This window comes from Neoarius graeffei, chromosome 2 (assembly GCF_027579695.1).
Source record: "Neoarius graeffei isolate fNeoGra1 chromosome 2, fNeoGra1.pri, whole genome shotgun sequence".
Classification (NCBI taxonomy): domain Eukaryota; kingdom Metazoa; phylum Chordata; class Actinopteri; order Siluriformes; family Ariidae; genus Neoarius; species Neoarius graeffei.
In genome coordinates, this window is record NC_083570.1 from 41,950,793 (window position 1) to 42,022,881 (window position 72,089).

Genomic DNA, 72,089 nt, shown 5'->3' on the forward strand with positions numbered 1-72,089 from the left:
GACTCCGCCCTCCGGTCACAGACCGATGCTTGACCACGCCCCCGCTGCCACATACCCCCACCGCCCGACTCAGGCCAGGCGGCTGTCCGGCCTGCAGCCGACTCCCCCCCCCCCCCCTTGACGGGAGAGGAAGTCTGCCACGACCATCTGCGCCCCCGGCCTGTGGATCACCTTGAAGTTAAAGGGTTGGAATGCCAGATACCAACGGGTGATCCGCACGTTGGCATCTTTCATGCAGTGGAGCCACTGGAGGGGCGCGTGGTCCGAACAAAGGGTGAAAGGGCATCCCAGCAGGTAGTAATGAAGGGCGAGGACCACCCAATTGATCGCCAGGCACTCTTTCTCAATGGTGCTGTAGCGCCCCTCACGCACCGACAGCTTCCTACTGATATACAGTACTGGGCGATCCTCCCCCTCCACCTCCTGGGACAAAACGGCCCCCAGCCCTCTGTCCGATACATCCGTCTGTAACAAAAAGGGGAGAGAAAAGTCAGGGGAGTGTAAAAGTGGCCCCCCACACAGTGCAGCCTTTACCTCAGAAAAAGCCCGCTGGCATTGCTCCGTCCACTGGACCAGATCTGGTGCCCCCGTTTTAGTCAGATCAGTTAGCGGGCTGGTGACGTCCGAATAATTAGGTATAAACCTACGATAATAGCCAGCCAGCCCCAGGAACTGTCTCACCCCATTTTTGGACTTGGGCCTCGGGCAGGCCGCAATTGCTGCTGTCTTGTTAATTTGGGGACGCACCTGCCCGTTGCCCAAGTGGAAGCACAGATACTGTACTTCCACCCGCCCAATCGCACACTTCTTCGGGTTGGCTGTGAGACCCACTCGCCTCAGTGACCTAAGGACGGCCCTCAGATGTTGGAGGTGTCTCGGCCAGTCATTACTATAGATAATGATGTCGTCGAGGTAGGTGGCCGCATAGGTGGCATGGGGGCGGAGGACCCTATCTATCAGCCGCTGAAATGTAGCGGGCGCCCCAAAAGGCCAAAAGGAAGTGTGACAAATTGGTGTAAGCCGAACGGTGTGGAAAAGGCTGTTTTTTCTCAGGATAATGGAGTCAAGGGAATCTGCCAATAACCCTTTGTTAAATCCAGTGTCGAGTAAAAACGAGCCGTGCCTAGCCGTTCGAGCAACTCATCAATACGAGGCATTGGGTACGCGTCGAATTTAGACACCGCGTTGACTTTTCTATAGTCCACACAGAACCGGACCAACCCGTCAGCCTTGGGTACCAAGACCACCGGGCTGCTCCAGTCACTGTGGGACTCCTCGATGATGCCCATTTCGAGCATGGCCTCGAGTTCTTCCTGAACCACTTTTTTCTTGTGCTCGGGTAACCTGTAAGGGCGGCTACGCACTACCACCCCCGGGGGCATCTCAATGTGGTGCTCTATGAGGTTGGTGCGGTCAGGCAGGGGCGAGAACACGTCCAAAAACTCGATCTGCAACTGGGCAACCTCCGCGAGTTGGGTCAGGGAGAGGTGGTCTCCACAGGGGACCGGAGAGGTACGTGATGACAATGTTCCCATTTGAACCTCTGGCCCCAGCTCCGCCTTCTCTGGAACCACCAACACCAACGCCACGGGGACCTCCTCGTTCCAGAGTTTGAGTAGATTGAGGTGGTAAATCTGTAGCACCCCACCCCTATCCGTTCGCCTCACCTCATAGTCAACGTCCCCGACTCGCCGTGTGACCTCAAAGGGTCCTTGCCACTTGGTGACCAATTTGGAGCTCAATGTGGGCAACAGTACGAGTACTTTATCTCCCGGTGCGAACTCCCTAAGGCGCGTACCCTTGTCGTACAGGCGGGTTTGTCGTTCTTGGGCCTGCCACAAATTCTCCTGAGTTAGGTGTGTGAGTGTGTGGAGTTTTGCGTGCAGATCAATAACGCATTGGATTTCATTTTTACTTGGTGAAGGTCCCTCCTCCCAATTTTCCCGCAGCACATCTAGAATGCCGTGTGGCTTACACCCGTATAACAATTCAAACGGGGAGAACCCCGTGGAGGCTTGGGGGACCTCTCGCACTGCAAATAGCAAGGATTCGAGCCATTTATCCCAATTACGTGCGTCCTCACTTATGAATTTTTTAATTATATTCTTGAGGGTGCGATTGAACCATTCAACTAAACCGTCTGTTTGTGGGTGATACACGCTGGTGTGGATCGGCTTAATACCCAACAACCCATACAGTTAGTTCAGTGTACGTGACATAAATGAGGTGCCTTGTTCAGTCAGAATCTCTTTCGGGATTCCAACTCGGGAGATAACGCGGAAGAGTGCTTCTGCAATACTGCGTGCTGAGATACTGCAAAGAGGCACTGCTTCCAGGTATCGCGTTGCATAGTCCACCAGACCTAATATAAAGTGGTACCCTCGTGCTGACCGATCTAATGGCCCGACGAGATCCATCCCAATTCTTTCGAACGGGGTCTCGATTAACGGTAGAGGGCGCAAAGGCGCTTTTGAAATGGCCGCTGGATTTACTGGATTTACACCACTTACGGACATCACTGCGAATCCCTGGCCAATAGAACCGGGCCATTATTCGGGCTAGTGTTTTATCCTGCCCTAAGTGTCCAGCCATGGGATTAAAGTGAGCCGCCTGGAATACCAATTCCCAGCGGCTCTTCGGAATCAAAAGCTGCATGACTCGCTCTTTAGTTTGAGTGTCCAGCGTCACTCGGTATAATCTATCCTTCATAATCGCGAAGTAGGGGAAGGACAGGGTGGCGTTTGTCTGGAGCGTTTGACCATCGATTACTCTCACTTGGTCAAACGCATGCCGCAGAGTCTCGTCTCGCGACTGCTCTAATGGAAAATCCGCGAGGGATTCCCCAATAGAGAGAGGAGGGGCTGGCGGTTCCTCACTCTGACGCGGAGATGACGTAGACGGCTCTGTGACAGCTGCTCCCGCCAAAGCGACACCGGGACCTCCCCCTGTTAAACTATGGCAGGACCCACTCTTCATTAGATGACTCATTAACTCCCCAAATCCTGGCCAATCAGTCCCCAAAATTATCGAGTGGGTAAGGCGAGGATTAACCGCCACCTTCACTATAAATTTTTCCCCTCGAAAAAGAATGTGGACCGACACTAGAGGGTAGATGTGAACATCCCCGTGCACACACAACACCTTCACCAATTGTGCTCCCCCCAATGCCTCGTCTTGCACCAGGCTTTGGTGGATTGAGGTCTGATTACAACCAGAATCCACCAACGCCTGATATGTATCCCCTTGGACACTCACCGGTATGCGATACACTCCGGCCTGATCGAGGGCAGCTCCTGGCGCGTCGGGGATCCGAACCACCGCGCCCACCTCCATCACTGAGCACTGCTGTTGGAGGTGGCCCGGCTCTGAGGTGCTCTGGGGCTGACTCACCTGAGGGGGGGGGGGGGGGGGAGACAGACACAGAAAGGAGAAATGGGAGGGCACCGCGGGTGCGGTGGGCCGGCTGGGGTGGCGCCGGCACCCGCCTCCGTGGTAGGGGAATGGGGCAAGGAGGAGACACAGGAGGGGGAGAGAGAGAGAGGAGAGGAGAGAAGAGGTTGTCTGTTGTCCTGCCGTCGGGACAGCCGCCAAATGGTTCTCTGCCAGCTCGATTGCCTGATCCAGCGATGCCGGGTGGTGGCACTGGACCCACTCTGCGGTTCCTGCTGGTAAACGCGCGATGAACTGCTCCAGTACCACCTGGTCGATGATCCCCGCGGCATCGCGGTTGTCAGCCCTCAACCACTGCCAGCAGGCGTCCCGGAGTTGCTGCCCAAACGCGAACGGTTGGCCAACTTCCTCCAAGTGCAAAGCGCGGAAGCGCTGCCATTGTTACTCGGGGGTGCGCCCCACATGCTGGAGGACGGCCCGGTGAAGGTCCGCGTAGGCCAGCCGGCGGTCGGCAGGGAGCTGTAATGCGGCCAGCTGCGCCTCTCCCGTTAGCAGGGGGAGGAGGTGCGCCATGTGCTGTTCCACCGGCCACCCCGAGGTCTCTGCTACCTGCTCAAAGAGCGTGAGGAAGGCTTTGGGGTCGTCCTGCAGGCCCATCTTCGTTAGGGTGAGGGGGGAAGGGCCCGTGGCGGTGGAGTTGGTGGACCCTACCGACGCGAGGAGGTGCCGGAACGCCCGGTGATCTTCCTGTTGCGCCAGCACCAGGGCCTCGAACCATTGTTCTTGCTCCTTTTGGAGGGTGAGCAGCACCTGGTGCTGGCTCTGTTGGGCCGTGGTGAGGGCGTGGATCAGGTCTGCGAAGGGGGAGGACTCCATGGGGCTGTTCTCTTCTGTGCTCGTTCTGGGTCTCAGCACCACTGTGACAGTTCGTAAGGGTGGGTGGAGCACAGAAGGACAGCAGGCCAGAACTGAGTTCACAAAACTCTTTTTTATTGTGACACTTTTCAGCGTACACTTCTCCCAGACACTCAGACACATGCACACACATTAGTTGTCTGGTTGGGGAGAGAGCTCCCTCTGCTCTTGCTCTCTCTCCTTAAATAGGGCGCGGTCACTGGGGAAGACACACAAACACATTAATTAACATCAGGTGCAGTGATTCTGCCACTTACCTTCCCTGACTCCGCCCTCTGGTCACAGACCAACGCTTGACCACGCCCCCGCTGCCACAGTCAAGTATTCTTTTATATCTGGTCAAAGTAGTGCTCAGATGCTAAAACGTCCATTTTGAGCATTTTTGTCAACTTAAAAGTCGTATATCTCAAACTGCAGGAAGTTTTTTTGGATTTCAGTTATAGTGTTCTTTATAACTTTATGATACAATAAATAGTTTTGTGTGGGAGATATTGTTCCAAAATGTTGGAACGAAATCCATTGTAAAGCCCTCCCCTCTGTTTGAGCAGAAAGCCTACATGCATTTAACAAGCCATGTGGTTCTGCTTGGCGTTAGCCCAGATGGTGGTTTGTATTGCTTTAAAAAATAAATAAATAAATAAATAAATAAATAAATAAACTCACTGCACCCGCAACCCCTTTTCCATTTTTTTTTGTTGCCTTGTCCCAACTTTTTCTGAAACATTTTCCTAGCATTATAATTCAAAAATGTTTAAAATAAATGTATATATTTCTCCGCTTCAATATTTGATATGTTGCCTTTGTACCATTTTCAATGAAATATTTCCATGACTTGTAAAATCACAGTCTGTTTTTATTTGCATTTTACACAGCGTCCCAACTTTTTTTGGAAACGGGGTCTGTTTATATCTTTATACACACTTTTGGTCAGACCTTTACATACTAGTGCATCTCAAAAAAATTTGAATATTGTGAAAAAGTTCAATATTTTCCATCAGTTATTTAAGAAAGTGAAAATGTTGTATATTATTGACTCATTACACATAAACTAAAATGTTTCAAGCATTTTTCTATTTTAATTAGTATGGCATACAGTACAAAAACATAAAAAAAAATCTCAAAATATGAGAATATTTCATTTCGAGTTTGAGTAAAACAGTATGAACACAGTGTATCTCTCGGTCTAGTTCAGTACACACAACCACAATCATGGGGAAGACTGCTGACTTGACTGTTGTCCAGAAGATGATCACTGATGCCCTCCACAAGGAGGGTAAGCCACAAAAGGTCATTGCTGAAAAGGGTGGCTGGAAAAGGTGCACAAGCAACAGGGATGGCCGCAGTCTTGAGAGGACTGTCAAGAAGAAAAGTTGATTCAAGAACTTGCGAGAGCTTCAAAAGGAGTGGACTGAGGCTGGTGTCAGTGTATCAAGACCCATCACGAACAGACATCTTCAAGAAAGGGGATACAATTTTCGCATTCCTAATATCAAGCTACTCCTGAGCCAGAGACAATGTCAGAAGTGTCTTATCTGGGCTAAGGAGAGAAAGAAATGGACTGTTGCTCAGTGGTCCAAAGTCCTCTTTTCAGATGAAAGTACATTTTGCATTTAATTTGGAAATCACGTTTCGAGTCTGGAGGAAGAGTGGAGAGGCACAGAATCCAAGGTGTTTGAAGCCCAGTGTGAAGTTTCCACAGTCTGTGATGATTTGGGGTGCCATGTCATCTGCTGGTGTTGGTCCACTGTATTTTATCAAGTCCAAAGTCAACACAGCCATCTACCAGGAGATTTTAGAGCACTTCATGCTTCCATCTGCTGACGAGCTTTTTGGAGATGCCGATTTCCTTTTCCAGCAGGACTTAGCACCTACCCACAGTGCCAAAATTACTACCAAATGGTTTGCTGACCATGATATTACTGTGTTTGATTGGCCAGCCAACTTGCCTGACCTGAACCCCATAGAGAATCTATGGGGTATTGTCAAGAGGAAGATGAGAAACATCCGACCCAAAAATACAGATACGCTGAAGGCCACTATCAAAGCAACCTGGGCTTCAATAACACCTCAGCAGTGCCACAGACTGATCACCTCCATGCCACACCGCATTGATACAGTAATTAATGCTAAAGGAGCCCCAACCAAGTATTGAGTGCATAAATTAATATACTTTTCAGAAGTTGGACATTTCTGTATTGTAAATCCTTTTTTTTTATTGATCTTAGGGAATATTCTAATAATTTGAGATACTGGATTTCTGATTTTCATGAGCTATAAGCCATAATCATCAAAATTAAAACAAAAAAAGGCTTGAAATATTTCACTTTACATGTAATGAATATAGAATATATGAAAGTTTACCTTTTTGAATTAAATTATGAAAAAAAGGAACTTTTTCATGGTATTCAAATTTTTTGAGATGCACTAGTATACAGACATGAATGTCATGGCAATATTGGGCTTTCAATGATTTCTCTGAACTGTTCTTTTTCAGTGACTGTATGACTGATGTACAATCTTTAATAGAATTTTTTTTAAATATATATTTTGGCTTTTCTGAAAGAAACACATGGTCGGGGAAAAAAAAATGCAGCACATCTAATATTTGGTTAAATATCCCTTAGAAAGTTTGACCTTGACCAGATGCTTTTGGTCACCATCAGTAAGCTTCTGGCAGAATTCTGGTAGGATATTTGAAACAGGCCAAAACAATGGAAACAAAGACAAAGCAAATACTAATACTTCGTTTACACGTAGCCGGGTATTTATGAAAACGGGTATCTAATCCTCCCCGTACGAGAAAATAATTCCGTTTACACAATGCTCAAAAACAGCCAGGGAAGACTGTCAAAAACATGTCAAACAAATAGAAAGCCAACCAGAGATCTGAAAGCCAAGGAGGAGGGACCGTCAGATCACAATGCTAAAACTCCGTTTTCCCCATAACATGGAGAAAGCATTAATTTTACAGCATGGATAGTGATAACGACAGTGTTCACAGCGAAAGCGAGTTTTACTACCCTGAGGAAGAAGAAATAAAAGAAAACATTTCAGGAGAAAGCTAAAAACCTCTAACTTGCTAACGCCGAGTAAAAGCATGGCTGAATCCTGAATGACTCCTATTTGTATAAATAGGGGACTACATAGGCAGCAAAATGTAGTTTTTTTCCTGCCATGGAAGTGCACTTGTATACCGAGGAGGAAGCAATTTGCATTACAGCCGTGAATGAAGATTCAAAATGGCGTCTCGGCTCGGTTTTCCCTTTCGGGTGCTCTCATTTTCTGTTAGAATTTGGTAAAGGAAAAAAATAAATATATTATTTACCAGCTTAAGGTCGGTCTGTATGGTGAAATACCGTGACCTCGGCCTTGAATACTGACCTCGGCCCAGAGGGCCTCGCTCAGTACTTTCAAAACCTCGGTCACGGTATTTCACCTTACGGACCTCCCAGCTGGTAAATAACATATATTTATTTATTACTATCAATTTAAACTCTCTAAATATAAAGATGTAAATAATTCGTGTTTCAAATGTTTTCATGCTTTCTGTCATAACAGTGAAACTCATTCACTTTTTTTAATTTTTTTTTTTAAACACAAGGATACATACAACGACAAACTCTTTACAATACATTTAACAAATTTATCAAAAACCAAAATCCCACCTCCTCTAATGAGTGGATTAAAGATATGTAAGACACAGAAAATAAATAAAAGAAAAAATATATAACAAGGGGTTAGTACAACTGATACGGCAATATACGTGAGCATAAGTTCTTAGCCTGGGCATTGTTAATTTTCTTGAGACATTTGTGAAATAAAGACAATTCCTGTTTAATTACAGACCATAATGGAGAGCACTTTCTAAATCGACATTTGTGTATGTAATATTTTGTAACTATAATAAGACTATTCACTAGAAACTCAATGCTCTTATTTTTCACAATCACACCCACCTGAATATTTTGTTAGGGAAAGAAATCTATACTTATGGATTTGGAAGATATCCAATTGTGAAGGGATTTCCATAAGTTCTGAACTGCATCACAAGCATAAAACAGGTGTTCTGTCGTTTCTATGTTTGTGGTACAAATATAGCAGTTTTCTACTTCGAATTGAAATCTTTTTTTATAAATTCATTGGAGGGATATCCATCCATCCATCCCTTATCTGTAGCCGCTTATCCTGTCCTACAGGGTCGCAGGCAAGCTGGAGCCTATCCCAGCTGACTATGGGCGAGAGGCGGGGTACACCCTGGACAAGTCGCCAGATCATCAGAGGGCTGACACAGAGACAAACAACCATTCACACTCACATTCACACCTACAGTCAATTTAGAGCCACCAATGCCGCTTTTCCACTACAAACGCGGCTGAGCCGTGCCGTGCTGAATTGGGCTGAGTCGAGCTGAGCGGGGCTGTTGGAGTTGCATTTCGACTACAACCGCGCTGAACCGTGCTGGCTGGAAGTGGGTGCACACATTGGGTGGAGTTAGCGAAAGTGGGTGGACGTCACGTGATGTCGTTAGGCGGCGCAAACAGTGACATCAGTGACCTTTTAAGTGGTAGTCTCACGACCCGAATAGTAAACAATAAACATGGAGGACATGGAGTCGTTAGTGTTGCTGGTCTTGGTTCTGTGGCTTGTTGTCACCGACAACGCCAACAGATACTGGCAAGAGCGTATAGATGAGGCGAGGCGCATAAGGCTTCAGAAATTCTCACAATTCGTAATTCTTCTTCTTCCGGGTTTACGGTGTTTACAGATCCCAGCGTGCTCGCGGGGCGTGTGTGGGCATGTGAGGACACTCCTCCTCACCAATCAGTGCACAGGGGAGTGTCTGCTCATGCCCCCAGCCTCACTCGGCTTGCTTTGGCTCGCTTCAGCCCCACTCCAAAACGGTGCGAGTTTTAGGGGCTAAGCAGGGCTGAGTCGTGCTGTTCTTTAGTAGTCGAAACGCGAGCCGTGTTGGGCTGAAGTGAGCTGAAGCGAGCTGAAAAAGGGTAGTGGAAAAGGGCCATAATTAACCTAACCTGCATGTCTCTGGACTGTTGGGGAAACTGGAACACCTGGAGGAAACCCATGAAGACACGGGGAGAACATGCAAACTCCACACAGAAAGGCCCTCGCTGGCCACAGGGCTTGATCCCAGAACTTCTTGCTGCGAGGCAACAGTGCTAACCACTACACCACCGTGCCGCCCCATTGGAGGGATATATATCGCTAATTGTTTTAAAATGTATTTCTTTATATTTGGGGGGATTGGAAATTTTAAGAAATTTGTTCTGATAGTTGAAATTTTAGATTTGTCATAATTTTGAAGACTAAATGTGCTCCTTGTTATACCTGGAAATAATGTTAACTAAATATTTTGTCAAAAACTTATTTGTTGCACTATTGTTGCACATCATCAATTTTAATATTGCGTAATCTCGGTGTCAGTATGTTTAATATATTATTTTTTATTGACTGAATAAGGGCTATTGGAATGTTCTGTGTCACTTTCTTATAAGTCTCGATGGAGCAATCCATATCATATTTAGTATTACATTCACTTAATTCAAGTGTATTGCCATTTCCATCCATAATGTATACAATAGACCATATCTGTTTTTCCCATCCATTCTTCCATAAATATAGATTTCCTCCGACTTAATATAGCTCTATTATTCCACAATGGGACATTATGAGGGCTGAAGTTCTGTTTAAAGATCAAGTGAAACTCATTCATGTGTGTGTTTATTTACAATAGGTCATTTGCAGGAATTGGTCACGTGTCAATTTTCCCCATAGCAACAAGCCCGTGGTGGGCAAGCTAACTTGACATTCCTTGACAACCATAAGAGTTTGACTGGCGATGTGAAGCAATCCATTTCTGTAATAGCTGTTTTTACCTTTTCTACTGTCTTTTTTTTTTACCAAAATTTGTGTGTGTACTTGGAAAAAGTTTGTGGTTTTAACTTTGAAATTTCATAATCCTTTAGAATTTTCTATATTTCTGCATAAATATGACTTAAAACATCATCAGATTAATTCCAATAGCCCTTATTCAAAAACACGAGTTAAAGCGATCATTGGCCGTAAAAGAGAGTTGTTTTTTTTTAAATCTGCTTCTTATCGGCTAAAAACACATCTACAGATATATCTGTATTTATTTTCAAGAATCTTCACACAGTAAGCGAATTATAAAGGTAGAAAAGGAGAAATTATAAGTTATAAACATACCTGAGAAATCCGCCATTTCGCACGTGAATTTCTTTCGACGGCGACCAATTTGAGCCCAAAAAACACTCTTTTACAGCCAATGATTCACTTTAACTTACGACAGAAGTTAAAACCACAAACTTTTTTCCAAGTGTACACAAAAATATGTAATATTGGATCATTTTCCGCAATAAATAAATGACCAAGTATAATATTTTTGTCACATTTGTTTAACTGGGTTCTCTTTATCTACTTTTAGGACTTGTGCGAAAATCTGATGATGTTTTAAGTCATATTTATGCAGAAATATAGAAAATTCTAAAGGATTATGAAACTTTCAAGCACCACTGTATGTTCATGTGTGCTTCAAGTAAAATTAACTTGCTGAAAAGTGAAAGCAAGGAAATAAAATGCACCTTGAGTTGTCACAAGCCTGTTTCCCATTCCCTCATTTCCCCAGAACTGTGGAAATGTTACAACAGTATATTGGGAAAGGTGATTATGGAGTGGATAATGTCAATACATTCAAAATGCATGCACACCACAGTAACAGAGCAGAGGCTGAGAAAAGTGCAGAAAATGTCTTAGTTTCATTTGTTAATATGCATCTATTCCTTCATTTCAGGCCTGCAATGCATTCCAAAAAAAGTTTGGGCAGGGGCATTTAGGGCCAGTAATGAGATAAAATGATTAAATAATGATGTGGTTTGAAACAGGTGATGACAACAGGTGATGGTAATTATGATCTGGTACAAAATCAGTATCCAGGAAAGGCCTAGTTTTTGAGGAGTAAAGATGGGCTGAGGATCTCCAGTTTGTCAAAAAAAAAGCCAAAAAAAATTATTGAAATGTTCAAAAACAATGTTTCTCAAAGAAAGATACAAAAGGATTTGGATATTTCATCCTCTATGGTGCATGATATCATTAAACTTTTCAAGGAATCTGGAGGAATTTTGGTGCGTAAAGAGAAGGGGCATAAGCCTGAACATCCGTGATATCCGATCCCTCAGATGGCACTGCATCAAGAACCATCATTCATCAATAGCTGATATAACCATGGGCTTGGGATTACTTTGGCAAACCTTTGTCAAGCACAACAATATGGAGTTACATCTGCAAATGCCAGTTAAATCTTTACTCTGCAAAAAGTAAGCCTTATATTAACTGTGTCGAGAAGTGCTATCGACTTCTCTGGGCTCAGAGGCATCTGAGATGGACCATCACACAGTGGAAATGTGTATTGTGGTCAGACAAATCAGTATTCCAGGTCTTGTTTTGTAAGAAATTGACGCCATGTGCTCCAGAAAAAAATTAAAAGGACCATCCAGACTGTTACCAGCAACAAGTCCAAAAGCCAGGGTCTGTCATAGTATGGGGTTGTGTCAGTGTCTTTGGCAAAAATAACTTACACTTCTGTGATGACAGTATTAATGCAGAAAAGTACATCGAGATTTTAGAGCAGCATATACTGCCTTCAAGACAACATCTTTTCCAGGAATATTTAAACAAGATAATACAAAACCACATTTTGCAAACATTACAAACGTCTGTCCCTTCTGTCCCCAGTTGAGGATGTGTGGTGAATTTTGAAGCGAAAAAATAGGACAACGACAACCCTGTACTATTGCACACTTCAAGACCTGTTTGCAGGAAGAATGGGAAAAAAATTAACAACTGAAAAACTTCATCACTTGGTGTCTTCAGTCCCTAAACATTTTTAAAGTGTTCTGGGAAGGAATGGCAACATTATAAAGTGGTAAATGCTTTACCATCCAAACTTCTTTTGGAAATGTGTTGCAAGAATAACAAATGAAATAAGCATTTATTTAGAGAAAAAATCCATGAGGTAAAACAGCAAATAATGTGCTGTGGCATAATAATAATAATAATAATAATAATAATAATAATAATAATAATCCAGAAGCGTCAGTGTTTAAATAATAATTGGGAATACTACACAAAAGCAAAAGGATTTGGATGGAATATAAATCATATAGCAGAACAATATGGGATTAAAGAGTTAGAATTTAGGTCTGTGATAGCCCTGAGTAAAGTTCCTCCCTGACAGACGTGGACAGAGTACCCAACTTCATTAATTAAGTCAAAGTACAGATCCCACTGGTCAAATGTTACTCCAATACAAGTGAAAGTTGTACAGTCAATTTTTTACTTAAGTTAAAGTACTGAAGTACTTGCTTTTAAAAATACTTAAGTATTAAAAGCAGGGCTTTGAACCGGTTCAAGGAACGAAAACCGGGAACTTTTTCTATTTCACATGGAACAGAAACGAAACCAGAAACTTTATTATTTTTTATGTTCCGGAACAGAAACGCTTATTAAAAATAATGGTAACCGGTTAATACCGGTTTTTATTTCGTTCCTCAAAGTTTCTGTAGCCTACAAATAAAGTCATTCTTCTCCTGCGCAAGTTTCTATGACCCGCTGAGGTTCACTTCCTGTGTGACATTCGCTGATTGAATGGAGAGAGCAGGAAGGTGGACTACTATCATGTCTCCACGTGATAATAAGTGAGTAAGTGCATTACTGAGTGTCTGAGCAAAGGAGAGCCTGAACGTTGCAACCTCCCTATTGGCTGTTTGTAAAAATGTATCAATTGTTGCCCTTCCCACGGGGAATCATCGCGGGCTCGAGAGACGAGACCTGACGAGTTAGTTCGTTGGTAGCAGAACAAAATGTCTGGACACAAATCGGGTTTTCAGAAAAGGAAAGAAAATAAACGGAGGGTCGAAAATACAAAAAAGGAGGCAGAAAATGCAAAACGAGTTTTAAAGTAGGACAAATGGTTACTTTTTAAGGCAGCCCGCCGTGGCTGCAGGCTTTCAGTTGTGTCATTGAATGGTTACTTTTCTGAGGCAGCCCGCCGTGGCTGCCTGCAGCCTTATTATAGCCCATTTAGTTAAAATAGTTTATATAAAATGTTTATAGTTATGTGATGGTTGTCCTGATTTAGACTGGTTTTTTTTTTGGGGGGGGGGGGGTTTGCGTGATGTTGCACCCGGGTCCAGATTAGGGCAGAACCGGCCCTGGCTACATTTCAGGTGTAGTTTGTTTTATGTATGTATGTACTTGCATAGATGTGTACTTGGTCTTCCAATATGGCGCCTAACAATCTCGCAGCGCGGTGATGTCATGCGGTAGCCCTCTATAGGGCCTGACTAGCCTTTGGTAACACACTAAACGAATTATCTTTCATTTTTGGCACTTTTTCTGTTTGTGTAGATGAGAAGACATACTGAGAATCCAAATCGCCAACATTTGAAATAATAATTGTTTTGAATTATTTCTTGTCTTATTTAATGAAGGTTGTAATAGAATTAGCCTACATTTGGCTTAAGCTGGATGAGACAGAGACATAATTTTATAGCCATTTTGTTAAACAGCTGACAGGGAACGTAATTAACCGTTCCAGGAATGAAATTTTTTTGTTCTAACCGGTTCGGGAATGTCTATTTAATGGTGGAACCCAAAACCGGAAACGTTAAAATTCCGTTTCTGTTCGGAACGAACCAATAGGAAAAAAATTCTGGTTCAAAGCCCTGATTAAAAGTACATATTCTGTCAAGTGTAGTGGTTAGCGCTGTCACCTCACAGCAAGAAGGTCCGAGTTCGAGCCCCGTGGCTGGTGAGGGCCTTTCTGTGCGGAGTTTGCATGTTCTCCCCATGTCCGCGTGGGTTTCCTCCGGGTGCTCCGGTTTCCCCCACAGTCCAAAGACATGCAGGTTAGGTTAACTGGTAACTCTAAATTGACCGTAGGTGTGAATGTGAGTGGTTGTCTGTGTCTATGTGTCAGCCCTGTGATGACCTGGCGACTTGTCCAGGGTGTACCCCGCCTTTCGCCCGTAGTCAGCTGGGATAGGCTCCAGCTTGCCTGCAACCCTGTAGAACAGGATAAAGCTGCTAGAGATAATGAGATGAGATGAGATGAGATGAGATGAGATGAGATATTCTGTCAACGCATCGTTGTATTATTGCCACAGTGCTTACAAAACCTAATGTTGTTACCAAAGACAGAAATGTGAATTCACAAATTGAACACATGCTGTGCCATCATGGTGGTTTAACGTTTAGCTAGCTAGTCAGTGATGCTCCACCTGACATGCTAGCAAACTCTTTTCAAACTCAAAATCATATTGGGTAGCTAACGCTACTAGAAAAGAAAGATTTCTACATTCTGTTTATTTGGCAAGATTATGCTAAAACATATTTCTGAAAGGACTTCAGATAAGTTAGCATTATTCATGTTAGCGTAACTCTGTTTTTACATGCTAACTAACAGTGTCCAAGTTAATTAGCTATGTGTAAATGTTAGCCGTGGACAAGGCTGTGGCAACTTGGCGGGCAAATCCATAGAAAGTAATTTGACTAACCAAACTGCATAGCTATTGCAACGTTATCGCTAGCTCTAAAATCACATAAAATTTCATTGCAAGCTTTCTCTGGGAACAAAACGTTTATATCCCTCAATATGCTTCCGCAGGTTAGATGGCGAGTTTTTGTAGGCTGTGATGTGGTTCGTTTTTGGCAAACAAAGCAAACATTTAGAACAAAACGCATCTTTAATCCTTTCAGAAAACTGAAACATGGATTCTAGGTAAAGCCACGAGTGCGTGCAATCTTCAGAAGAACCGCCTCCTTCCATTCTGCCATCAACTGATCATGTTCAAATAACGCTGCTGAGAAATCATTAAACTTGATTTTATACAGTCCATGGACATGACGTGACCCTAGTGATTACTGACAGGCTGTCTCAGTGTCACCTGCAAAAAAACCAATCACGTTTTAGAAAAGAAAAGAAAAAACATCCACTTTCAAAGCTGCTTCATAATAATGAGTAACGAGGACCTTGACAGAAATGTAGTGGAGTAAAAAGTATGATATTTGTCTTTCAAATGTAGTGAAGTTAAAGTCATAAGTTTAAAAAAACTACTCAAGGAAAGTACAGATACTCAAAAAGTGTCATTAAGTACAGTACTCAAGTAAATGTACTTCGTTACTGTCCACCTCTGCCGAGGTGCTCATTGACCGCTGGTATTTATTAGTTTGGTCCTGCGTTTCCTTTCCTTTGCAACATAATGCCTTTTCTTCTCACTTTCACGTTTCATTTGCATACTCACATTCTCCGTTTTCCTCTCATGTTTCAAATTTGTATCCCACAATGCCTTGCGTGAATGGGGAAAGCCCACCACGTCATGCATGACGTAGTATTTTGAATTGGATCATGATGAAGCAGGAAAAAAATAGCGGAGAATTTAGGGACACGTTCTAGTAATTGTTCTATTTAAGAAAAGGAATAAAATTGGAAGTCTGTGATTTGAATTCAGTAGCTTTTGGTCCACTAAACAAAGATAATGGGGTGTCAGGGAAAATTCTTTTTATGACCTACACTTGAAAAATCTGAAAGGCAGCATAGCTTTAAACATACTCTGTTGTCCTTCTCGGGCAGTGTAGTGGTTAGCACTGTTGCCTCACAGCAAGAAGGTTCGAGCCCAGTGGCTGGTGAAGGTCTTTCTGTGTGGAATTTGCATGTTCTCTCTTTGGGGGAAGACATGCAGTTTAGGTTAATTGGTAGCTCTAAATTGACCGTAGGTGTCTCTGTGTCAGCCCTGCGATGACCTGGCAACTTGTCCAGGGTGTACCCCACCTCTCACCCATAGTCAGCTGGGATAGGCTCCAGCTTGCCTGCGACCCTGTAGAACAGGATAAGCGGCTACAGATAATGGATGGATGGATGGATGTTGTCCTTCTCCACCTTCCTGTACAGTAGGTAGCAGTATGCACCAAACATTAGTTGCAATCTGCCAATAAAAGTAGTAGTAGAAGAAGAAGAAGAAGACTTCAGATATGCGCAGTGATGCGGAAACAGAGGGACTGAGTTCTCCAGACCTCCTGTTTAAATGAAATGATAATCAAACAGAAAAAACATAAATAGAAACAAAGGAGATAGTAAAATCTAGAGGCGTTTATCAGAATGTACAGCAGTGTTTAGAAATAATGTATGATGGTACAACACAGATATATAAGGATGCTTCAAAAGACGAAACTGGTAAAACAGGAGCAGCAGTACATATCCCCAGCTACAATGTTAATATCAAAAAAAGGACATCAGATCATCTGTCAATTTTCCCAGCAGAGATGATGGCTATCATACTGGCCCTGCAGTGGGTGGAGGAGGTGAAGCCTAGTAAAGCAGTTATCTGTTCAGATTCAATGTCTTCCTTAACCAGTATCCAAAGCTGAAAATCCACATGCTGACAAGACCTCTTAGATTAAATAAATCACCTCATATTTAATATAAATCAGCAAAAGCTACTTATTCAGTTCACATGGGTTCCAGCACATAAGGGGGTTGAGGGAAATGAAAGGGTGGACAGACTGGCTAAAGAAGCCACCAAGGCAAATGAGCTTGAACTTAAGGTTCCATTAAGTAAACCAGAAATTAAAGTAATAATTAAAGACAACATCAATAGAATATGTCAGGATAGACGGAGTACAGAGGAGAAAGGAAGACGTCTGTATAATTTACAAAAGGAGGTAATAACAAGAAGGAGTGGTGAACTGTGGGCGGCACAGTGGTGTAGTGGTTATCACGGTCACCTCACAGCAAGAAGGTTCTGGGTTTGAACCCAGCGGCCGGCAAGGGCCTTTCTGTGTGGAGTTTGCATCGTCTCTCCGGTTTCCCCCACAGTCCAAAGACATGCGGTTAGATTAATATGGGATGGCCTTGGGCTGAGGTGCCCTTGACTGAGGCTCCTGACTGTTCCCCAGTTAGCATGGCTGGCCACTGCTCTAGGTATGTGTGTGTGCTCATGTATGTATGTGTTCACTACTTCAGATGGGTTAAATGAAGAGAGGAAATTTCACAAGTGTGTGATGAATAAAGTTGTGCTTTCTTTCTTCTTTTTCTTTCTGAAACGGCAGGAGGAGGTATGGATGACTAGGCTGAGGACTGGGCACACAAGTCTAAATGGTAGGTTGTATCCCATAGGGGCCTGTGGGCACATGGAAAAAGTGGAGCATGTTCTTTTACACTGCAGACAGTCTCATCTCATCTCATTATCTCTAGCCGCTTTATCCTGTTCTACAGGGTCGCAGGCAAGCTGGAGCCCAGCCCAGCTGATGATGGGCAAAAGGCGGGATACACCCTGGACAAGTTGCCAGGTCATCACAGGGCTGACACATAGACACAGACAACCATTCACACTCACATTCACACCTACGGTCAATTTAGAGTCACCAGTTAACCTAACTTGCATGTTTTTGGACTGTGGGGGAAACCAGAGCACCCGGAGGAAACCCACGCGGACACGGGGAGAACATGCAAACTCCGCACAGAAAGGCCCTCGCCGGCCCCGGGGCTCGAACCCGGACCTTCTTGCTGTGAGGCGACAGCGCTAACCACTACACCACCACCCACTGCAGACAGTATTCTACTGAAAGAGAGAAGATGAGGAGGGCAATAAGGAAACCTGCAACTATGAATAATTTATTAAGTCAGCCTAATACACAACCAGAAATGACAGCTCTAATACAGTATTTAAGGGAAACACAATTAGCAAGAAGAATTTAGTGGTGTTGGTTTTTTTTAATAACATATCTGTGATTGGCGGCACGGTGGTGTAGTGGTTAGCGCTGTCGCCTCACAGCAAGAAGGTCCGGGTTCGAGCCCTGTGGCCGGCGAGGGCCTTTCTGTGCGGAGTTTGCATGTTCTCCCCGTGTCCGCGTGGGTTTCCTCTGGGTGCTCCGGTTTCCCCCAAAGACATGCAGGTTAGGCTAACTGGTGACTCTAAATTGACTGTAGGTGTGAGTGTGAATGGTTGTCTGTGTCTATGTGTCAGCCCTGTGATGACCTGGCGACTTGTCCAGGGTGTACCCCGCCTTTCGCCCGTAGTCAGCTGGGATAGGCTCCAGCTTGCCTGCGACCCTGTAGAACAGGATAAAGCGGCTAGAGATAATGAATGAGAATAAGATGAGACATCTGTGATTTAATATCCCTTGGCTCACACCTCAGCCCAGTAGATGGCGGTAATACACACCGTTTGTAAACCGCCAATAAAAACCGACAGAAGAAGACTTCAGACATGCGCAGTGATGCGGAAACAGAGGGACTGAGTTCTCCAGACCACCTGTTTAAATAAAATAACAATCAAACAGAAAAAACATAAAGCTCTGCATGCCATATGTTAATTATAGTCAAACGCTTGTTTTGTCTGTAAGTTATTAGCTCCTTAGCATCACATAAGCCAAAATGACCTGCTTTGTAACCATTCATTTAACTCTATTAACTGTCTGTGTTATCATTTAAAAAGATGGAGCCAAAGCACAGAGAGCTCCTCCGAGCTCAGAGGCTCTATCTGTGTGAGCAGCTCATAGTGGATGATACGGTAGTCCAGTATTTGTATCAGGAGGACATTTTAACCGAGTGCCAAGTGGAGGAAATTCAGTCACAGAAGTCTAACAAAAACAAGACGTTAATGCTGCTTAGTGCTTTTAATGTGTTTGTAGAATCCCTCCAGCAGGACTTTCCCTGGATTAAAGAGAAGCTACTGCTTTTAGCTGAGAGTGATGATGATGGGGGAAGGGGAACAGAGCTGTCCAACACCACCGGTGAGTTTCACTCACACAGCAAACAGCACAGCAGGGACTTTAAAGTGCTGATGATACGAACATGACTCTATGCAATTTCTTAAATAAACTATACAACATGGCAAACATGTTAGATTTCTGTTATAATTACGTGAAAAGAAGCTGTTGTTACGCAAATATCCAACTTTTAATTGCACAGCGCAAGAAAACTGGGTCCGTGGCTCGCGGCCATGTTGTGACGTCAGCGGGAGAACACGCTGCGGTTCACTGGCTGTTCTACTCATAGTATTGGTGGGACATGGCGATTCATTTCCGCCAGTTCGTTCATGTCGGTCAGTTCAGCAAAGAAATTCGTTCGTTCAGTTCGTTCACTTGTTCATTTTGATGACGTCACACCAAAGCGGCACAACAATGGCTGTCGTCCGAAGTTTAGTTCATCTTGAGTGAACGAGAGGCGGCAGAGGTGCCATTCACAATAGATTTTCATACATTACAATGTGCTTGAGAAAAAGATGGAAGAAAAACATTATCCTAGCATTATCTGAAAAAGACTACATAAACAAAGCTCTGAAAGTTAATTAAATGTAGATGAGAATAAAGCTGTTTTTATATTTATTATATTTATTTTAGTAGAGCCATCGTCTGCCGGCTATGCAGTTGTTCTCTCAAACCCATTAAGCAAAAAAAAAAATTGCTTATTTAACAGCAACACTCATTTCAGAGAATAAACAACTTTACAAGTCATCGTATTCAGCGAACAGTAGCCTGCGATGTCTCTCTGCTGCATTCATGATCATTCATTGTTTGGCCTGGTCATGGACATGGAAACGGTTGTTATGCACGAACATTCGATTGACGTCACGTCTAGCGAGACCTTTTCCAGCTGTTCGAGCAAGAGACCGCCTTGCAGACTGTTTCATGCAGTTGTTCAAACCCATTAAGTAACACCCATTTTGCTCATATTCAACAGCAACGCTCATTACAAAGAACAAACCACTTTATTACAAATTGCATTAACATTAAAAAAACCAACACAGTATGCCGCGATCTCCAGAGCCACGTTCTTCATTGTTTATCACAGTCATGGAAACCGTTGCTATGCGCCCAGCCCAGTATGGCAGCAGGCAGGCTGGCTGCTGGCTGTTCGTTCGTTCGCGAACTGCTGAGCTCGTTCGCTGTGAACTGAAATGTATTGCTGAGTGAGAGCTCTAAATTGTAAACTAAAGACCTGGCATGTGTCAACGCTCTGATAATAGGGCTCAAATAGCCCTGAAAGAAGTAAAGTGGCGCTGCTCTGCACAGATCAAAATGCAAGTTGGACGCTCTTCTGCTACTGAACAGATCCTGCTGATTCGCCAACGACCGAGATTCAGCGACCGCCCTGCTGCCAGCGAGCAGAGACTGCTGATTCGCGAACGACCGAGAACGAGAGGCAGCGCGAACTAGTTCTAGTCGTTCACTTCGAAGACTCGTTCAAAAAGAACGGTTCGTTCGTGAATGACACACCACTAACTCATAGACATCGAACTACTCTGGTTCTACTCAATGGAAATGGCGCATGAAAACGCCGGTGAACTCTCTAGTGCTAGCTCTTCTTCTTCTGAGAGTCTAGAATTGTGCTGATCTCTTCCGAATAGAATCTATGATAGCCTACCCTCTTTACCCTTTGCCTCTCGTTGCTAGGCGGCAGTTACATGAAAGCCGCAAGCTTTCACAAGCAAATACATGACTGATATCACGCCGACTTTATGATTACATTTATGATTATCATGTAGAATCTATAGCTCTACGTACCTTTATCTTATGTCGTTTCACAACACATGTTCTGACAGGAGGACTGTCTTTGGATCCGGCATAGCTACTAGTAGACCCCCTCTGGGCACTGCTGATGGTAGTAACACACGTTTGTGCTGAACTGAACACCCAAGAGATTCTTTTAAGCTGGGAAGGGTGTCAAAACAATCCAAATCGAAGTGTTCAGAGCACAGGACGGATGTTGGTGAGGGCTCCCACTTGTCACGAGTGCGCCTGACTTGCTTCACCCACTTCGCATGCAGCTCGGGATCTCTGGGAAACTTGAATAAACTTACCCCATCCTTGTAAGTTTTGGAGCAAAAGCCAGCAACACAACGCAAAGGCATAATAACTTTTTTTTTTAATATATATATATATATAGAGAGAGAGAGCGCGCGGCACGGTGGTGTAATGGTTAGCGCTGTCGCCTCACAGCAAGAAGGTCCTGGGTTCGAGCCCCGGGGCCGGCAAGGGCCCTTCTGTGTGGAGTTTGCATGTTCTCCCCGTGTCCGCGTGGGTTTCCTCCGGGTGCTCCGGTTTCCCCCACAGTCCAAAGACATGCAGGTTAGGTTAACTGGTGACTCTAAATTGACCGTAGGTGTGAGTGTGAATGGTTGTCTGTCTATGTGTCAGCCCTGTGATGACCTGGCGACTTGTCCAGGGTGTACCCCGCCTTTCGCCCGTCATCAGCTGGGATAGGCTCCAGCTTGCCTGCGACCCTGTAGAAGGATAAAGCGGCTAGAGATAATTATATATATAATACTAATAATGACAAACTGAACACCTGTCGCATCAACAATAAACTGGTAAGTTAGGAGGAAGGTTCTTTCGCTGACGTCATATAGCTCCTCCTCCTCCTTCGTCTCCTGGGTGCTGCAGCCCCGTCAAATTTGCCCAAATAGCCGTGTTTTTTTATCATAACTTGTAAAATAGGCGCCTTCGTGAATTAATGTATGGATCATTGGGAATTACTTTTTATGTTATAAAACATCGCCAAAGATGTCAAAAACGTGTCATCAGCACTTTAATACTGAGATCTTCAAGAAAAGACCAAACAAAAAGGGATATTATAAATCATACCACTCAGCTGACTAAGGTGAACTTTAAATACTTACTAAAAATGGGCGAGATCTAAAATGTCCTGCACAATGCCTGTAAAATAAAGCTGGGAATCAGAATTACTTTATTAATCCCTAGAAGGAAATTCAAATTTGCTACCAATCTCCTAAATCAAAGAAGTAGTAAACATGTCTAAAAATAGAAGATAAAATTGTCTGAAAAAAGAATAAATAAAAATAAAATACATATGTTTATTTACCAGCTGGCAGGTCCGTATCGTAAAATACCATGATTGCACCATACGGTCAGACCTTAAGCTGGTAAATAATACATTTATTTTTTTCTTTACCAAATTCTAACAGAAAACGGGATCGCCCGAAAGGGAAAACCGAGCCGAGCCGCCATTTTGAATCCTCATTCACGGCTGTAATGCAAATGGCTTCCTCCTCGGTATACAAGTGCACTACCATGGCAGGAAAAAAAACTACATTTTGCCGCCCATGTACTGTAGTCCCCTATTTATACAAAATTGAGTCATTTAGGATTCAGCCATGATTTTACTCAGCGTTAGCAAGTTACTGGTTTTTAGCTTTCTCCTGAAATGTTTTCTTTTATTTCTTCTTCCTCAGGGTAGTAAAACTCGCTTTCGCTGTGAAGACTGTCGTTATCGCTATCCATGCTGTAAAGTTAATGCTATTCTCAAGTCAAGTCAACTTTATTGTCAAATATGCTATACATGCTCGATATACAGATGAAATTTCAGTCCTGTCTGACCCACGGTGCAAACAGGCAATGCAATAAATAAAAAATAGAATAATTGAAATAAACAATATAAACAGTATAAACACACTAGATAAGAAATAGACATAGACTAAACACTCATAGAAATATATAATAAATTGCAGCAAAAGGGCATAAAATAAACAGTCAAGGGCACTTGAGGTATAGCAGGTAAACATGAAATAACCAGTATAAACAATAAATTAATAGCTGTTAAGGTGAGATAGTGCAAATGAGTGAGGTAAAGTGAAATGTGCAGTCCCTGAGTTCAGTGTGTTCATGAATGTTGTGTGTGTGTGTGTGTGTGTGTGTGTGTTGGGGGGGGGACTGTGAGGGTGACATGATGTCAGATGCTGAAGGGGGGGCAGGGGCGTGTGCAGGCAGAATCTGTGGCAGAGGGGGGAGGAGGGGAAGAACAGGGAGGGAGTTGAGCCTTCTGACCACCTGGTGAAAGAAACTGTCCTTGAGCCTGCTGGTTTTGGCCCGGAGACTCCGCAGTCTCCTCCCCGACGGCAGCAGACTGAAGAGGCTGTGAGATGGGTGGGTGGGGTCACCTGCAATCCTGATGGCTTTGCGGGTGAGGCGGGCGTTATAGATTTCCATAAGAGAAGGGAGAGAGACACCAATGATCCTCTCAGCTGCTATCATGATGCTCTGCAGAGTCTTGCAGCAGGACACGGTGCAGGCGCCATACCACACGGTGATGCAGCTGGTCAGGATGTTCTCGATGGTGCCTCTGTAGAATGTGTGCATGATGGGGGCCGGGGCTCTTGCTCTCCTCGGTTTGCAGAGGAAGTACAGACGCTGTTGGGCTTTTTTGGCCAGTGATGCGGTGGTGTTGCTCCAAGACAGGTCTTCAGAGATGCGCACACCCAGAAACTTGGTGCTGCTCACCCTCTCCACTGCAGCACCGTTGATAGTTAGTGGAGTATGCTGGGTGTGCGCTCTCCTGAGAAATGCTGGCAAAAATTTATAAGATTTTTGATAATCTTATAAATAAATCTTATTAAAAAAAAGATAAATGTTGACCAAAAAATGCTACTATGTTTGTTGTTGTTGTGAACGAGCGAGTCGCCAGAGGTCCATAACCGGGGTCCGTATCATAGGATACGGACCCGCTCGCCAGCCAATCAGAGCGCAGGATTTGATGGAAACCAGACCGCGAAAAATAATAAATTTAAATAAGTTCAATAACTTAAATAAAAGCAAAGCCCCCATTTTCAGGAAAATGGGGGCTGCGATAGTGAGGTGAGAAAGAGAGTGCAGGCAGGGTGGAGCAGTTGGAGAAGGATTTTGGGAGTCATTTGTGATAGGAAAGTCCCAGCAAGAGTGAAAGGTAAGATGTACAGTATAAGACAGTAGTGAGACCAGCTGTGATGTATGGATTGGAGACCGTACCCTTAACGAAGAGACAGGAGGCAAAGTTGGAGGTGTCGGAGTTGAGGATGTTAAGGTTTGCGATGGGAGGTTGGACAGGATAAGGAACGAGCACATCAGAGGGACAGCACATGTGGAGAGCTTGGGAATTAAGTTAAGAGAGATGAGACTGAGATGGTATGGGCACATCCTGAGAAGAGATGCAGAGCATGTTGGAAGGAGAATGTTGAGGATGGAGCTGCCAGGCAAACGAAAAGGAGGAAGGCCAAAGAGGAGATACATGGATGTGGTGAGAGAGGACATGAAAGTGGCAGGTGTGGTAGAGAAGGATGCGGAAGACAGGGAGCAATGGAGACGAAAGATCCGCTGTGGCGACCCCTAATCGGGAGCAGCCAGAAGAAGAAGAAGAACTTAAGTAAAAGCAAAATGAAGTGATTTTATATACAATGATTCCTATCTACATATATTGCACCTGAGTTAAGGATACAGTATACATGGTAAGACAGTGTACCACAGTTGTACAGTAGCATTGTACAGCTTGACTGTAACCGGTAGGAATGATTTCCTGTCTCTCAGTTGTGCAGCGTGGAAGAATCAGCTGTTTACTGAATGTGCTCCTGTGGCTGATCAGCTCCTCATGTAGAGGGTGGGAAGGACTAAGATTTTGTTTTTATTTTGGACAGTGTCCTCTTCTCTAACACCACTGTCAGAGTCTCCAGTTCCACACCTACAACATGGCCGGCCTTCCTGATGATCTTTTTGAGTCTGTGTCCTTCACCTTCAAGCCGCTGCCCCAGCAGACAACAGCGTACAGGATGGCACTGGCCACCACAGACTCATAGAACATCAGCAGCATCATTCGGCAGATGTTGAAGGACCTCAGCTGTCTCAGAAAATAGAGATGGCTCTGGCCCTTTTTGTATACAGTGTCCACGTTTTTGGACCAGTCCAGTTTATTATCAAAGTACACCCCCAGGTACTTGTATTCCTCCACCACATCCACACTGACCCCTTGGATCTTAACAGGGTTCACCGGAGCCCTGATTCTCTTCAAATTGACCACCAGTTCTTTCATCTTCGTCACGTTGAGCTGTAGATGGTTCTTCCTGCTCCACGTGACAATGTTGTCCACCACCATCCTGTACTCGCTCTCATCACCACCGGTGATGCTGCCTAAAAGCTCTATGATCATACGGCTATGTTTCCTCTAAATTGCAGCTGTTTAAGGATGAAAGTATTTGCATTAACTGGCCTTTATGAAGAAGTTCAATGTGCATGTAAAGTTTTAGAGGAAACTAAATTCTGCAGTGTGGAACTGATTATACTACTGCATCTCAAAAAATTAGAATATTGTGAAAAAGTTCAATATTTTCCATCAGTTATTTAAGAAAGTGAAAATGTTATATATTATTGACTCATTACACATAAACTAAAATGTTTCAAGCATTTTTCTATTTTAATTTTAATCAGTATGGCATACAGTACAAAAACATAAAAAACCCATCTCAAAATATTAGAATATTTCATTTCGAGTTTGAGTAAAACAGTATGAACACCGTGTATCTCTTGGTCTAGTTCAGTACACACAACCACAATCATGGGGAAGACTGCTGACTTGACTGTTGTCCAGAAGATGATCACTGATGCCCTCCACAAGGAGGGTAAGCCACAAAAGGTCATTGCTGAAAAGGGTGGCTGGAAAAGGTGCACAAGCAACAGGGATGGCCGCAGTCTTGAGAGGATTGTCAAGAAAAGTTGATTCAGGAACTTAGGAGAGCTTCACAAGGAGTGGGCTGAGGCTGGTGTCAGTGTATCAAGACCCATCACGAACAGACATCTTCAAGAAAGGGGATACAACTTTCGCATTCCTAATATCAAGCTACTCCTGAGCCAGAGACAATGTCAGAAGTGTCTTATCTGGGCTAAGGAGAGAAAGAAATGGACTGTTGCTCAGTGGTCCAAAGTCCTCTTTTCAGATGAAAGTACATTTTGCATTTAATTTGGAAATCACGGTTCTAGAGTCTGGAGGAAGAGTGGAGAGGCACAGAATCCAAGGTGTTTGAAGCCCAGTGTGAAGTTTCCACAGTCTGTGATGATTTGGGGTGCCATGTCATCTGCTGGTGTTGGTCCACTGTATTTTATCAAGTCCAAAGTAAACACAGCCATCTACCAGGAGATTTTAGAGCACTTCATGCTTCCATCTGCTCTTTCTTTCGTGTATCATCATATGTCCAGCTTTGTGTCGTGTAGCCATGCCCTCGTCTCAGGTCCCACTCGGAAGAGGCCCTCCTCTGAAGGTGGTCTAATACAGGGGACAAGCGGTGATGATGTGGTTGGCAGTCTGCTCAGGCTCCCCGCACTCACATGCTGCACTGTCTGTTAGCCCCCACTTCTTCATAGAGGCTTTGAAGCAGCCAACCCCGGTGCGTAGGTGATTCAGAAGAGTCCATTGCCGGCGAGGTAGGGCTTCTCCTTCAGCGCCATCTCCAGGATCCTGGATGTAGTGGTGTATACATGTCTGACCTACCGACTCCCATTCCTGCTTCCATGTCGCCGCTAGCCAGGCTTTAGTTGACAGGTCCTCTGGGATAGAAGTGAGCATCTCTTGGGCCGCCAAGTTGTATGGGTGGTGGGACTTGAGTCTGCTTGGAGGTGTTGCCATAGTTGTGGTGTTATGGAGGAGGTGCCAATCATATTCCTGGGCTTTCCTTGCCAGGGCGAGGGTGGCAGTCTCTTGCCGTAGGCTGGCTGGTGCAATTCCTGCTAGGACTGGCAGGCAGGACACGGGGGTGGGTTTCAAGCACAGGGTTCTTCACGAGGGGTTTTAGAGGTGCGGGCCACCCCCCTTTCTGTGATTCCCGCCCCCGTTTAATTTCTGCCGCCCCTTTACAAAAGGAAGAGACGTCCCTTTGTTTTCTTTGTGACAGATAGCCTTTCTCTGTTGGAGTACCGACAACGTGACAACACCCAAGTGTGAAACTCATTTACCAGCAATTAGTTTAGTCAGTCTGACGATTAGGGCTGAACGATCTATTGTTTTCGACTGAAAATCGCGATCTCAGACAACACGATTTTGGGATTGTCAAAGCCGCGGTTTTTCTCAGCGCTCCTAAACTGACCCATGTTTTGTTTCGTCAATAAATTGTCCTCATTTTTTACACTACAGACAAAAAAATTACATCTATGTGTTCAGGAGAGCCTTGTGGCACTCGGTGTGAAAGAATTTTGTGAGTATCTCCTTCCGTTTTCGTGTAAATCCCCGTTGTTTGGAGGGAGCACTCTGAGAAAATCCTTCACTTTCTGTGTGACTCTCTGCTCGCAGCGCGCGGGTGGGGGAGGGGATGCTCTCACACACACACACACACACACACAGGAGGGAGGGGTTGCTCCCTCTCAGAGAGACACAGGCTTGTAGCCTCATGGCAAATCATACATTCACACAGTACAGCTCAGCTCCTGCAATTGTGACTGCTACGCGCACTGCATCACTCTCTCAATTTCCCACAGGGGAATTGTTGGCTCTAGTTATAATTTATAATGCTTATGTACATTCTTTTATAAAAGTGCAATATTTTGATGCTGCTGAGCCATTGATCAACCTTTTTTTTATGTCTGATATGTTGTAGATGGGAAAAGTAAAAGAAGCAAAAGTTTACTTAAGAAAGATGGCTCTCTTTTTATTTTAAGTTATTATAACTTGTTCCTCAGGCACTCAATGTTAATAAACAGGCCTACATTTGAAATCTGTTGACCTCAGTTTTCATTCTTGCATTAGCTTTATGGAATTCATTGTATTAATTAATTTGCACTGAAACTTGATTTAAAGAAAAAAAATCGTGGTTGAAATCGAAATCGCAATATCTGCCAGAAAAATCGCAATTAAATTTTTTCTTAAAATCGTTCAGCCCTACTGACGATTATAGTCTAAGAAAAGCGTTTCACACTTTGGCATTTTTGACACATTGTTCTTGCGCCGGGAGATAACACGCCTTTATAATAACGTGTGAATCGACACCAAGTTCGAGATAACTGATATTGTCGGCAGAGAAATAAAGGATAAAAACAAAAAGTTCAAAGTTGGTGCAGCAAGCGTGATATTGCCTATAAAACCATGAGGATATAACCTGGCAAATTTTATGCAAATGACATATGTAAATTTATGCAAATTTGTTTCAAGGTCATCCGATTGACCCCCACCCCCCTATATTTTCAATCCTTGGAGAACCCTGAAGCAGCCAGTTATGATCCTCAGGGCATTGTTAATGGCCGCATCCACCATCTTGGTGTGTGGGCTTCTGCTCCAGGTTGGGGCACGGTACTCGGCAGCAGAAAAGACGAGGACTTGTGTGGAGATACGTAATACCTTTGCGGAGGCACCCCAGGTCGTACCAGCGAGGCGACGGATAAGTGAGACCCTTGAGGTTACTTTGGCCCTCACTTCCTCGAGATGTTGTTTATACAACAAAGTCCTGTCCAGGCATACGCCAAGGTACTTTGGGGCCTGTTGGAACTCCAGGGGTTTGCTGTTCACCAAAATCTCCAGCTCCCTTGTCGCTTCCTTGTTGCAGAGGTGGAATGCTGTGGACACCGTCTTCCCAATGCTGAGCTACAGGCGCCAACTGCGAAGGTAGGCAGCCAAGATGCCCATGTCCTGGTTTAGGCCCTCTTCCACCGCCTTCCATGTTGGTTGTTGCAGCATAATGGCTAGGTCGTCTGCATACCCGTACCTTCTGGATGTTGTTGCAGGTAGGTCAAGGATGTATATATTGAAGAGCATTGGTGAAAGAACAGACCCTTGTGGGACCCTGTTTCTCAGCCTCCTAAGCCTGCTATACTGGCAGTCACTGGTCTGGAGGATGAAGCTGCGGTTTGACAGCATCTCCATGATGAAATTTACCATATGACGGTCCGGGATGGTTCTCAGCAGCTTCAGGTGGAGTCCGCGGTGCCGCATGGTGTCATAGGCGGCGGTCAGGTCCAGTAGGACAACCCCTGCTTTTGCTTTGGCCTGGCAGCTGTCCTCAAGGTCTTGCGTGAGCAGGGTTACTTGGTCCACCGTTGACCTGCCCCGATGGAAACCAGCCTGTTCCCTCGGAAGCTGTGGGTTTACTACAGGTTCAATGTGGCTGTGAATCATCCTCTCCAAGATTTTAAAAGGAACACAGAGCAGCGAGATTGGCCTGTAGGCCTTGGGGTCATCCGGGGGTTTGTTGGGTTTCAACAGGGCTATGACATCCGCCAGTCTCCATGTCCTTGGGAGTTTGGACTTTTGGAGGCACGCCGAGAAGAATGCGCACAACCAGGCGGATGTTGTTTCGTTCTGGTGGATCACAAACTCTGGATGGATGTTGTCGGGGCCTGGTGCCTTGCCTTGTTTGAGTTTGGATATGGCATCCGTGAGCTTGGTTGATGTAAATTTCCCTGACAGGTTGGCATTAATACTGGCCGCCCTGGAGAGGGCGGATACCTCGCGAGATGTTAGGCGGGCAAAGTCTTTATCTGCACCTGGGAAGCGGCCATTTTTTAGGAGTTGGGCTGCGATGGCATTTGCTGTCACCGGGCACTTGGGGGATATTGTACTTCTACCTGAGAGCTGATTAATGGTCTGCCACGCCTTACGGCTGGAATTGGTGAAGTCAATCGACTCGACGACCTCCATCCATCTGGCCCTGCGGGTGACATCCAGCTTCTCAAGAAGTGCCGTTGCATCCACTTCAGCTCTTGATCCAGCCTGCTGGTGGGCTCGCAGGAGGTGGTTACACTCTTCGTCGCAACCTGGGATGTAGTTTTTGTTATAGCCTCGTGGGATAGATTTTTTTCGCTGCCCCATCAGCACTTCGCAGTAGGCCGCGTATGTGGCATCTACATCAGGAGTGTCTGGGTCTGGAAGACTGGTGGATGTTCTCTCAGTCTCTGCAGCAAATGCATGCCAGTTGGCCTTCTGGAAGTTCCACCTCCTGCCAGGTTTCCCCGAGACCGGCTGCACCAGTGATGGAATTCTGATGACAGACGGTCGGTGGTGTGATCGGGGGAACCTGTCAATGACCCTTCTCTCTGGCAACAGGTCATTACTGTGGAACCCAGCAAAGGCAAGGTCTGGGTTGGTGAGTGTGTTCCATCTGGAGGAGTAGAAGGTTGGTGGTTCTTTGGGGTCAAACAGGAGCCGGGCATTGGCGGTGGAGGCCCACTCACTCAGTGTCTCACCGTCTGGTGTTGTATGGGTGTAACCCCAATCGGTGTTCTGGCAGTTGAAATTCCCGGCGTAGATGGCAGGTGCCGGGGCAATCGGGAGGTCTGATGTGGACAGTACTGATGGTGGGGGCTTGTACACATTCACAACCTTTGTTGTCTGTATCCTCGTGGACATCCACTCGAGGCTGGAGCCTGGTGGGGATTGGCCTGTGGCTGTCCAGCTGAGGTCAGACCTAACAAAGGTGGCCATCCCATGCTGCCTACTGAGGATGGAGCTGGCGAGGTGGAACCCGGGCAACCTGAGGAAGTCTGCTTTTTCACAGTGCGTCTCCTGAAGGAGGACGGCTGCGACTTCGTGGGAGTCGGCAAGGTGGCGTATGATGTCCAGTTTGGCGATGGTGAGGCCCTCGACATTCAGCTGAAACACTGACAGATCCTGACGCTTGATGGTCGGGATGGCCGCCCGCCCTGACGTGAGCTTGCGTCCCCCCGACCTCTTGCGCCCTGGTCTGGCAGCGTGACGATTTGGTGGCGACATTAGTTTCATGAGCTGGTCTTTCACCATTTCTCATTACTTGCAGGAGAGGCCATGTGGAGGCTGTCGTCTTCTTTCCCCTTCCATCTGCTGACGAGCTTTTTGGAGATGCTGATTTCCTTTTCCAGCAGGACTTAGCACCTACCCACAGTGCCAAAACTACTACCAAATGGTTTGCTGACCATGATATTACTGTGTTTGATTGGCCAGCCAACTTGCCTGACCTGAACCCCATAGAGAATCTATGGGGTATTGTTAAGAGGAAGATGAGAAACACCCGACCCAGAAATACAGATACGCTGAAGGCCACTATCAAAGCAACCTGGGCTTCAATAACACCTCAGCAGTGCCACAGACTGATCACCTCCATGCCACACCGCATTGATACAGTAATTCATGGTAAAGGAGCCCCAACCAAGTATTGAGTGTATAAATGAATATACTTTTCAGAAGTTGGACATTTCTGTATTGTAAATCCTTTTTTTGATTGATCTTAGGGAATATTCTAATAATTTGAGATACTGGATTTCTGATTTTCATGAGCTATAAGCCATAATCATCAAAATTAAAACAAAAAAGGCTTTAAATATTTCACTTTACATGTAATGAATATACTGTAGAATATATAATTTTTTTTTACCTTTTTGAATTAAATTATGAAAAAAAAGGAACTTTTTCATGGTATTCTAATTTTTTGAGATGCACTAGTATACAGCCGTGGTCAGAAATTTACATACAGGGACATGAATCCATCCATCCATTACCTGTAGGTGCTTATCCTGTTTGACAGGGTCGCAGGCAAGCTAGAGCCTATCCCAGCTGACTATGCATGAGAGACGGGGTACACCCTGGACAAGTCACCAGGTCATCACAGGGCTGACACATAGAGACAAACATTCATTCATTCACACTCACATTCACACATACGGTCAATTTAGAGCCACCTGGACTGTGGAGGAAACCCACGCAGACACGGGGAGAACATGCAAACTCCACACAGAAAGGTCCCCTTCGGTCACTGGGCTCAAACCCAGAACCTTCTTGCTGTGAGGCGACAGTGCTAACCACTACATCACCAGAAAAAAAAAGAGGGCGACCAGCTACATTTAACCTCATTTAATCAGAAATGTAAAAGTGGATAAAATGGGGAAAAAGAGCAAAAATAAAAACACTACTAAACTAAACTCTTGAACACCGGAGCCCATATACGACATTCAGGATGAATCGTTTGACTTCTGTGATAATAGATACACTTCCTTCCATTGTGTTGTGATATGATAGTGAGTGACATAAAGAAACAAAACAAACATACAAAAGCTACCGATAAAGTTCAGGGACTACTACTGAAGACTGAGGGACCGTTGGCCAAACTCCATGAATGTAGCCACCAACGGCGAAACACAACCGAGTGTGAACATGGCAGACACAAACGAAGGAGTCATGCCTGAAGCAGCAAAGCAAGTGTGGCCGAAGTAAGTGAAATTCAAAGCTTGATGCTGCACTAGAGTAGAAGATCAGCAACGCAGCCGTGCAATGAACAGCCACACATACAAGCAATGAAGCAGTACATCAAAACAGCAGAGCACATGCGGTCAATTTAGAGCCACCTGGACTGTGGGGGGGGGAAACTTGAGCACCCGGAGGAAACCCACGCACACACGGGGAGAACATGCAAACTCCACACAGAAAGGCCCTCGCCAGCCGCTGGGCTCGAACCCAGGACCTTCTTGCTGTGAGGTGACAGTACTAACCACTACACCACCGTGTTACCCCAGAGACATGAATGTCTTGGCAATATTTGGATTTCAAGTGTTCTCTTTGAACTATTCTTTTCTTGTGGCAGAATGATTGCACAACATACAGTTAGGTCCATAAATATTTGGACAGAGACATTTTTCTAATTTTGGTTCTGTACATTACCACAATGAATTTTGAACAAAACAATTCAGATGCAGTTGAAGGTCAGACTTTCAGCTTTAATTCAGTGGGTTGAACAAAATGATTGCATAAAAATGTGAGGAACTAAAGCATTTTTTTAAAAACAATCCCTTCATTTCAGGGGCTCAAAAGTAATTGGACAAATTAAATAATTGTAAATAAAATGTTCATTTCTAATACTTGGTTGAAATCCCTTTGTTAGCAATGACTGCCTGAAGTCTTGAACTCATGGACATCACCAGACGCTGTTTCCTCCTTTTTAATGCTCTGCCAGGCCTTTACTGCAGCGGTTTTCAGTTGCTGTTTGTTTGTGGGCCTTTCTGTCTGAAGTTTAGTCTTTAACAAGTGAAATGTATGCTCAATTGGGTTGAGATCAGGTGAGTGACTTGGCCATTCAAGAATATTCCACTTCTTTGCTTTAATAAACTCCTGGGTTGCTTTGGCTTTATGTTTTGGGTCATTGTCCATCTGTATTATGAAACACCAACCAATCAGTTTGGCTGGATTTGAGCACACAGTAGGGCTGAACGATCTATCATTTTCGACCGAAAATCGCGATCTCAGACAACACGATTTTGGGATCGTCAAAGCCGCGTTTTTTCTCAGTGCTCCTAAACTGACCCATGTTTTGTTTTGTCAATAAATTGTCCATTTTTTTACACTACAGACAAAAAAATTACATCACTGTGTTCAGGAAAGCCTTGTGGCACTCAGTGTGAAAGAATTTTGTGAATATCTCCTTCCGTTTTCGTGTAAATCCCCGTTGTTTGGAGGTATGGAATGCCATTTGAGACTCATTTATGCGCAAACAGAAAACCAACATTGAGCGCATGGCACCTATTTTGAGCGAACAGAAGACCGATGAGTCTCAAATGGCATTCCATAGGGCTGCTCCCTCTCAGAGCTCCTGCAACTGTGACTGCTACGCGCACTGCATCACTCTCACAATTTCCCACAGGGGAATTGTCTCTAGTTATAATTTATAATGCTTATGTACATTCTTTTACAAAAGTGCAATATTTTGATGCTGCTGAGCCATTGATCCTTTTTTTATGTATGATATGTTGTAGATGGGAAAAGTAAAAGAAGCAAAAGTTTACTTAAGAAAGATGGCTCTCTTTTTATTTTTATTTTAAGTTATTATAACTTGTTCCTCAGGCACTCAATGTTAATAAACAGGCCTACATTTGAAATCTGTTGACCTCAGTTTTCATTCTTGCATTAGCTTTATGGAATTCATTGTATTAATTAATTTGCACTGAAACTTGATTTAAAGAAAAAAAAATCGTGGTTGAAATCGATATCGCAATATCTGCCAGAAAAATCGCAATTCAATTTTTTCTTAAAATCGTTCAGCCCTAGCACACAGTATGTCTCTGAATACCTCAGAATTCCTCCGGCTGCTTCTGTCCTGTGTCACATCATCAATAAACACTAGTGACCCAGTGCCACCGGCAGCCATGCATGCCCAAGCCCACTGCCTCCGGCGTGTTTTACAGATGATGTGGTATGCTTTGGATCATGAGCTGTACCACGCCTTCGCCATACTTTTTTCTTTCCATCATTCTGGTAGAGGTTGATCTTGGTTTCATCTGTCCAAAGAATGTTCTTCCAGAACTGTGCTGGCTTTTTTAGATGTTTTTTAGCAAAGTCCAATCTAGCCTTTTTATTCTTGAGGCTTATGAGTGGCTTGCACCGTGCAGTGAACCCTCTGTATTTACTTTCATGCAGTCTTCTCTTTATGGTAGATTTGAATATTGATACGCCTACCTCCTGGAGAGTGTTGTTCACTTGGTTGGCTGTTGTGAAGGGGTTTCTCTTCACCATGGAAATTATTCTGCGATCATCCACCACTGTTGTCTTCTGTGAGTGACCATGTCTTTTTGCATTGATGAGTTCACCAGTGCCTTCTTTCTTTTTCAGGATGTACCAAACTGTAGATTTTGCCACTCCTAATATTGTAGCAATTTCTCGGATGGTTTTTTTCTGTTTTCGCAGCTTAAGGATGGCTTGTTTCACCTGCATGGAGAGCTCCTTTGACCGCATGTTTTCTTCACAGCAAAATCTTCCTAATGCAAGCACCACACCTCAAATCAACTCCAGGCCTTTTATCTGCTTAATTGAGAATGACATAACGAAGGAATTGCCCACACCTGCCCATGAAGTAGCCTTTGAGTCAATTGTCCAGTTACTTTTGGTCCCTTTAAAAACAGGGTGGCACATGTTAAGGAGCTGAAACTCCTAAACCCTTCATCCAATTTTAATGTGGATACCCTCAAATGAAAGCTGAAAGTCTGGACTTTATGTCCATGTCCATTATATAATTATAACTTGAATATGTTTCAGTAAACAGGTAAAAAAAACAAAATTTGTGTAAGTGTCCAAATATATATGGACCTAACTGTACATCTTTAATAGAATACAAAACAAGAATTTGGTGCCCAGGTTAATTTAAAAAAAATAAAAAAAATTCAGAAATGGCTCTCCTCCACAAGTGGAGGAGTTTAAGTATCTCGGGATCTTGCTCACGAGTGAGGGAAGGATGGAGCGTGAGATCGACAGGCGGATCGGTGCAGCCTCCGCAGTGATGCGGTCGCTTTACCGGTCCGTCGTGGTGAAGAAGGAGCTGAGCCAAAAGGCGAAGCTCTCAATTTACCGGTCGATCTACGTTCCGACTCTCACCTATGGTCATGAGCTTTGGGTAATGACAGAAAGAACAAGATCGCGGATACAAGCGGCTGAAATGAGTTTCCTTCGCAGGGTGGCTGGGCGCTCCCTTAGAGATAGGGTGAGAAGCACAGTCACTCGGGAGGAGCTCGGAGTAGAGCCGCTGCTCCTCCACATCGAGAGGAACCAGCTGAGGTGGCTCGGGCATCTTTTTTGGATGCCTCCTGGACGCCTCCCTGGGGAGGTGTTCCAGGCATGTCCCCCCGGGAGGAGGCCCCGGGGAAGACCCAGGACACGCTGGAGGGACTATGTCTCTTGGCTGGCCTGGGAACGCCTCGGTGTTCTTCCCGAGGAGCTGGCCGAGGTGTCTGGGGAAAGGGAAGTTTGGGCTTCCATGCTTAGACTGCTGCCTCCGCGACCCGGTCCCGGATAAGTGGAAGAAGACGAGAAGAGACGAGACAGAAATGGCTCAAAAATTACAGAAGCATATTGCTGCCACACCAGGACAAAAAAAAAAAATCAGTATCACCTAATAACTTGAAAAGTTTGTTGTAAAAATATATATTTTTCACGTTATTACGTGACATATAGGGCGGCACGGTGGTGTAGTGGTTGGCAGTGTCACCTCACAGCAAGAAGGTCCTGGGTTCGTGCCTAGCGGTCGACAAGGGCCTTTCTGTGTGGAGTTTGCATGTTCTATGTCCACGTGGGTTTCCTCCGGGTGCTCTGGTTTCCCTCACAGTCCAAAGACATGCAGGTTAGGCTAATTGGTGGCTCTAAATTGACCGTAGGTGTGAATGATTGTTTATGTGTCAGCCCTGTGATGACCTGGCGACTTGTCTGGGGTGTACCCATAGTCAACTGGGATAGGCTCCAGCTTGCCTGCGACCCTGTACAGGATAAGCGGCTACAGATAATGGCTGGATGGATACGTGAAATGTTTCATGTTATTACATGATAATTTGGTATAACATGATAACTTTAAACTCATGTTTGAACCTATGGTTTGAATGAGGTGCATAGAGAATAAACTGGGTAAAATGGCTCATTTACATGATTTCATCAAGTTGTATTTCATGCTTGGGTTGAACTGCGGTAAAGTTGGAAATATATTCACAGATTGAAACTTCCCGGATCAAAAACTCTTAGGTGAAACATTGTTAAAACACAATAGATGTCTTTTTCCTACTGTACTAAGGTAGACAACAAGCTACAGCCTAATTTTAATCAAAATGAGTTGCTCTCCAAGCTGGACAAATAACACTGGTCTCTGTGTACAGCCAGCTGTGAGACAAGTGCACAGGGATTGTCTAAAAAGTGCAAGACTGAAGAGACATGCTAAAAAAATATTCAATAACTTCACTCTTATTCACTGTAATGTCAGCAAAATCACTAACAGGAGACTGTTGATGTGTGCAGTGATTTTGGTGACATTACAGTGAATAAGCTATTCCACAAAATCGAGTCGTACATGAGCTGATAGCCAATGAGGTGCGTAGCACCGGGTTGGCTGTAAGCCATGTACAATGAGATTGAGCGGAAAAACTGTTTTATTCTATCCACAATCACTGGATTTTGAGAAATGGAACATTTTTATTTTTTGCAAATTCGATAAATAAAAACTTTATACAAAACATTCTGCACTCATTTCCGCTTGGAATGTAAACAAACTGGCAAAATGACAGTAGCAATTTGTGAAAAATGCTATAATAATTCTTGAAAAATAAAAAATGTTTTTACCATTAAATACTATTATTCCATAATTTGTTGTTTTTATGCCTGCACCACCGTAAGGTGCAGGAGGCATTATGTTTTCAGGTTGTCTGTGCGTCCGTCCGTCCATGCCACGGGCGATTGCTCTAAGACAACGAGGGAGGCTCAGCCTCCTCTAAAAATGACGAACATCGTGTAGGATGAATTGCGCTAGGCTTATGTTATAGCCGACCTTATAACATTGCTATTTCAGATCCACAATCATAGAAATATGTGCTCAACCCAACTACAGTGCGAAATCATTCCGTTATAACTTTCCCCAGTTCGCCTAATGTGTGTGTGAGTTTTTCCCCCTCGTGACAGCGCGATGCAGCCCAGCCTCAGTGGACTTCAATGGCATTTGGGAGCTATGTGCTTTTCAATATCAAAATGCAAGACGGTTATTCAACAAATACTGCGAAAACGCCCGCCCACGGACTCCCAGCCTCAGTGGACTTCAATGGCATTTGGGAGCTATGCGCTTTTCAATATCAAAATGCAAGACGGTTATTGGACAAATACTGCGAAAACGCCCGCCCCACGGACTCCCAGTCTCACAGTGGGAGGGACATGGCAAAGCTTTCCATGAGGAGACTGGTGATTGGTGAAAGCGGCCAGATATTTTCTTTGATTGACAGCTCGTTTCAAATATAGACAGGCAGCGGTGAATCTCAGTTCAGTCCCATGCAGATTCGCAAGTACTGTGGTGTATAGTAAGAGATCAGCTTACATTTCGATTTCATTCATTACATACGGTTTCTACCAACTTTTTTAGTTTGTATATATTTTCATTGTAAATAAAGTGTAAATATAGTGTTGTCAAGTTTCTATCTTAGTTCCAGAAGTTTCGTTTATTTGAGTGACTGAACTTGAACTTGAGGGGGCTAGTCAGCTAGCAAGAAAGCTGCGCACGGATGCCAAGCATTGCTGATTTAATTTTGGCGAAGTATTTGCCAGTCTTCCTTTCGAGGAAAAAATTAAAATTAAAGAGCAGGGTGGACCAACATCTCAAATTGACTAGGTGAAAAAGGTAGGGAATAATACTCGTTCCTTTCAGCTCTCCTGGTACGAGAAAGTGAATTGGCTAACAGCAAGTGACCCACATCAACAACAGTAAATAGGCTACTTTAGTAATATGTCATGGATGGACCAAAAATATAGAATCTATTTAAAATGTTTATGCTGAGTATATTATATTGGAATATATATTTTTCTGGATATGAATTAAACACAGCTACAATTTGGAAAACATTTTTAAACAAAAACACAGCCGAGAACATTTCACACTACAGACGTGGATAAAAAGTGAAGGGTTATCAAAATTGTCAATAAAACATTTTTCAGAATTACAGATACAGAATTGACTTTAAAGTATTGCTGCTGGTATACAAATCTCTAAATGGTACAGGGCCCAATTACCTCTCTGATATGTTGCAGCGGCCTAACCCAATCAGATCTACCAGATCAAAACAGAAAAATTTACTATTAAAACCAGTTGTTAAAACAAAGTGTGGTGAAGCAGCTTTTAGCTACTATGCAGTGCAGCTATGGAACCAACTCCCAGAGGACATTAAAAATGCTCCTGCTGTTGGCAGCTTCAAATCTAGGTTAAAGACCAAGCTGTTTTCAGATGCTTTCTGTTAAATAATTAATATTGTCTTCTTTACATTCTTTATAATCTTTACTTCTCTGCATGTTTTAAATTTACTTTAACTTTATCCTATTTTATTCTTTATTCTATTCTGCTGGGTTTTTTTTCTTCTTTCTTTCTCATCTTATTTGAACTACTTCATTTTATTATTTTATTTTTACTATTGTTTAATTCTTATTTTCTTTTAATTTCTTTTAATTCTTTTAATTAATTGTTTTAGAATTAAAATAAAATTATTTTATGTAATTTTATTTCTCTATTGTTTACTGTTTTTGTTTTTACTTCTGTAAAGCACATTGAACTGCCATTGTGTATGAAATGTCCTATATAAATAAACTTGCCTTGCCTCAGTCAAAATAAGTAAAATATAGGGAAAGTGTCATTGAATGAATGAAATGTGTGGCACCCAGCTCTATGTTTGGCTCCCCAAGGTCAGTGCTTGTGCCTATTCCAGAACACTCTGCTGGTACTGCTGAGGTTCCTGACAAAGAACTTCTTTCAATAATCAATTTTTAAACAACATGCCACAATTTTAAAATATAAAATGTTAAAATATACCCCCCCCAACACCACCATCATGTATATTGGACAGTAGGCTAATGGACCAAAAGAACCTGTTATTTCACAGTTTGTGACCCTGCCAACAATCAGCCAGATCAGAGGCAAGAGTATGGGCAAAATTGATGTGTTTTTTCTTTTTTCTTTTAAAATCTGGAAATAGCGTAACCGACCAGCCTCCCCTGTTTGAAAGACTACCAGCCGCCACTGGTCCATGCGTGCGTCCATCCCGAAACCTTGTGAACGCGATATCTCAAAGGCTAATGAAAGGAATTTCACCAAACTTTCACCATTTGTGCGCTTTGGGACAAACATGAACTGATTAGTTTTTGAGATGAAAAGGTCTAAGGTCAAGGTCACTGTGAGGTCAAATGTCTGTCCAAGAACCTTGTGAACACAATATCTCCAAGGCAAATCAAAGGAATTTCACCAAACTTTCACCATTTGTGCATTTGGGGACAAAGATAAACTGATTAGATTTTGAGATCAAAAGGTGTAAGGTCAAGGTCACTGTGAGGTCAAATGTCTGTCTGAAAACCTTGTGAGCACAATGTCTCCAAGGCTAATGCAAGTAATTTCACCAGGTCAAGATTATTGTGAGGTTAAATGTCCATCCCCAAATCACAACTTAATAAGGCGTGTAGTCTACCAGGCGGAGGCATCCCCATCGACACTGTTGGCGTCGAGTTCTATCTAGTTTTTTGTATTTTTTGGCGTTTTGTTTTTGAGTAGAGTTTTTATTTCATCCTTGGTTGGTTCAGCAACACACACTGCCATTTTGTTTTTCTCTACTTATGATATATGAGCTGATGGCCTAGTAGTAGAGTAGCCAATCAGAGCGTGCAATTGCTCATATCCAGTGAATGTGGATAGAATAAGAGTGAATATGCACTCTGGGGAATATATACTCTTTGGGTAAAGACATTTGGGGTTGAGATCAAGAGATGATGTAGCACTTTGGGAGCTTGTGTGGAATGAGGAAGTGGGAGACAGGCTTGAGAAAAGGTGCATTTTATTATTTTCTGCTTTACTTCACTTTTCAGTGACTTCTTTTGCTTTATGCAAGCGTGCACACACGGTGCTTGATTGCTCAACTCTCTCTCTAGTTACAGACCTTTCGCTGCAAGAGCACAAGAGACATATATAAATAAAATGCCAGTAATAAGACACAGGTGAGACTCGTCACATGTTATATGCTGGTTCTATCTGACTCTTCGTATTAGCGCCGGGGGGAATATAAACTCTGGTTATGAATGTGGAAGTGAATTGGCGTGGTAAATAAAACGGTCTACACCTAACAGTCACAAACTCCACTAGCAATGAGCAATAACCAAAGACTGGCACTGAATTCCTGCACCATTCTGTGTTGATGTAAATACACAAGCCACCTCCGCGAGTCTTACCGCATCTCTGTTGGCTCAGAACAAAGCTAGCCCATCCAGCTGAATGGCGGTGTCCGGAACTCGGTTGCTGAGCCAGATCTCCGTGAAAACAAGGACGCAGCAGTCTCTAACTCAGGCCAGGTAGTCTGTTGGAGCCAGATATAGTCTAGTTTATTTTCTAGGGAGCAGACATCGGAGAGTAGAATGGATGGGAAAGCCAGCTGGCTAGGGTTAGCTGTTAGCCTAGCACAGAGACACCCACGCTTGCTGTGTTTCCACCTCCTCGCACACCGCTTTCGATGACTCATCCCCGTGTCACCAGCTTCAGGCGAGGCCGAGGACTGGAGGCCTGTTCCTCGCAGCAGGCCGAGGTCGCTTAGCTTCTCCGGCAGATTATTTTTTATGACTTATGCGTGGTATCTGCATTGAAGGCGTGTCTGGCGATGGTGGATATGAACACCAGTTGATCTGATGTCCATGTGCTGTACAGGGTCGAGCAGAAGAACAAAACGACACACCAAAAAAAGCATCATTTTGGATCCGGAGAGGCTGCTGTGTGCTACTGCCGCGCTGCCATCTTGGAAACACTAAACTACATAACCCACTCCTTATGCACTGCAGTACTCTATAGAGCAGGGGTGTCAAACCTGATCCATAAAGGGCCTTGTGGCTGCAGGTTTTCATTCCAGCCATGCAGCAGCACACCTGACTTGGCTCATTCAATCAACTGAACTGTCTTCACACAGTCAAATACTTGCAGCCACACCCACCCTTGATTAAAGGGTGGGTGTGTCAGTTGATTGAATAAGCCAAATCAGGGTGCTGCTGCATGGCTGGAATGAAAACCTGCAGCCACACGGCCCTTTATGGATCAGGTTTGACACCCCTGCTATAGATCAACATCTAACATCCACCATCTAACCATAAACAGAAAGGAATGTATTCCATCGGCCATTGAAATGATGATAAATTCGTCTACCATAATATTGTGTCTGGTGTCTGTTTGTGTGAGGGTGTGTTCAGGAAGGTTATCTTGGTATTCTTATCAGGAGAATTAGGTAGCTACAGTTAAATGGTGATGCTAACTATATGGGGTAAGTTAATGTTGGTTGATAAACTGGTTGATTTGTCTAGAACATCACATCAGTAAAATTAGTTGGTGACTGACTGGCATAAACACAAGAAAACGTGTGATTTAAATACCATTGGTGGCTCATGTTATTTGGAGAACTGACCGAGAGAGGCTGAACATGTACGGCTAGCCAGCTATCCTCAGGATAACTTATAGCTATAGATGATTTGAGGTGAAGGCAGAAAATCTAAGAAAAAAAATCTGGCTACATTTTCTAGTTTTTTTTTTTTTTTGTCAAACTGTACATGTCCTGATAAAATGCTGGGATGTGACCATCGGGTTTGACTAAAATCTAAATGTAATAAACAACATTCATTTTAGATGTACTGAGGCAATAGGCTTATAAAACTGTTAGCTTACCAAATGTTATTTAATGTTAGCTAGTCTTGTTGAAATTGACATTTTCTAGTTAGTTAAAGATTTTCACTGAAGCAGTACTTTGTCTGGTTGTGGGTGTGCATGTGTGTGCACGCTTCATCTAGGTGTGCTCCTGCAGTGTATGTGCTATGTGAAAATGTCTGTGATTTTTTTCCATTATCTTCTGAATATTTGACTATTGTTCCAAAAGAAGTTGTGCAATATTGTGTAGCTTGTCTTGTCTAGAATGTCATGAAACAATTTCATGCTTTCTGTACATTTTATTTTATTTTATTTTTTTTGTGTGTTGTGAATACTCAGTAAGAGTTGCTGCTCTTATTGGTCTTGTCTTTTTTCCCTTTTTCTTGCCATGGTAATCTCTTCTTTTTCTCTAATACACACACACATTTCTGATAAATGACTTGCTCACCTTTGTCACCATCTTTTGATGGCTAGTAATTATAATTTTAGACTCTTCCTTTGCCCATCTCTTTCAGTTTCTCTCTGTGTTGCTCAGTGAAAACTTGCTGTTTTGCCTTTTTTTTTCTGGTTAGAGCAATTGTAGATTCATGTCATGGTGTTTAGGGTCCCAACGATAGTTCAAGCACAGGGTCCCTGATCACCCTAACTCTGCTCCTCGCTGTCCTTGCTTTTGGGGTGTTTGAAAAGTCTCTCAAAAGAAACTGGGCATGTGTACTAACTTTGTTTGAACAGCAGAAATTGAAGCAATCATGTCTAACTTGTTGCGAACAAAAAAAGACTAGATAATGTGGTAATGCTCAAATTGTAAATATGAAAATTCCAGTGGTAGTTAGAACTTTGCATAACTGTAAATTTGTATATCCTTTGTATTTGTGGTGTTGTTGAACTGGTTCGTTTTCTCTATTTGCTTGCTTTTTTTCTATATTCCTAAAAAGTTTGTAGTAGTATGGCCTCAGCTAAAATTATACTTCCTCGAATATTAGATTTTCAAAAATTAATTACATTAGATTTAAATGATAAATCGGATACAGTTTGGAGATGTGGTTAAAATGACCCTCTCTCTCTCTCTCTCTCTCTCTCTCTCTCTCCCCCCAGCTCAGTGGGCCATTCCTGAACATGTCCTCCAAATGGTTCCATCTGATCAGCAACTAAATAGGCTGGCGGCTCGGCTCGGCTTGGAGTGGGAAATGGTGATGCTGGATTTGGGCTTGACATCGGTGGACATCTCCCGCTGCCGTGCAGATCATCCTCACAGCAGTCATAGTCAGGTGCTGGCAGCTCTGGTGATGTGGAAGCAGACTCAGGGTCGGAGAGCTACAGTCCAGCATCTACTCCAGAACCTACAGAATTCAGAAATTCATCCTTCTGTCCTCAAACAAATCTTTGTCTGAGGCTACTAAGACTAAAACTCTGTGCCCAAATGGAAAAATGAACACACACAGTAGCTGTATGTTTCATACAGAGAAGTGTTGAAGAAAGCCAGAAATTCTTTTTTTTTCTCGCTACTTTGTAATTTTCTTTCCATGATAGATGGCTGTGCTCTGTATTGCTGATATATAAAATGTATTCAATATGTACCAGGGTTCCCGCGGGTCCTTAAAAAGTCTTAAAGGAACAGTCCACTGTACTTCCATAATGAAATATATTCTTTTCTGAATTGAGACGAGCTGATCCGTACCTCTCCGAGCTTTGCGCGACCTCCCAGTCAGTCAGACGCGCTGTTACTCCTGTTAGCAATGTAGCTAGGCTCAGCTAGCTACACTCAGGAGTGACGGTATCAATGCACTGTCGAAGCGCGCAGAAGGTGTTAGTACGCCTGTCATTATAGTGCGGACTTTCCATAGCATAGAAAATCGCCACGTTTCAATTTGTGTAACTGAACTTTGTTTCATGTCACTGGTCATATAAACCTATGTAAACAGGAAAAACGTGGAAGAGTTTGGTCGCATCTAACTACAGCCCCAAAAAATACTGTTGGCCATACTGAGCCTAGCTACATTGCTAACAGGAGTAACAGCGCGTCTGACTGACTGGGAGGTCGCGCAAAGCTCGGAGAGGTACGGATCAGCTCGTCTCAATTCAGAAAAGAACATATTTCATTATGGAAGTACGGTGGACTGTTCCTTTAAATACAACTTTCGGTTTTCAAGGCCTAAAAACATCTTAAATTGTTTTTGGAATGACTGGAATTTTCGAAAGGGAGGTATTAAATTTAATATTGGACCGAACAAGTGAAATGTCTCCATCTGGTTTGGGGTATTTTTTTTATCCATAATTTTAAAAGTGACCAGCGTACCTTTTGGGGGCAGCATTGGTTCTGTGCGTTCTGTGCATTCCATAGATCAAGAACTAATGTTAGGAGGCTACTGGAGGCAGTGTGGTGTGGTGTGGTGGTTGTGAAGCGTGAGAGACACGCAGGTAGCTTACGCGGGCGCTAGAAAGCGTTGATAATTATAGGAAGATGTCTGTTTAACGACAAGTGGTTGGGGGATGACAAATACCCCCAAAATAAGGAGAAGAATCGTTTGTGATAAAAAGCGCTGGATTGCACAAATGTGTTTTAAAGACGGTAACGCAGCACTGGGGACACTGCGGACTGGGAAACTGGTTTTTCACGGACACGAGGCACGCGCGCGTGTGTGTTAGAGGTCAAGCACTCCGGAGTGAAACGCAGGGGGGTTCGCGCATGCGCACAAGAGTCAGGTGGAAAATGGGGCTTATAGGAAATAATAATAATAATAATGATTAGCATCATTTTTTTACATAATTAACATTGTTTATTGTACTGTTTAATATAAATATATAAACAACCTTTATTTCAAAACTCAATTAAAAAGAACTCCAGAAAATACAATAATTCTAAATATAGTATAGTATAAATTTGTACAAAAAGTTTGTTTTATTACTTATCGTCTACAAGTGTTTTTAATATAATAAGAATAATATTAACAACCACTAATAATAATTAGTAGTAATATTAATTATTGATTATTAATCATTACTACTTATGAATTAGTGATTAATAAGTACTAGGGATTATTAAATGTTATAAAATTGTTATTAAAAATTATTAAAAAGTAGTAATTGGTAGAATACAAACAAATACTCATGGATTATAGATAATTTTTTGAAATAGTGAACACTGATATAAAATAACTGTACTACTACTAATAATAAACAATAATACTACTAGTAATACTTGTTAATGTTATTATCAGTTCAATTGTTATATCAATGTTCACTATTAAAAACAAATTATCTATAATCCATGAATAATTGTTTGTATTACTACTACTAATAATAATTTTTTAATAATTTTAACTAATCTTATAACTCAATTTTATAGCATTTTAATAATCACTACTTATTATTTATTAGTATAATTTAGTAGTTGATCATTACTACTTATTAAATTACATTTTGATAATCACTGTTTATTAATTAAGTAGTAATTAATACTGAATTATAATTGCTACTCTAATTATTAATTAATATAGCTAATAAGTAGTGATTATTAAAATGTTATAAAATTAAGGTTTTTTTAATTATTAAAAAAGTAGTTATTATTATTAGTAGTAGTAATACAAACAATTATTCATGGATTATAGATAATTAATGATTATTTTTGAATAATGAACATTGATATAACAATTACACTGATGATAATTAGTTTAGTTATTACAATACATTGATTAATATTGATAATGGTTATGAAAGGTGACAGTTGTTTTTCTGTGTTTAATGTAATGCTCTGATGATTGTATGACTGCATAAACAGGTTTATGCTGTTACCTGCTATAATGCAGAAGATACTTGAGAACTTCCTCAGCCAGCTGTATACTGTACGACACTCAGACTGATTTTGCTGTCGGACACACAATCACACATCAAAGATAATCTTTGGGGATTGAAATAATGCCGGCTAAGGTTGTTCAGCTGGTTCTACTTGCCGTTTATTGTTTTTGTTTTTGAAATGATTCATGGTGTTTTCTCCAGTAAACACCAGTCTTCTCCTTGCTGCTACAGTAGTTCTGCAGGCCCAAAACACAACTTTGCTTCAGCTGTTTGCATGTCTAACAGTTGCCATTGATGCACCCTGTTGTTCACCAATTGTGTGCATTCTTTTTAAAGTTAGTAAAAAAAACTATTGCAGAAAACGGTTTTAAGTTGTCGTATTTATCATTTTCTTTGCCATGGTACAGTCTTAATTTTTCCATTTAGAGGTCTTGAAAAGGTCTTAAAAGTCTTTAAATTTGTACTTGAAAAATGTGCAGATACCCTGTGTATGTAAGAGCAGAGTAAGCCAGCTTTGCAGAATTGTGTGCTTGTCAGAAATTCTATTGATTGTATGCTTGGGATATATAAACACACATCGATCTGATTCCTTTCATGTTTGGAATCACCAGTCGTAATGTGTTTAGTATCTATCATCATGTTCATGAAGCTAGTTTCAGACGACATTTGCTTTGTGACATGGTGTGTTATGTTGGAAGTAGCCGTTTGATGATGATGATGATGATGATGATAAATTGTGGCCATGGAGGGATGCACATGGCCAGCAACAATACTCAAATGGGTTATGGCACGCGAGATGATTGATAGGTATTAACATACCCAAAGTGTGGCAAGAAAACTTTCCCCACATCATTACACCACCTGCACTAGCCTTCATTGTTGACACAAGAACAGTTGGGTCCATGGATTCATGCTGTTGGTGCCAAATTCTAACTCTACCATCTGTATGTATCAGCAGAAATGTAGATTCATCAGAACAGGCTACATTTTCCCAATCTTCATCTGTCCAGTTTTGGGAAGTCTGTGCCCACTGCAGTCTCAACTTACTTTCTTGGCTGACAAAAGTGTAGCCTGACGTGGTCTTTGCTGTTATAGCCTATCAAGCTCATGGTTTGACATTGTGCATTTTGATCACCACAATTGTACAGAGTGGTTATCTGAGTTACTGTAGCCTTTGTCTGCTTGAACCAGTCTGGTCATTCTCCTCTGGCCTCTCTCATAAACAAGGTATTTGCAAAAATATTGCTCACTGGATGTTTCTTCTTTATTGCACTATTCTGACTAAAGTCTAGAAACTGTTTTTTGTGAAAGTCCCAGGAGATCAGCAGTTCTAGAAATGCTCAAACCAGCCCATTTGGTACCAACAATCATGATGCAGTTAAAATTACTGACATCATGTTTTGTCCCCATTCTGATGGTTGGTGTGAACATTTACCTGCAGCTGCTGACCTGTATCTGCATGATTTTATTTTATGCATTGCAGCCACACAATTGGCGCATTAGATAATTGCATGAATGATAGGTGTCCAGGAGTTCCTACTAGTGTTCAGTGAGTGTACACACTGACAAAGTTATTTTATGTCCAGCACAGTAAAATTGGAGTTAAAATTAAATAATGAATATGACCTCAAAGTGCTTTCACATTCAAGTCAAGTCAACTTTATTGTCAAATATGCTATACATGCTCGACATACAGCACAGATGAAATTTCAGTCCTCTCTGACCCACGGTGCAAACAGGCAATGCAATAAATAAAAACAGAATAACTGAAAAACAATATAAACAGTATAAACACTAGATAAGAAACAGACACAGACTAAACACTTATATATACACACACACAAATTGGAGCAAAATGGCATAAAATAAACCGTCAAGGGCACTTGAGGTATAGCAGGTAAACATGAAATAAGCAGTATAAGCAATAAACTAATAGCTGTTAAGGTGAGGTAGTGCGGAATAGTGCAAATAAGCGAGGTAAAGTGAAATGTGCAGTCCCTGAGTTCAGTGTGTGAATGAGTGTTGGGAGTATGTATGTGTGTGTATGTATGTGTTGGAACTGTGAGGGTGACATGATGTCAGATGCTGAAGGGGGGGGCAGGGGTGTGTGCAGGCAGAATCTGGGGCAGAGGGGGGAGGAGGGGCAGAACAGGGAGGGAGTTGAGCCTCCTGACCGCCTGGTGAAAGAAATTGTCCTTGAGCCTGCTGGTTTTGGCCCGGAGACTCCACAGTCTCCTCCCCGACGGCAGCAGGCTGAAGAGGCTGTGAGATGGGTGGGTGGGGTCACCTGCAATCCTGATGGCTTTGCGGGTGAGGCGGGAGTTATGAATATCCATTAGAGAAGGGAGAGAGACACCAATGATCCTCTCAGCTGCTCTCACGATGCGCTGCAGAGTCTTGCAGCAGGACACGGTACAGATGCCATACCACATGTTGATGTAGCTGGTCAGGATGTTCTCGATGGTGCCTCTGTAGAATGTGTGCATGTTGGGGGCCGGGGCTCTTGCTCTCCTCAGTTTGCGGAGGAAGTACAGACGCTGTTGGGCTTTTTTGGCCAGTGATGCGGTGTTGTTGCTCCAGGACAGGTCTTCAGAGATGTGCACACCCAGAAACTTGGTGCTGCTCACCCTCTCCACTGCAGCACCGTCGATAGTTAGTGGAGCATGCTGGGTGTGCGCTCTCCTGAAGTCCACAACAATCTCCTTTGTCTTCTCCACATTCAGGCGGAGATTGTTGTTCTTGCACCACATGGCCAAGTGGCTCACCTCACTCCTGTAGATTGTCTCATCACCATTGTTGATGAGACCCACCACAGTTGTGTCATCTGCAAACTTAATGAAGAGATTGGAGCTGGATATTGGTGTGCAGTCATGGGTCAGCAGAGTGAAGAGGAGGGGGCTTGGCACACATCCTTGGGGGGGCCCCTGTGTTCAGTGTGATGGTGCTGGAGGAGTTGCTGCCGACCTGTACAGCCTGTGGTCTCCCCGTCAGGAAGTCCAGCAGCCAGTTGCACAGGGAGGTGTTGAGTCCCAGTTGGTCCAGTTTATGAATGAGCTGCTGAGGAATGATTGTATTGAATGCTGAGCTAAAGTCTATGAACAGCATTCTGACGTACGAGTCTTTTTTTCTCCAGGTGGGTGAGGGCTGAGTGGAGGGCAGTGGAGATGGTGTCATTGGTCGAACGGTTGGATTGATATGCAAACTGGAAAGGGTCCAGGGTGGGGGGGAGGACAGACTTGATATGCAACATTACTAACCGCTCGAAGCACTTCATGAGGATAGGAGTGAGTGCGACCGGGCAGTAGTCATTGAAGCAGGAGGGAGACGGCTTCTTCAGGACCGGGATGATGGTGGTGGCTTTGAGGCACATGGGGACAACAGCCTGGCTCAACAAGATGTTGAAGATGTCTGTAAAGACATCTGTGAGCTCCTCAGCACAGTCTCTCAGGACATGACCAGGAATGTTATCAGGACCCGGGGCTTTCCATGCATTTGTTATCCTGAGAGCTCTCCTCACGCTGTCTGGGGACAGCGTCAACACCTGGTCGCCGGGAGGTGGTGGGGTCTTCTGTGCTGTGGTGCTGTTGTCTGCCTCAAAGTGAGTGAAGAAGTCGTTCAACTGATTCAGCAGAGAGGTGGAATTATCACAGGTCTGCGGCGAGGGCTTGTAGTCTGTGATGGTCTGAATCCCCCGCCACAGGTTCCTGGTGTCTCTGCTGTCATTGAAGTAGTTGGCAATGTTCCTGGAATACTGTCTCTTGGCCACCCTGATGCCTCGTGACAGGTTGGCCCTAGCTGTCCTCAGGCCCACCTCGTCCCCAGCTCTGAAGGCAGTGTTCTGAGCCCTCAGGAGCCTGTGGACTTCTCCTGTCAGCCATGGCTTCTGATTTGCCCTAATGGAGATGGTTCTGGTGACTGTAATGTCATCCATGCACTTCCTCATGTAGGCAGTGATGGTCTCCGTGTACACCTGGAGATCTGTAGTGTTGTTGTAGGTGGCCGCCTGTCTGAACGTGCTCCAGTCAGTGGTGGAAAAACAGTCCTGGAGTGCCTCTGAGGACCCCTCTGGCCACACACGTACCTGCTTTGTAGCTGGTTTGGTGACTTTAACCAGTGGCCTGTATGCTGGCATTAGCATAACAGTGGAGTGATCTGAGGCCTCAAGGTGGAGGAGGGGGAGGGCTTTGTAGGCGCCTTTATGCATGGTGTAAACATTGTCCAGAGTATTGTTTCCATGTGTGGGGAAAGTTGATTATGTCCATAGAGTTTGGGAAACACGCTCTTGGGGTTTGCATGATTTGAAATCCCCAGCCAGGATGAGGAAAGCATCTGGGTGGGCTGTCTGCTGCTCACTGGTGTGCTGATAGAGTTCTTTCAGTGCTTCACTCCTGTTGTTATTGGAGCCGGGAGGGCTGTATATTGCTACCAGCAATATGGCTGTAAATTCCCTCAGCAGGTAGAATGGCCGGCACTTAATAATTATAAACTCCACCAGTGGTGAGCAGTGTTAGCAGACCACAACAGCGTCACAGCACCAGGCATCACTGATGTAAACACAGAGTCCTCCGCTGCGAGTCTCCCCCCCCCGACTAGTGCTCTGTCTGACTGGTAGCATGTTAGCCAAGCTAGCTGAATGGCACAGTCCGGGATGCTGTCATTAAGCCATGTTTCCACAAACACAAGGACACAGCACTCACTCACAGACTTAGAAGAAGAGCGGAGTAGGCGGACATAATCCAGCTTGTTGTCCAGCGAGCGTACGTTGGCCAGAGTGATGGTAGGGATAGCCGGCCAGTGAGGGCTAGCCACTAGCCTAGCCCAGATACCTCTGCGCTTGCCCCTCTTCTGCTTCCTCATGTTCTGCCTGTGGTGCCTCCACTGTGGGCTGGATGCAGGAGTGGGGGTCGGTGGTTGAGCAGGCCTCCAGAGCAAACCTTAATTGCATACTGTAGCACTTCAGCGTCTGCTGGATTTATATCCATGAATATAGTTCTGCGGATGTCAAGCAGAAACTCACGGGAGTATGTGTGCCTTAAGACTGATGGACGCGACAAAGACGAACAGATGCACGCTGTTTTAAAACACAGAAAACATGAAAACACCATTCTGTCGGGACGGAGAGGAGATGCTGCATGTGTACGCGCCACCATGTTTTTTTTTTTTATTCAGTATTAATTTGAGGATATTTGCATCCAAATCTGGTGAACCGTGTTGGAATTACAGCACTATGTATAGTTTCATAATGGATAATCTAATATCATAAATTGAATTGTCATGCTATCCACATGGTTTGGAGGATCATAAACTTCCAGAGGTTTTGGAGATATAATACAGTGTCTTGCAAAAATATTCATCCCCCTTCGTGTTTGTCCTGTTTTGTCACATTACAAGCTGGAATTAAAATGGATTTTTGAGAGTCAGCACCATTTGATTTACACAACATGCCTATCACTTTAAAGGTGCAAATTGTTGTTTTATTGTGATACGAACAAAAATTAAAATGAAAAAACTGAAATCTGGCCTGTGCATAGGTATTCACTCCCTTTTGTATGAAACCCCTAAATAAGAGCTGGTCCAACCAGTTCACTTCATAAGTCACATAATAGTTTGATTAAGATCCACCTGTGTGCAATCAAAGTGTCACATGATCTGTCACATGCTGTCTGGATAACTCAACCTGTTCTGGAAGGACCCTGACTCTGCAACACTATTAAGCAAGCAACATGAGAACCAAGGAGCACTCCAAACATGTCAGAGACAAAGTTGTGAAGAGGTATAGCTCAGGGTTTGGTTATAAAAAATATCCCAAACTTTGAATATCCCAAGGAGCACCATTAAATCCATTATAGCAAAATGGAAAGAATATGGCATCACTGCAAACCTGACAAAAGAAGGCCGCCCACCAAAACCCACAGACCAGGCAAGGAAGGCGTTAATCAGAGATGCAACAAAAAGACCAAAGATAACACTGAAGGAGCTGCAAAGATCCACAGCGGAGATGGGAGTATTTGTCCATAGGACCACTTTAAGCTGTACACTTCATAGAATGGGGCTTTATGAAAGAGTGGCCAGAAAAAAAAGCCATTACTTAAGAAAACATGTTTAGAGTTTGCCCAACAGCATCTGGTAGACTCCCCAAACACAGATGATTCTCTGGTCAAACGAGACTAAAACTGATCTTTTAGGCCATCATGAGAAATGCCATGTGTGGTGCAAACCCAACACCCTGAGAACACCATTCCTTCAGTGAAGCATGGTGGTGGCAGCATCATGCTGTGGGGATATTTTTCATCTGCAGGGACAGGAAAGCTGGTCAGAACTGAAGGAAAGATGGATGGCACAAAATACAGGGCAATTCTGGAGGAAAACCTGTTTGCGTCGTCCAGAGGTTTGAGACTAGGACGAAGGTTCATGTTCCAGCAGGACAATGACCCTAAACATATTGCTAAAGCTACACTGGAGTGGTTTAAAGGGAAACGTTTAAATGTCTTGGAATGGCCTAATCAAAGCCCAGACCTCAATCCAATTGAGAATCTGTGGCATAACTTGAAGATTGCTGTACACCAATACAACCCATCTAACTTGAAGGAGTTGGAGCAGTTTTGCTTTGAGGAATGGGCAAAAATCCCAGTGGCTAGATGTGCTAAGCTAATAGAGACATACCCCAAGAGACTTGCAGCTGTAATTGCAGCAAAAGGTGGCTCTACAAAGTATTGAGTTTGCGGGGAGGGGATACCTATGCACACTCCAGATTTCTGTTTTTTTTTCATCTTGATTATTGTTTGTGTCACAGATAAACAACAATTTGTACCTTTAAAGTGGTAGGCATGTTGTGTAAATCAAATGCTGCTAACCCCCCCAGAAATCCATTTTAATTCCAACTTGTAATGCAACAAAACAGGACAAACACTAAGGAGGATGAATACTTTTTCAAGACACTGTACATTTCAAAAGTAAGTATTTCAATGCTTTTATATGCTTGCGGTGTGTTGTAATTAAATGTCTGACAGCAGTTCCCCATTTTCTTGCAGCATAACCTTAACTCTGACAACAGTGGTCTGTGATAGCTACTATAGCGGGTTATTTTTTTCATTCTAACTGGTTTCCATCTATAAGTTGGAACAATGGAAGAGGAATGAAATATATTGTCTTGCTTCAGAACAACCCAAAATGAAAAATAAATAAAATTGTTTGTGATCTCTGACAACAGCTATTAATTTTGCTGCATTTCACAGTATTCAATAAACTTATTTAAAGTTAGATAACTAAGAGCAATTGTCTTCTAGATTTTAATTAAACAATGTTCTTGGTTGCAGTAACAAAGTAATAGACTGCCTGGACAGTGGTATTCCTGCTGTGGTCCCTTTCCATTGGATGAGGCTGAAATTGTGCCAAGGAACTAAAGTCAGATTGCACAAATCCAAAATTTACTTGTATGGTGGATTTACCTGTGGAACTGTATCAGTATCGCTTCGTTTAACAGCTCCATGCTTGGATTACATTTTGCTTTATTTTTAGGTCATACTGGTTAAAATAACCAGCTACTTACAGTGGTGCTTGAAAGTTTGTGAACCCTTTAGAATTTTCTATGTTTCTGCATAAATATGACCTGAAACATCATCAGATTTTCACACAAGTCCTAAAAGTAGATAAAGAGAACCCAGTTAAACAAATGAGACAAAAATATTATACTTGGTAATTTATTTATTGAGGAAAATAATCCAATATTACACATTTGTGAGTGGCAAAAGTATGTGAACCTTTGCTTTCAGTATCTGGTGTGACCCCCTTGTGCAGCAATAACTGCAGCTAAACATTTCCGGTAACTGTTGATCAGTCCTGCACACCAGCTTGGAGGAATTTTAGCCCATTCCTCTGTACAGAACAGCTTCAACTCTGGGATGTTGGTGGGTTTCCTCACATGAACTGCTCGCTTCAGGTCCTTCCACAACATTTTGATTGGATTAAGGTCAGGACTTTGACTTGGCCATTCCAAAACATTAACTTTGTTCTTATTTAACCATTCTTTGGTAGAATGACTTGTGTGCTTAGGGTCGTTGACTTGCTGCATGACCCACCTTCTCTTGAAATTCAGTTCATGGACAGATGTCCTGACATTTTCCTTTAGAATTGGCTGGTATAATTCAGAATTTATTGTTCCATCAATGATGGCAAGCCGTCCTGGCCCAGATGCAGCAAAACAGGCCCAAACCATGATACTATCACCACCATGTTTCACAGATGGGATAAGGTTCTTATGCTGGAATGCAGTGTTTTCCTTTCTCCAAACATAACACTTCTCATTTAAACCAAAAAGTTCTATTTTGGTCTCACCTGTCCATAAAACATTTTTCCAATAGCCTTCTGGCTTTTCCATGTGATCTTTAGCAAACTGCAGATGAGCAACAACATTGTTTTTGGAGAGCAGTGGCTTTCTCCTTGCAACTCTGCCATGCACACCACTGTTGTTCAGTGTTTTCCTGATGGTGGACTCATGAACATTAACATTAGCCAATGTGAGAGAGGCCTTCAGTTGCTTAGAAGTTCTCCTGGGGTCCTTTGTGATCTCACCGACTATTACAAGCCTTGCTCTTGGAGTGATCTTTGTTGGTTGACCACTCCTGGGGAGGGTAACAATGGTCTTGAATTTCCTCCATTTGTACACAATCTGTCTGACTGTGGATTGGTGGAGTCCAAACTCTTTAGAGATGGTTTTGTAACTTTTTCCAGCCTGATGAGCATCAACAAAACTTTTTCTGAGATCCTCAGAAATCTCCATTGTTCGTGCCATGATACACTTCCACAAACATGTGTTGTGAAGATCAGACTTTGATAGATCCCTGTTCTTTAAATAAAACAGGGTGCCCACTCACACCTGATTGTCATCCCATGGATTGAAAACACCTGACTCTCATTTCACCTTCAAATTAACTGCTAATCCTAGAGGTTCACATACTTTTGCCACTCACAGATATGTAATATTGGATCATTTTCCTCAAAAAATAAATGACCAAGTATAATATTTTAGTCTCATTTGTTAAACTGGGTTCCCTTTATCTACTTTTAGGACTTGTGTGAAAACCTGATGTTGTTTTTGGTCATATTTATGCAGAAATATAGAAAATTCTAAAGGGTTCACAAACTTTCAAGCACCACTGTATATGAATACACAGTCAACATATACTAGAAAGCATTGTTTTTTCTGTTCAGGATATATGCTATTTGGTTCATGTAGCAAAATTCAAACAGATTTGAACAGCGAAGACATTCAATCCCCCTCCGAAGAATCGCCACCTTAAGGTGGTGGAGGGGTTTGGGTGATCCTGGGAGCTGTGTTATCGGGGGCAATAGCCCCTGGTAGGGTCTTTCAAGGCAAATTGGTTTCAGGGGAGGGGCCAGACTAAGAGCGATTCAAAACAACAATGAAATGGCAAAAAAGGAGCTACAGCACTTTCCCCTGGAGCGGGAAACCAGGGCCTCCTCCTGGAGCCAGACCAGAGAGGGGAGCTCACTGGCGAGTGTCTGGTGGCCGGGCCTTGGCCTATGGGACCCGGCTGGGCACAGCCCAAAGAAATTACTTAGAACCACCACCATGTGGGCTCACCACCTGCAAGGTCAGGTACTGGGGTCGGGTGCATTGTGAGCCGGGTGGCAAGCAAAGGTGGGAGCCCGGGCATGCTGATCCTCAGCAGTGCAGACTAGTGATTGGGACATGGAACGTTACTGTAACAGTTCCCTGATGTGGGTGGAGTACCGAAGCACAACAGGTGGGAGTTGATGTTCACACACACTTTATTTTATTTGTCTTTGTAGCTTTTCAGCTTTATGCACTCACACTCTCACAGTTACACACACAACACACATGTGTTCTGGTCGGGAGAGCCCCCTTCTCTCTGCTCTCTCCCTCCTTTTCTATCCTCTGTCACTGCAACACAGACACACAACATTAATTAGCCACAGGTGCATTGATTTTGCCACTCACCTTACCTGGCCCTGCCCTCCATTCACAAACTAATACTAGGCCATGCCCCCGCTGCTACATACCCCCACTGCCTGACTCAGGCCGGGGAGCCGTCAGGCCTGCAGCGGACTCCTCCCCCCCAAACCCTTACAGGACAGGAAGTCCGCCACTACCATCTGGGCCCCCGGCCTGTGGATCACCTCAAATTTAAATGGCTGGAGGGGGAGATACCAACTGGTGATCCGCACACTGGCATCTTTCATGCGGTGGAGCCACTGGAGGGGTGTGTGGTCCAAACAGAGGATGAAAGGGTGCCCCAGCAGGTAGTGCTGGAGGGTGAGGACCACCCATTTGATGGCCAAGCACTCTTTCTCCATGGTGCTGTACTTACTCTCATGCATTGAGAGCTTGCAGCTGAGGTACAGCATGGGGCGTTCCTTGCCCTCCACCTCCTAGGACAAAATGGCCCCCAGCCCTCTGTCCAATGCGTCCATCTGCAAAATAAAGGGGAGAGAGAAGTCAGGGGAGTGTAAGAGTGGCCCCCCACACAGTGCAGCTTTTACCCTGGTGAAAACCTGTTGGCACTGCTCCGTCCACTGGACCGGATCTGGTGCTCCCTTTTTAGTGAGATCAGTCAGCGGGGTGATGATGTCCGAATAATTAGGTATGAACCTATGATAGTAGCCAGCCAGCTCCAGGAATTGTCTCACCCCCCTTTTGGCCTTAGGCCTTGGGCAGGCTGCAATTGCTGCTGTCTTGTCAATTTGGGGATGCACCTGCCCATACCCCAAGTGGAAACCCCGATACTGTACTTCCACCTGCCCAATTGCACACTTTTTCAGGTTGGCTGTGAGACCCACTCGCCTCAGTGACTCTAAGATGGCCCTAAGGTGTTCTATGTGCCGTGGCCAGTCACTGCTGTATATACGATTATATCATCCAAGTAGACTGCCACATAGGTGGTGTTGGGGCGGAGGATCTTGTCCATGAGCTGCTGGAACATAGTGGGAGCCCCAAAGAGCCCAAAAGGAAGCATGACAAACTGGTGTAATCCAAATGGTGTGGAAAAAGCCATTTTCTCTCGGGATAGAGGAGTCAAGGGGATCTGCCAATATCCCTTCGTCAAATCCAGTGTCGAATAAACATAAGCCGCATCTAACCAATTGAGCAACTCATCAGTGTGAGGCATTGGGTACGCGTTGAATTTAGACACCATCTTGACTTTTCTATAGTCCACACGGAACCGGACTGACCCATTGGCTTTGGGTACCAGGACCACCAGGCTGCTCCAGTCACTGTGTGACTCCTCGATTATGCCCATATCAAGCATGGCCTTGAGTTCATCCCAAACCACCTTTTTTTTGTGTTCAGGTAAGTGGTATGGGTGGCTATGCACCACCGCCCCCGGGGGGGTTTCAATGTGGTGTTCTAATGAGGTTGGTGCAGCTGGGAAGGGGCGAGAACACATCAGAAAATTCCTCCTGCCACTTGGCTACCTCCATGAGTTGGGCTGGTGAGAGGTGGTCTCCACAAGGAACCGGAGCGGTTTGGGTTGCGGTTTTGGTTGTTTTAACCTCTAGCTCCAGCTCAGCCTTCTCCAGAACTACCGATACCAACACCACAGGGACCCCCTCATTCCAACACTTAATAGGTTGAGGTGATATATTTGTAGAGCCCCACCCCTATCCATTCGCCTCACCTTATAGTCAATGTCACCGACTCGGCGTGTGACCTCGAAGGGCCCTCGCCACTTGTCAACTAATTTGGAATTCAACGTGGGCAATAATACGAGTACTTTATCTCCCGGAGTGGACTCTCTAAGGTGCGTGCCCCTGTTGTACAGCTGGGCTTGACATTCTTGTGCCTGCTGCAAATTCTCCTGAGTTAAGTGCGTGAGGGTGTGGAGCTTTGCGCGTAGCTCGAGAACGTATTGAATTTTGTTTTTACTAGGTGAAGGTTCCTCCTCCCAATTTTCCCACAGCACATCCGAGATGCCACGTGGCTTTCGCCCATATAATAATTCAAACGGGGAAAATCTCATGGAGGCTTGCAGGACCTCTTGTACTGCAAATAACAGGGGCTTGAGCCATGTGTCCCAATTATGTGTGTCTTCACTTACAAACTTCCGAATCAGAATTTTAAGTGTCTGACTGAATCTCTCTACCAAACCATCCATTTGTGGGTGATAAATGCTGGTGCGGATAGATTTAATTCTCAACAACCCATACAGCTTGTGCAGTATGCGTGACATAAACTAAGTGCCTTGGTCTGTCAGAATTTCTTTCGGAATCCCAACCCAGGAGATAATATGGAAGAGCGCTTCTGCAATACTGCATGCTGAGATATTGCGGAGAGGCACCGCTTCCGGATGTCGCATTGCATAGTCCACCTGAACTAAAATAAAGTGATATCCTCGTGCTGACCGATCTAATGGCCCAACGAGATCTGTACCAATTCTTTCAAAGGGGATCTCAATTAGAGGGAGAGGGTGCAAAGGTGCTTTTGGAGTGGATTTACTAATTGGCATTCGTGGCACGCCGCACACCACCGACGAATGTCCCGGCAAATCTCTAGCCAATAGAACTGGGCCATTATTTGGGCTAGTGTTTTATCCTGCCCTCAGTGTCCGGCCATGGGATTAAAGTGAGCCATATGGAATATGAGTTCCCTACGGCTCTTAGGGATTAATAACTGGGTTATTTGTTCACTGGTTTGAGTGTCCTGTGTCACTCGATCCAGTCTATCTAATAATCACGAAGTACGGGAAGACAGGTGCCACATTTGGCTGGAGAGTTTGACCATCAATTACTCTCACTTGGTCAAACGCATGCTGCAGAGTCTTGTCTCATGACTGCTGTAAAAGAAAATCCTCGAGGGACTCCCCAAGAGCGGGAGGAGGGGAGGGCTGCTCCTCACTCCTCATACCATTCTGATGCAGTGATGACGTGGATGGCTCTGTGACAGCTTCTCCAGTCAATATCACACTGAGATCTTCCCATGATGTTTTATGGCAGGACCCGCTCCATACTACATATTCTAATAAAGTTTGAAACCCTGGCCAATCAGTCCCCAAAATCAGCAAGTGGGTGAGACAAGGATTAACCGCCTACGTAACTCTATGCTTTTGGCCCCGAAATAGAATATGGACAGACACTAGAGGATAATTGTGAACATTCCCGTGCACACACAACACCTTCACCACTTGTGCTGTCCCCAATGCCTCACCTTGCACCAGGCTTTGGTGGATTGAGGTCTGATTACAACCAGAATCCACCAACTCGTGATATGTATCCCCTTGAATGCTTACCAGTATGCGATACATTCTGGCCTGATTGGGGGCGGTCTCTGGTGCATCAGTGATGCAGATCACAGCTTCCACCTCCGTTGTGGAGCCCTGGCTTGGAAGATGCTCCTGCTCCCCGCCACACCAGCACACCAGCCCAGGCTTTCCCTCTGCACCGGTGTTATGGGCATCACTCATCTGAGGGGGAGAAAACACAGACATGGAAGAGGGAGATGGGAGGACACTACAGGTGCGACAGGCCGGCTGAGGAGGAGCCGGACGCTGCCTCTGCGGTGGGGGAAGGGGTTGGGGAAGAGAGGGAGAGAGGGGGAATAGGAGAGAGAGAAAGAAAACAAGGAGAGGTACCATCCGCCTGCCTTCAGAACTGCCTCCAGATGGTCCTCCGCCAACTCAATGGCTCATTCTAGTGACGCCGGGCGATGGCACTGGATCCATTCCGCTGTTCCTTCCAGAAGTCAAGAGGTAAACTGTTCCAGTGCCACCAGATCGATGAGCCCCATCAGCCTGGCGGTCTTTTGCCTTCAGCCACCACTGGCAGGCGTCCCAGAGTTGCTGGCTGAATGCGAACGGACGGCTGACCTCCTCCAACATCAGCGTCCAGAAGTGCTGGCAATGTTGTTCCGGGGAGCAGCCGACATGCTGCAGAATGGCTTTCTTCAGGTTGGCATACTTGAGCTGGTTGTCCACAGGGAGCTGCAGCACTGTGAGCTGTGCCTTGCCAGTCAGAAATGGGAGGAGGCGCACTGCGCGCTGCTTGAGCGGCCACCCCCACATTTCGGCCGCTTGTTTGAAGAGAGCGAGGAAAGCTTCCAGATCATTCTGCAGGCCCATCTTCGTGAGGCTGACGTGAGGAGGGTCTGCCGTGGTGATGGTTTAAGCCCCTGCCAACGTGAGTAGATGCCAGAATGCCTGGCAATCTTCCTGCTGGGCCAGCATTATGGCTTCAAAGCGTTGCTCTTGCTCCTTCTGGAGGGGGGTCAGCGCTTGAAGCTGGTTCTGCTGGGTGGTAGCGAGGGCTTGGATGAGCTCTTTGAATGGGGAGGACTCCATGTGGTAGTTCCCTTCTGTATCTCCCGGGTTTTGGCACCACTGTAACAGTTCCCTTATGTGGGTGGAGTACAGAAGCACGGCAGGCGGGAGTTGATGTTCACACACACACACTTTATTTTATTTGTCTTCAGAGCTTTTCAGCTTTATGCACTCACACTCTCACAGTCACACACGCAACACACACACGTGTTCTGGTTGGGAGAGCCCCCTTCTCTCTGCTCTCTCCCTCCTTTTCTATCCTCTGTCACTGCAACACAGACACACAACGTTAATTAGCCACAGGTGCATTGACTTTGCCACTCACCTTCCCTGGCCCCGCCCTCCATTCACAAACCCACGCTAGGCCATGCCCCACTGCCACAGTTACCTCTCCGGCAGAGAAGGAACCGGAGCTGGTGCGGGAGGCAGAGCGGTACCAACTAGATATAGTTGGGCTCGCCTCCAAGCACAGCACCAGTTCTGGAAACAAACTCCTGGAGAGGGGGGTGGACTCTCTCCTTTTCTGGTGTTGCCCAGGGTGAGAGGTGCTGGGCAGGTGTGGGGATACTCACGAACCCCCAGCTGAGTGCCACTGTGTTGGAGTTCTCCCCGGAGAACGAGAGGGTTGCCTCTATGCAACTGCAAGATGCTGAGAGGAAAACTGTGACTGTCGTTTGTGCTTATGCACCAAACAGCAGTGCAGAGTATTCGGCCTTCTTGGAGTTGCTGGGTGGTGTCCTGGAAGGGGTTCTCCTGGGGAACTTCAATGCTCATGTGGGCAATGATGGAGAAACCTGGAGGGGCTGATTGGGAGGAACGTCCTGCTTGATCTAAACCCGAGTGGTGTTTTGTTGTTGGACTTCTGTCCTCATCATGGATTGGCCATAACAAACACCATGTTCGAGCATAAGGTAGTGCATAAACGTACCTGGTACCAGAACACCTTAGGCCAAAGATTGATGATCGACTTTGTGGTCATATTACCACGTCTGCAGACGTATGTCTTGGACACTCGGGTGAAGAGAGGAGCAGAGTTTTCTACTGATCACCACCTGGTGGTGAGTTGGATCAGATGGTGGGGGAGGCTGCCGGACAGTACTAGCAAACCCCAGTGTGTAGTGAGGGTGAACTGTGAACATCTGGTGGGGTCATCTGTTCATGAGGACTTCAATTCCCACCTCCGGAAGAACTTTTCATGCATCCCGGGGGAGGTTAGGGACATGGAATCCAAATGGACCATGTTCAAAGCCTCCACCGTAGAGGCAGCTGGTAGGAGTTGTGGCCAAAAGGTCATTGGTGCCTGTCGTGGTGGTAACCTAAGAACCCACTGGTGGACACCGGCAGTGAAGGAAGCCATCAAGCTGAAGAAAGAGGCCTTTCAGGCTTGGTTGGCCCAGGGGTCCCTTGAGGCAGCAGGAAAGTACCAGGAGGCCAGAAGGGCTGCAGCTTCGGCAGTTGCTGAAGCAAAAACCCGGGTGTGGGATGAGTTTGGGGAGGCCATGGAGTGCAATAAGTGCATAAACAAGCTCCAGTTAGTTCAAAATGCAGCAGCAAGAGTCCTTACTAGAACTAGAAAATATGACCATGTCACCCCTGTCTTATCCACACTGTATTGGCTCCCAATCAAATTTCATATTGATTATAAAGTACTACTATTAACCTTTAAAGCACTGAATGGTCTCGCACCACAGTACCTGAGTGAACTTCTGCTCCTCTACGACCCGCCACCCCTACTTAGATCAAAAGGTGCAGGCTATCTGCTGGTACCTCGTATAGTGAAGGCTACATCAGGGGGCAGAGCCTTTTCTTACAAAGCCCCACAGTTATGGAACAGCCTTCCAAGTAGTGTTCGGGAATCAGACACAGTCTCAGCGTTTAAGTCTCGGCTGAAAACATATCTGTTTAGTCAAGCCTTTTGTTAATGGTGTTTATGAGGTAAAGGTGTAGATCTGGAGGGTCCTCAGACATCGAGTGTTTTGGTAAACTGGGATGTATGGATGCTGTCAGTCCCCACTCGCTTGCTCACTCGAGTTTGTTCACGGTGTAGTGGCTGCTGCTTTATGTCCTGGGGCTCCCTCATGCCTGTGTTACCTTCTGGCTCTCCCCTTTTAGCTATGCTGTTATAGTTAGTTGCTGGAGTCCCTGCTTGTACTCAGTGCAATATGTATACTGTTCCTACTTATTCAGGTGACATTAGGCATACCTAACAACCTGTGTTTTCTCTCTCTTGTCCCCCCCTAAATCTGTCCCTCTGAGTTACATGTTGGTCCTGAGATCGAGATGCTGACCTCTTCTGCTCCTTGGACCTGCCTGATCCATCCTGGTGCCCTGTGTCTGGTTGGAGTCTCATCGCATTCCTCCTGTGGAGGGTGGCCCCATGTGGACAGTTGGGGGTCATGCCTGGAGGATGCTCTAGACTCTTGCAGTGGTGCTTTTGTGGCTGGGGACTGCAGTTGACTTGCTGACTGTTAGGGTTTTGCTGGGATTCGAACCTGGTTCGTTGGTGTGATGATCCAGCAAACCCCCACTTGGCCACCAGGGGAATGACTCAAATGCAGAGGCGTGAGGCGGAAGTAGAAAAAGTAACAAAAGGTTTATTTATACTATGTACACTATATACAATCCAGGGCAAAACAAAAAAACAAAAAGAGTATAATTCAAAAAGAAAAAGGCAAAAATGCAAAAGCTCAGAAGATCCACAAAACACAGTACAAAGGAAACTGGAGATAAACATAACAGCACAAAGACTCCTGACAAGAGGACTGAACTCAGGGGTATAAATATACAAACTAATTAAGGACACAGGTGAAGATAATTAGGACTAACAGGCAATTAACAAAAAAAAAACACAAAACACAGGAACAGTGGCGGCCTCTAGAGGCCAAAATAAATATGACATGAAAAGGAAATAACAGCGGCCTCTAGAGGCCAAAACAGTCCAAGTCCTAACAGGACCCCCCCCCCAGGAGCGTCTCCTGACGTTCCCAGGGCGATCCGGATGGGCCGAATGGAAGTCCCGACACAGTTCTTTATCCAGGACATCCCGAGCAGGAACCCAGCAGCGCTCCTCAGGACCATAGCCCTCCCAGTCCACCAGATATTGCAACCCGCCGCAGACCCGGCGGGAGTCAAGCAGGCGATGCACAGTGAACACAGTCTGCCCCTGGAAGATGCGGGGGGGTGGGGGGTTCCTAGGGGCAGGGGCATACGTAGACGTCAGTACAGGCCGCAACAGGGAAACATGGAAAGTGGGGTTGATCCTCAGAGTCCGGGGCAACTGGAGCTGGTAGGAGACAGGGTTCACCCTGCGCACCACCTTGAAGGGGCCAATGTAGCGAGGAGCAAGCTTGCGGTTCTCCACCCGCAGCGGAAGGTCCTTAGTGGACAGCCAAACCCGCTGCCCAGGGCGGAAAGTGTGTGCAGGTCTTCTGTGGCGGTTGGCCTGAGTCTGGTTGGTTCTGGAGGTCTGTATGAGGGTCTTCCTGACCTTGCTCCAGGTCTTGCGACACCGTCTCACATATTGGTTGACCGAGGGCACCCCCGCGTCCTCCTCCTGGTCCGGGAACAGAGGTGGCTGGAACCCGAATTGGCACTGGAATGGCGACAGCTTGGTGGCCGATGACTGCAGGGTGTTGTGGGCGTACTCTGCCCATGGCAGCCAGGTGCTCCACGATGTCGGGTTATCCATAGCCAGGCCTCGCAGGGTGGTTTCCAGGTCCTGGTTGAGCCTCTCCGTCTGACCATTGGACTGTGGGTGAAACCCAGAGGAGAGGCTGGCAGTGGCTCCGATGACCTTGCAGAACCCGTGCCACACTCGGGAGGAGAACTGGGGCCCTCGGTCTGAGACGATGTCCTGTGGAAGACCAAAGACTCGGAAGACATGATTAAATATAAGTTTCGCTGTTTCAAGAGCAGAGGGGAGTTTGCACAGAGGTATGAAGCGGCAGGCCTTGGAGAATCTGTCAACAATGACCAAAATGACCATGTTACCTTGTGACTCAGGGAGACCCGTGATGAAGTCGACTGCCACGTGGGACCAGGGATGCCGGGGAATGGTCAGAGGATGCAGGAGACCCTGGGGACGCTGTCGTGGGTTCTTGGTTCTGGTGCAAACCTCACAGGACAGGACAAATGACCTTACTTCCTGCTCCATGTTAGGCCACCAGAAGCGTCTTTTCAGGAAGTCCAGGGTCCTCCGAGCTCCCGGGTGGGCGGTGAGAGGGGAAGAGTGACCCCACTGGAGAACCTTGGCCCGGGCTTGATGTGGGACGTACAAGAGGCCCGGTGGCCCCGTCCCAGGACCGGGGTCCTGGCGCTGGGCTCGTCGAACAGCCTCCTCAATACCCCAGCGGACAGGAGCCACAATCCGGGACACCAGGATAATAGGCCCGACTTCATTCTCCCTGTTAGTGGCAGAGAACAGCCTGGACAGTGCGTCAGGTTTGGTGTTCTTGGAGCCGGGACGGTACGAGAGGGTGAAGTCAAACTGACTGAAAAACAGGGCCCACCTAGCCTGTCGAGGGTTCAGTCTCTTGGCTTGCTGGAGGTACTCCAGGTTCTTGTGGTCAGTCCAAACCAGGAATGGATGTTGCGCTCCCTCCAGCCAGTGCCTCCACTCCTCAAGGGCCAGTTTGACCGCTAGCAGTTCTCGATCCCCCACATCGTACCGGGACTCCGCAGGACTCAGGCGGTGGGAGAAGTAAGCGCAGGGGTGCAGCTTTCCTTCCGAACGTTGAGAGAGTACCGCGCCGACACCACTGTCCGAGGCGTCCACCTCCACGATGAATGGTTGGGAGGTGTCCGGGAGGACCAGAATGGGTGCCATGCAGAAGCGGGCCTTGAGGTCTTTGAACGCCTTTTCTGCCTGAGGAGACCAGCCATAAGATCCACCTGTCCCTTTGGTGAGGTCTGACATGGGTGCTGCCACAGAACTGAAGTTCCTGATGAACTTGCGGTAGAAGTTAGCGAATCCTAAGAACCGCTGAACCTCCTTAACAGACTTGGGAGTAGGCCAGTCCCAGACGGCCAGGGTCTTGGCAGGGTCCATTTGGAGTTGGCCTGTCCGTACAATAAATCCCAGAAAGGAGACCTCGGGAACATGAAATTCGCATTTCTGGGCCTTGGCGAACAGATTGTTCTGCAGCAGCCTCTGGAGAACCTGGCGGACATGGTGGCGGTGCTCCTGCACGGTCTTGGAGAAGATAAGGATGTCGTCGAGGTAGACAAAAACGTACAGGTTAATCATGTCCCTTAATACGTCGTTGATTAGGGCCTGAAAAACAGCTGGTGCGTTGGTGAGTCCGAAGGGCATCACCTGGTATTTGTAGTGCCCAGACGGGGTGTTAAAGGCAGTCTTCCACTCGTCTCCCTGTCGGATACGGATGAGGTGGTATGCGTTCCGTAGGTCCAACTTGGTGAAGATGGTGGCGCCTTGGAGCAGGTCGAAAGCAGTGGACATCAGCGGAAGGGGATATCAGTTGCGCACAGTGATCTTGTTCAGGCCCCTGTAGTCAATACATGGTCGGAGCCCCCCATCCTTCTTGCCGACAAAGAAGAAGCCGGCACCAGCAGGTGAGGTGGAGGGTCGAATGAACCCAGAGACCAGGGCATCTTTGAGGTATTCCTCCATGGCCTTGCGTTCTGGCTGAGAGAGGGAAAACAGTCTGCCACGAGGAGGGGTAGTCCCAGGGAGCAAGTCGATGGCACAGTCGTAGGCCCGGTGCGGAGGAAGAACGGCGGCCCTGCTCTTGCTGAATACCTCCTTGAGATCCCAGTACTCTGTGGGAACTTGAGATAACTCGGTGAGATCAGGGGGCTCGGCAGGAGACACAGGAGAGCTAGAGAGCAGACAAGAGGCATGGCATGCAGGGCCCCATTCCACAACCTGGCTTGTTACCCAGTCTATGCGAGGGTTGTGGCGAGTAAGCCAAGGAAGGCCTAGAATAACTGGAAACTCAGGTGAAGGAATCAGGTGCAGGGATATTTCTTCCTTGTGACCTTGAGACTGGAGGAAGACTGGAGAAGTAACTTGAGTGACTCTTCCATCACCTAACGCTTGGCCATCGAGGGCAGACACAGACAGAGGGACTTCAAGAGGTGCAGTAGGTATATTGATGCTTTGGGCGAAGTGAATATCCATAAAGTTCCCAGCCGCCCCTGACTCTATCAAAGCTTGACAAGAGTGGACAGACTCACTCCAGGAGATGGAGACCGGGATGTAGATTCCTTGGCCAGGGAGTCCGGGAGAGAGGGTAGGCCCCGTCACAACCCTCCCTCGGCTGGACGGGGCGGTCCTTTTCCCAAGAGTTCGGGACATGATGCTCGGAAGTGACCAGGCTTGCCACAGTAGATGCAGCACTTGTCCCTCCTTCTGCGCTCCCTCTCAGATGCGGAGAGGCGAGTACGACCCACTTGCATGGGTTCTGGACAGTGACTGAAGGAGGTAGACGGTCTCCAGGTAGAGGTAGGGAGGCTGGGGGGGCTCAAGGCTTGGTGGCGTTCTCTCATCCTGTTGTCCAGACGAATAGCATGTGAGATGAGGGTTTCGAGGTCACTTGGGCATCCAATAGAGGCCAGACCGTCCTTGATGGGGTCAGACAGACCATGGTTGAAGGCTGACACCAGGGCAGTCTCGTTCCATCCACTTACTGCTGTGAGTGTTCGGAACGAGATGGCGTAATCTGCGACGCTTCCTCCTTGCCGGATGGACATGAGCTTTCGGGCTGCGTCGGTACTGATGTCTGCCTGATCGAAGACCCGAAGCATCTCTTCAGAAAACAGCTGGAAATCAAAGCACTCAGGTCCCTGTCTTTGCCAGATAGCAGTAACCCAGGCTCGCGCCTTACCAGCTAATAAGGTGATCACAAAGGCAATCTTGCGGCGATCCGTAGTGTAGGTGGTAGGCTGAAGCTCAAAGGTGAGTTGACACTGGGTAAGGAACTCTCGGCACTCACTGTGCTTGCCGTCATACCTCTGTGGTGCAGGAAGGCTGGGTTCGCGACGTGAAGAAGGCAGCATGGCAGGAGGCACTGGAGCAGGAGTGGGAGCTGGATCAGGAGCAGGAACTGGATCAGAAGCAGGAGATGCAGGCAGAGATGTCAGCTGTGCCAGGGTTTTCCCAATTTGCTGAAGCAGTTCCTCGTGGCAAGCAAGGGCCTCACGTTGGCTGTTGAGCGTACGTCCATGAGCGTCCATGGTCGCTCCGAAGCGTGTCAAAGCTGCCATAATTCCCTGAAGGTTGGCCGGGTAGACAGTTGAAGCAGCCTCTGCTGAGTCGGTCATGACGGAGTCTTTCTGTTAGGGTTTTGCTGGGATTCGAACCTGGTTCGTTGGTGTGATGATCCAGCAAACCCCCACTTGGCCACCAGGGGAATGACTCAAATGCAGAGGCGTGAGGCGGAAGTAGAAAAAGTAACAAAAGGTTTATTTATACTATGTACACTATATACAATCCAGGGCAAAACAAAAAAACAAAAACAAAGAGTATAATTCAAAAAGAAAAAGGCAAAAATGCAAAAGCTCAGAAGATCCACAAAACACAGTACAAAGGAAACTGGAGATAAACATAACAGCACAAAGACTCCGTGACAAGAGGACTGAACTCAGGGGTATAAATATACAAACTAATTAAGGACACAGGTGAAGATAATTAGGACTAACAGGCAATTAACAAAAAAAAACACAAAACACAGGAACAGTGGCGGCCTCTAGAGGCCAAAATAAATATGACACGAAAAGGAAATAACAACGGCCTCTAGAGGCCAAAACAGTCCAAGTCCTAACACTGACTTTAGGACTGCAGTTGACTCGCTGCCTTTAGGACTGCAGTTGACTTGCTGACTTTGGGACTACGGTTGTTGTGAACAGTTTTGCGCTTGGGTTTCCATCGGTGGGGGTTTATAGCATCAACAAAGCTGACTTTGTTAGGACTGTTAATGTTATAGTCATGTTGTCTGTTGTTGCCCAGATGGGGATGGGTTCCCTTTTGAGTCTGGTTCCTCTCGAGGTTTCTTCCTCATGTCGTCTGAGGGAGTTTTTCCTTGCCACTGTCGCCGCAGACGTGCTCGTTGAGGATAGATTAGGGATAAAATTAGCTCATATTTTAAGTCGTTCAAATTCTGCAAAGCTGCTTTGCAACAATGTTTATTGTTAAAAGCACTATACAAATAAACTTGACTTGACTTGACTTGATGGAGAAGGACTTTCAGTTTGCCTCAAGGAAGTTCTGGCAAATTGTTCAGCGACTCAGGAAAGGGAAGCAGGGCTTGCCTCAGGCTGTGCACAGCCAGGGAGAACTGCTGACCCAAACTGGGGATATTGTCAGGCAGTGGAAGGAGCACTTTGAGGAACTTCTGAAGCCGTCCTACACATCCTCCATGGAGAAGGTGGAGCCTGAGGACTCTGGGGAAGCTTCACCCATATCTCTGACAGAGGTCACTGAGGTAGTCAAGAAGCTCATCTGTGGCAAGGTGCCAGGGTGGATGAGATTCTCCCTGAGATGTTGAAGGACATTGTTGGCCTGTCTTGGCTGACACGCCTCTTCAGTGTCACATGGAGGTCGGGTACAGTGCCTGTGGAGTGGCAGACCAGGGTGGTGGTTGCTCTTTTCAAAAAGGGGGACTGGAGAGTGTGTTCCAATTCTAGGGATATCACACTGCTCAACCTCCCCGAGAAAGTTTATTCCAGGGTGCTGGAAAGGAGGCTCTGACCAACTGTCAAATCTCAGATCCAGGAGGAGCATTGCAGATTCCATCCTGGCCATGGAATGAAGGACCAGCTCTTTACCCTGGCAGGGTTGTTGGGGGGGTTCATGGGAGTATGACCAGCCAGTCTACATGTGTTTTGTAGATTTGGAAAAGGCCTATGACCGTGTTCCCCAGGGGCTCTTGTGGGGGGCACTGTGGGAGTATGGGGTATCAGGGCCATTGCTATGAGCCATCTAGTCCTTGTGCAACCAAAGTGTGAGCTGTGTCTAAATTCTCAACACAAAGTCAAACACGTTCCCAGTGGGTGTTGGACTTGTCAAGGCTGCCTCTTGTCGCTGATCCTATTTGTGATATTCATGGATGGGATCTCAAGACACAGCCGGGGTGAGGAGGGTGTCCGGTTTGGGAACCTCAGAGTTGCATCTCCGCTTTTTGCAGATGATATGGCTTCTTCAGAGTGTAACCTTCAGCAAGCACTGGGGTGGTTTGCAGCTGAAAGTGAAGCAGCTGGGATGAGAGTCAGCACCTCCAAGTCTGAGGCCATGGCTCTCTGCCAGAAAACGGTGGAGTGCTCCCTCCGGGTTGGGAGTGAGTTACTGCCCCAAGTAAAGGAGTTTAAGTATCTCAGGGTCTTGTTCATGAGTGATGGTAAAATGGAGTGTGAGATGGACAGGCAGATTGGGGCGGGGTTAGCAGTAATGCAGGCATTGTACCGATCTGTCATGGTGAAGCCAGCTGACCCAGAAGGCAAAGATCTTGATTTACCAGTCAATCTATGTTCCAATCCTCTCCTATGGTCATGAGCTTTGGGTAGTGACCGAAAGGATTTGATCATGGATATACAGTTAGGGCCATAAATATTTGGACAGAGGCAACATTTTTCTAATTTTGGTTCTGTACATTACCACAATGAATTGTGAACAAAACAATTCAGATGCAGTTGAAGTTCAGACTTTCAGCTTTAATTCAGTGGGTTGAACAAAATGATTGCATAAAAATGTGAGGAACTAAAGCATTTTTTAAAACACAATCCCTTAATTTCAGGGGCTCAAAAGTAATTGGACAAATTAAATAATTGTAAATAAAATGTTCATTTCTAATACTTGGTTGAAAACCCTTTGTTGGCAATGACTGCCTGAAGTCTTGAACTCATGGACATCACCAGATGCTGTGTTTCCTCCTTTTTAATGATCTGCCAGGCCTTTACTGCAGCGGTTTTCAGTTGCTGTTTGTTTGTGGGCCTGTCTGAAGTTTAATCTTTAACAAATGAAATGCATGCTCAATTGGATTGAGATCAGGTGACTGACTTGGCCATTCAAGAATATTCCACTTCTTTGCTTGAATAAACTCCTAGGTTGCTTTGGCTTTATGTTTTGGGTCATTGTCCATCTGTATTATGAAACGCCGACCAATCGGTTTGGCTGCATTTGAGCACACAGTATGTCTCTGAATACCTCAGAATTCATCCGGCTGCTTCTGTCCTGTGTCACATCATCAATAAACACTAGTGACCCAGTGCCACTGGCAGCCATGCATGCCCAAGCCATCACACTGCCTCCGCCGTCTTTTACAGATGATGTGGTATGCTTTGGATCATGAGCTGTACCACACCTTCGCCATACTTTTTTCTTTCCATCATTCTGGTAGAGGTTGATATTGGTTTCATCTGTCCAAAGAATGTTCTTCCAGAACTGTGCTGGCTTTTTTAGATGTTTTTTAGCAAAGTCCAATCTAGCCTTTTTATTCTTGAGGCTTATAAGTGGCTTGCAACGTGCAGTGAACCATCTGTATTTACTTTCATGCAGTCTTCTCTTTATGGTAGATTTGGAAATTGATACGCCTACCTCCTGGAGAGTGTTGTTCACTTGGTTGGCTGTTGTGAAGGGGTTTCTCTTCACCATGGAAATTATTCTGCGATCATCCACTACTGTTGTCTTCTGTGAGTGTCCAGGTCTTTTTGCATTGATGAGTTCATCAGTGCTTTCTTTTTTTCTCAGACTGTGCCAAACTGTAGATTTTGCCACTCCTAATATTGTAGCAATTTCTCAGATGTTTTTTTTCTGTTTTCGCAGCTTAAGGATGGCTTGTTTCACCTGCATGGAGAGCTACTTTGACCGCATGTTTTCTTCACAGCAAAATCTTCCAAATGCAAGCACCACACTTCAAATCAACTCCAGGACTTTTATCTGCTTCATTGAGAATGACACAACGAAGGAATTTCCTACACCTGTCCATGAAATAGACTTTGAGTCAATTGCCCAATTACTTTTGGTCCCTTTAAAAACAGGGTGGCACATGTTAAGGAGCTGAAACTCCTAAACCCTTCATGCAATTTAATGTGGATACCCTCAAATGAAAGCTGAAAGTCTGGACTTTATGTCCATTATATAACTATAACTTGAATATGTTTCAGTAAACAGGTAAAAAAAAAAATTGTGTCAGTGTCCAAATATATATGGACCTAACTGTAAGTGGCTGAAATGAGCTTTCTCCATAGGGTGGCTGTGCTCTCCCTTAGAGTGAGGAGCTCAGACATCCAGAGGGATCTTGGAGTAGAGCCACTGCTCCTTCATGTTGAAAGGAGTCAGCTGAGGTGGTTCAGGCATCTGATAAGGATGCCTCCTGGGCTCCTTCCTTTGGAGGTTTTCCAGGCATGTCGAACCAAGAGGAGACCTTGAGGTACAGTGGTGCTTGAAAGTTTGTGAACCCTTTAGAATTTTCTATATTTCTGCATAAATATGACCTAAAACAGCATCAGATTTTCACACAAGTCTTAAAAGTAGACAAAGAGAACCCAGTTAAACAAATGAGACAAAAATATTATACTTGGTCATTCATTTATTGAGGAAAATGATCCAATATTACATATCTTTGAGTGGCAAAAGTATGTGAACCTCTAGGATTAGCAGTTAATTTGAAGGTGAAATTAGAGTCAGGTATTTTCAATCAATGGGATGACAATCAGGTGTGAGTGGGCACCCTGTTTTATTTAAAGAACAGGAATCTATCAAAGTCTGATCTTCACA

General features: G+C 45.0%; 1 protein-coding gene across 1 annotated transcript; it reads left to right on the plus strand.

Annotated features, from left to right (window-relative positions):
• The first annotated feature begins 18,610 nt into the window (after positions 1–18,610).
• Positions 18,611–43,891, plus strand: LOC132881598 (death domain-containing protein CRADD-like). The gene is made up of 2 exons (XM_060914253.1): positions 18,611–19,134; positions 43,365–43,891. The coding sequence occupies exons 1-2, from the start codon at positions 18,837–18,839 to the stop codon at positions 43,658–43,660; spliced, it is 594 nt and encodes a 197-aa protein (XP_060770236.1). The 5' UTR covers positions 18,611–18,836; the 3' UTR covers positions 43,661–43,891.
• Positions 43,892–72,089: the final 28,198 nt, after the last annotated feature.

What these genes read in the sequence shown, in the direction of transcription:
- LOC132881598 (XM_060914253.1), top strand. Translation starts at nt 18,837, where the DNA reads ATGGAGCCAAAGCACAGAGAGCTCCTCCGAGCTCAGAGGCTCTATCTG. An exon ending in AGAGCTGTCCAACACCACCG is followed by an intron (nt 19,135 to 43,364) that starts GTGAGTTTCACT and finishes CTCTCCCCCCAG; the next exon opens with CTCAGTGGGCCATTCCTGAA.